At 37.0% G+C, this 67,513-nt stretch overlaps 1 protein-coding gene across 2 annotated transcripts; it reads right to left on the bottom strand.

Moving 5' to 3' along the window:
* Positions 1-20,491: 20,491 nt before the first annotated feature.
* On the bottom strand, positions 20,492-60,180 carry LOC149816672 (THO complex subunit 4C-like). 2 transcript variants are annotated; one of them, XM_089987231.1, is made up of 6 exons: positions 59,639-60,180; positions 59,046-59,180; positions 58,880-58,948; positions 55,303-55,493; positions 21,471-21,524; positions 20,492-20,902 (listed from the first exon to the last, which is right to left on the bottom strand). In XM_089987231.1, the coding sequence occupies exons 1-6, from the start codon at positions 59,882-59,884 to the stop codon at positions 20,725-20,727; spliced, it is 873 nt and encodes a 290-aa protein (XP_089843357.1). In that variant the 5' UTR covers positions 59,885-60,180; the 3' UTR covers positions 20,492-20,724. The 2 variants fall into 2 exon arrangements, with proteins under 2 accessions (XP_089843357.1, XP_089843358.1); XM_089987232.1 differs by having other exon boundaries at positions 59,046-59,183; positions 59,639-60,079.
* Between the last annotated feature and the right edge of the window lie 7,333 nt (positions 60,181-67,513).

Below are 67,513 nucleotides of genomic sequence, written 5' to 3' on the forward strand. Positions count from 1 at the left end.
AAAATGTACAAGAAATATGATGAGTCAAACTGCTGAATTTTTCAGGTTGGAATAGTCGGGGTAGTTGGTGTGAAATAGAAGCGTGTAGGGTATCAAGCATTATTCAGTAGTTTGACTTCCTATACTTGTTCTAGGCAGCTTAACTAACCGGGAAAGAGCCAGGAGATTGAGATATAAGGATAGTTTCATAATTGAAAAATGTTGAAATGATTTTCATAATTGTAGTCAAATCTTGATTTTTTTTTTGCAGAAAATGATTTCATATATTCGGGTTATAAATTCAAGAAAAAGATGTTCATGGTGGGGACCCAAAATTAATGCATGAAAATGTACAAGAATGTGATGAGTCAAACTGCTGAATTTTTCAGGTTGGAATAGTTGGGGTGGTTGGTCTGAAATCGAAGCGTGTAGGGTATCAGCATTATTCAGTAGTTCGACTTCCTATACTTGTTCGAGTGAGGCAGCTTAACTATCCCGGAAAGAGCCAAGAAATCCGGATATAAGGATAGTTTCATAATTGAAAAATGTTGAAATTATTTTCAGAATTGAAGTCAAATCTTGATTTTTTTTGCAGAAAATGATTTCATATATTCTTGTGTGTTATTAGCAAAGTGATCATAATAAGTTTATATTTTATTTCAACCAATGTTGAAATGAATGTCAATGACGTGGCCTGGTAAACAAACCAAACTAAACAGAGGATGTTCAAACTCAGCTCGCTCTTGTGGCGAACCAAGTCGAGCTCGAGCTGGCTGAAATTTGTACCTAAACCTATTGAGCGTAGCTCAAACTGACTCATTTTACAAAATATAACATTATTTCAATTGTAGTTGCGATAAGGCTTGATGGTGATGATGAACATTATTTCAAATCTGTAAGCCATTTGAACTCTAAGCTTATTGCTTATAAGCCAAGCACTCCAACCATCTATACTTTATGATATAAAATTTATATAAAATATAACTGTTATTAGTTAAAAAAACCTATAGGAGCAAAGCCGAGCTGAACACTCGCTGTTCATGTTCAGTTTGCCAAGCCTATTTCACATGTTCAGTGGCTCATCTTGTTTTCAGGCCTACGCCTGAGGTAGTAACTGAAGTTACCAGGTTACCCTGCTCTCAATGAACTTGTAAGGCCTAATCAGGAAGAGCCCAGGTGAGATTAACAGGAACTGATCCGTCTTCAGGATCCTTTCACTGGGTTATTTGACTAGCCTGACATGACCATGTACTAACAATCAGGTAAAACGCCAATTCCTTTTCAAAGCAAGGGATATGGACTAGGTTCTGTATCCAGATTCAGATTCACTTGTTTGGTCCAAGTTTGCATCAGATTAGTTCGACCCAACCATGACCGAATAACTCCTCTCAGATCCACAAGTGTATCCAAGTCCATCCTGTTGATTGAGACCTGAATCAGGATCTCTTGGCGTACAATCGTGTACGGGAGGATTTCACTATATTATTATGATTAAGATGCCTTATGGAATTTGCCATGGTTTAAAAAAATCGCTGAGTCAATCTAGTGACTTGGTCATATTTACTAGATCAACCCAGTGAATGACCCAAAAATGAACAAAACTTGGCCGAGTCATGATATTTGGCATGATTTAAAAACTCACATGGGCTGACTCAACTAAGTCAGCTGAGTTTTAGCATGACTTGATCGAGTCATACATATATATTATATTTTTTATATATTTACATATATTATATAAAATATAATATAAATATTATGTATATTATATATTATATATATATATATAAATATGGTCTTACATATGGAATCTTACTAACCTGCCAGTAATCTTATGATAACTCGCTCTCATACTAAATGCATGTAATCACATGTTCACATAGAATCCTGCAAACATATTACTCTTCACGAGAGCACAAAGTACTTCTAAAGATCAACACTATAATTGTGAGATCGATCGTGGGCTTCATACTTACGTCGATGGCAATACATTACTTGCACACGTAGTTGTTATGCATTTCTCTTCAATTCCTCTAGCTTTTCTTTTACCTTCGGCACCACAACACCTGGCATATGTTGTTTAGTATTTTTTCTTTTCTTAAAAAGTTTATCAACATGAGACAAAGCATTTTAATAAGAAGAATTAGGGGTTTGTTACATATGGTGAGAATTTGTGAAATAAAACTCTCTAATATATTAGATGTTAAGCATGCATATCTTTTCATTGAAAAGTGATTGTTAGCCCAATGTTCTGGTTTCACGTCAATGACAACATAGTTGTATCTGGTTTTGTTTTGCTCCCAAATTTAAAAAAAAAATAATTGCATTGTCATCTTGTGACTGCTCGAGCTGCACTCCACCAAAGTGCATTGAGTGGTGAACCAAATTTCTTTAAAAAAAATCCGACAAATGTTTTATACAATATCCAACACGATATGTAGGTTATGTGTGATAGGCAATATACTTTAGACCTTCATGCCTATCTAAGATAATCATAAGTTGTATTTTCTCATTATATTCATCGAAGCGTATGAGTTCTTCCTTTAGATGCTTCAAAACCCATGCTCATAAATCTTTCAATAAATTATCAACAACAAATGTTGTCAGAAACATCTCATCATAAAGATCAATACTATGGGTTGACAATAATATACTTGTGCATCTTCTTTTTAGAAACATGTCATCTATCGTAAGAACCGTAGGGCATCCTTTCAAGAACCATTGATGCTTAGACAAAAGGATAAGAACATGTTGTGAAATTGATCTTTTTGATCGGTCTCAATGTACCCTAGCGATCTTTGGTAAGTCTTTATCAAATGATCCAAATAGGCAGGAAGCATCTTAAAGGACTCTTTAAATGAATCATATAGTGTCTCCTTAGTTTGTTCTCATCCACGCCATACTTGTTTATAAGTAACATCCACACCTTTTTTATGACTGATATCATTTATAATTTCTCTTAGAGTTATATTCAGGTTGTCATGCATGTGTTTGTGAATAATACCTTAAATTCACTTGAAAAGCATTTTTTTCACTACAAGGTTTCCCAGTGATCTACCACATGTATGCTCGCTTTGATACTTCTTCACTTGAAAAAATTATGATTTGCGCACCTTTGTGTAATAGATCTTCTAGGGGTAATCAACTGTCATTTATAGGTTCTTTCTCATGCATATGACAATGACTATTATTGTAGCTCATTAAGAATTTTATTTTATTTCTGATCACATGATCTTTCAAAAATTCATGACAATGTTGAAAATCATTAAACCTTTTGACGAAAGCAATTTTTTAATTGTTTGAGCTTTTTGTTAGCCACTGAAATTGTTCATAATTATTAAGTTGTTTGTTACGCAAATCATTATACAAATGAGATATCTCTATTTTAATGATTTTTAATTGATCTTTATTGTAGGAGAATCCATCAAACGAAAACATATTCAAACCACGTCTTGTTAGTGTAATAACATAAAATAGTTATACTGCCTAACAAATATTCATATAGGTTATACAACATACTAAGAGTTCAACTTCTCCAATGACATTTACCTCATGTCATCATTGTCTTCCTCCTCTCCCATTGACATGGTATAGTCATCATCATCGATATCATCTGATTATCCATCATCGACGTGAGAGTTGCTACCTAGGGGTGTCAATGGGTCTGGTTTGGTTCAGACTCAGGTGAAACCAGACTTGGCCTCGATTTTTGTGTATGGTATTGGGTCCAGACTCGGGTTTAATCAAACCTACCATAAGAAAAACCATACTCAAACTCGATAAAAACTACATGAACCAAACCCGGACCATACCTGGTAAATAATATTTTTTAATATTTTTACATTAAAAATTTATGGGTCTTAATCGAAACTTGGGTCTGGTATAAAATTTCACAAATTATACCTTGATCCATGTATTAATCGGACCTTCGGGTTTGGAACCGCGTCTTAATTGGGTCTTTTTATTTGTCAATGTACCCAAACCCTATAAGGTTTGGTTCAGGTTGGGTCAGGGTAAACTCGACCCATTGACGCCCTTACTGCTACCACTAATTGATTGTTTGGTTCTATGAATTAAATCAAAATTCATTGTACATACCGCTTTTGTTGTTTCCATGCATTTAACATTTTTGCATTTTCAACATTCAAGATTAATCATAAAAACTTTGCATCCATTCTAAATTACAAGCAGAAATTACAAATTCCAACAACCTGTACATAAATGTGTCATTTGTCCGAGAATGATGAATGCCATTCAAATTACTGCAATAAAGATCACTGGTACTGGTTTTTTCACATGGTTCTACATCCTTTGCATTGATCCTTTGATTATATACAATATCAATTGTTCGTTCTTCATTTCTTGCCCTCCGCATGCCTGAGCTGAATGTTTGGGACATCAATATCATTCTATATTTGGGACAGTTTGATTGTTACCAAATGACTGAGCTTGAGAGATAGTGCCTCAGATAGATGAACATTCTCCACTTCTTATTTAGCTTTGCGAGCAATTAAATAAATGTCACCATGAAATAACATTGATTTTAAATCATTATCGTCCAATACATCCATCCATATATGTTGACTATCTAAGTTCAAAAAAAATCTATATTGAAGGATTATTGACTCTTCTACATATCTTGTTTTACGAGACATCAAAGTCATAAATTCCTTATAGATACTATTTTTTTAAACGATTATAGATCTCCAAGTATGGTAATCAATGTTACAGTAGTGTACTCTAACCATTTTATAGTTCAGCATTAATTGTCTACACCAACCATACAATATATCATTCATCTAATAAAAATAACATGTGAGAAAAAATCATCCATATACACTTCAAGTATTCAATTAACATAACTACCTACAACAACCACTTCGAAAACCAACTACCCACAATAGCCTGTAAGACTTGGTAATATTCTTGTATCCAATATAATTTTCAATTGGATATGTGATCGAGGAATAAGAAACATAATCATTCAGCCGAGGTGGCGGATGAGTAATTCGTTCAGATCTTCTCAAAATCGGTTGAACTTCTTCAACAACTTCAGCTTGATTCATGGAAATATCACCTCCATCACCCCCTTGAGGCAAAGAAGAAGCATTGGATTGCTCTTGGTTTTCTTTTACATAAAAGAACTCATCATAAGTGTCAAGGTTTGGTAAGGCAGTCTCCCCCTGAGATGTAACGTCCCTGGGTTTTTGAGAGAAATATGACGTTTTTTCATCAAAGGATACATCTCTTGATATATGCCCTATATAATGTGTTTAATTTAATTCTCTTTTTGCCTTTACTTATTCTGTATGGAAGAATAAGTGCTTATTGACGGTCGACCTCTGATGGAATTTCATCATCAGTTCTCAACTTTATCATAAGCTAAAATGATTTAGGTTTGCCTTGTCTCTCTTTTGCTTTGGTTCTTTTCCTGATCTAGCAAGTACATGGCAGCCTGACATTGCATGTCTTAGTTTTTCTTATGCTTTGACCTCTATTTCCTTTTGTTTGATACTCTGAATTTTGAGTGAAGTTTTATAACCTGACAGATCAGGTTGGTTTGGCCATGAATCAGGTTGGTCTGGTTAAGAATGAAATCTCTTATTTAAAAGTTTTGTTCCATGTCTTGGTAGTTGTTTTATCAGTCCACTATCTAGGTTGAAGATGACTGGTTATTTGGTTGTTCTAAGTTTTCTGTGTTTCACATTTTCATGCTTTAAAATCTCATTATAACACATGTTGATTGAAATTGGTAGACGTTCCTTCATGGTGTTGACCTGGAATGCCTTGATTAAGCCTAATTTTTTCCATATCTCTATGCCCTATACCATGTGCTTAATTTAATTCTCTTTTTACCTTGACTTATTCCGTATGGAAGAATAAGTGCTTATTGACGGTCAAACTCTGATGGGATTTCATCATCAGTCCTCAACTTTATCATAAGCTAAAATGATTTAGGTTTGCCTTGTCTCTCTTTTGCTTTGGTTTTTTTCCTGATCTAGCGAGTACATGGTAGCCTGACATTGCATGTCTTAGATTTTCTTATGCTTTGACCTCTATTTCCTTTTGTTTGATACTCTGAATTCTGAGTGAAGTTTCATAACCTGACAGATCAGGCTTGGTTTGGCCATGAATCAGGTTTGTCTGGGAACTACTTTAAGAGTGAAATCTCTTATTATAAAGTTTTGTCCCATGTCTTACTATGTCTTGGTAGTTGTTTTATTAGCCCACTATCTAGGTTGAAGATGACTGGTTATTTGGTCGTTCTAAGTTTTCTGTGTTTCACATTTTCATGCTTTAAAATCTCATTATGACACATGCCGATTGAAATTAGTAGACGTTCCTTTATGGTGTTGACCTGGAATGCCTTGATTAAGCCTAATTTTTTCCACATCTCTATGCCCTATATCATGTGTTTAATTTATTTCTCTTTTTACCTTAACTTATTCCGTATGGAAGAATAAGTGCTTATTGACGGTCGAGCTCTGATGGGATTTCATCATCAGTCCTCAACTTTATCATAAGCTAAAATGATTTAGGTTTGCCTTGTCTCTCTTTTGCTTTGGTTCTTTTCCTGATCTAGCGAGTACATGGCAGCCTGACATTGCATGTCTTAGATTTTCTTATGCTTTGACCTCTATTTCCTTTTGTTTGATACTCTGAATTCTGAGTGAAGTTTTATATCCTGACAGATCAGCTTGGTTTGGCCATGAATCAGGTTGGTCTGGGGATGACTTTAAGAATGAAATCTCTTATTTGAAAGTTTCGTTCCATGTCTTGGTAGTTGTTTTATCAGCCCACTATCTAGGTTGAAGATGACTGGTTATTTGGTCGTTCTAAGTTTTCTGTGTTTCACATTCATGGTTTGAAATCTCATTATAATACATGCCGATTGAAATTGGTAGACGGTGCTTCATGGTGTTGACCTGGAATGCCTTGATTAAGCCTACTTTTTTCCATATCTCTATGCCCTATATCATGTATTTAATTTATTTCTCTTTTTACGTTAACTTATTCCTTATGGAAGAATAAGTGCTTATTGACGGTGGAACTCTGATGGGATTTCATCATCAGTCCTCAACTTTATCATAAACTAAAATGATTTAGGTTTGTCTTGTCTCTCTTTTGCTTTGGTTCTTTTCGTGATCTAGTGAGTACATGGCAGCTTGACATTGCATGTCTTAGATTTTCTTATGCTTTTACCTCTGTCTCCTTTTGTTTGATACTCTGAATTCTGAGTGAAGTTTTATAACCTGACAGATCAGCTTGGTTTGGCCATGAATCAGGTAGTTCTGGGAAAGAATTAGGTCACTCTGATTGAGTTTTTTTGACCCTTCAAATCTGTATGCATATATTGTTCTCTCCCCCCCCCCCCCCCCCCCCAAACCAACCAGCGAGAGACACATAGTGGCTGCCCCTATTAAAAAAGGCAAAAAATGATACATAATCATACATGTATGTATGTACCATCATTCAGTGTATATCATCCCAGTCCATTTTGTCTCCTTTCTGTAACAGGTTTTGCTCTCTTAATCCTGTTTTTCCTTTTTATGTTTCTGTTAAAAGTTTGTTACTGATGTCTTTATTTTTAAATGGTCTTGTCTTTGTCCATATTCAACTCAGCGTGGTCATTTGGTTTATCTTCAACTTTCTGCAGGCTTTCTCTTCTTCAAGGAAGTCTATTTTATTGGTTCGGCTTTTTAAATCATATTATTTTGTTATTTTTGAACGTTTGTATTTTTGCTGATCTGAAAGTTGGTCATTTGTGTTCTTGTGGAAACCAAATCGAAAACTATGTCACATGGGTGGGGGGTGCGGCAAAAATAAAATAATATATATATATATATATATATATATATATATATATATATATATATATATATATATATATTATTTGTGCACGGGAGGGGCCGAGCCCCTCCCTGCGCTCTCTGTGTGCAGGGGAGGGGCCGAGCCCCCTCCCTGTCCTCCCTCTTTGTGCAGGGGAGGGGCAGAGCCCCCTGTTAAGATATGTAAGATATGCATATACATGTGTATGTATATGTATGTTAAGATACAGAATTACATATACATATATGTATATGTATATTTAAAGTGTTGTAAACCGAAATATCCATCAAGGGTATTTCGGTACTTTCACTGTAATAGGCATCAGCCCAATAGGGGCTGACAGTCCTTTTTTTTCTGTTTATTTCTTTTTATTTTCAGCTTTTGCAGCTTTTTCAATTTCTGTAACATTGGGAGCAACTCCAAGTGACTGTTGGAGCTGCTCCCAACGGTCATAATTCTGACCGTTGGGAGCAGCCCAACAGTCACCTTGGACTGCCCCCAATGGTGCCTTGCTCTATAAATTGGCCTAAAAGGCCTTGTAATCTCTAACACTCTTATGAGTGAATTTATACAATATCAATTATTGTAAGACCCTTGTGTGGGTATTTCGGTGATTCAATCAAGCATTCAACTTGATTGAAAGTTTGTTATTACATGTTTTTGCATGTGTATCGGATTCCATCCATTTCATTACACCCCCTCCTTGCGCCCTCTTTGTGTAGGGGATGGGTCGAGCCCCCTCCCTGCACTCTCTGTTGGCAGGGGAGGGGCCGAGCCCCTCCCTGCGCTCCTTGTTGGCAGGGGAGGGGTCGAAGAGGAGAGGAGGAGAGTAGAGAGAGTCGAAGAGGAGAGGAGGAGAGTAGAGAGAGTCAAAGAGGAGAGCAGAGGGAGTCGGAGAGGAGAGAGCGTACTTGAGGAGGAGTGCATAGGTGGAGTGGTTAGCGGCGGCGTCGGGGTCCGGTGGAGGCTTCAGGAGGAGAGGAAGGGAGGATTAGGGCAAAAAAAAGTTTGCCCTAATCCTCCCTCAGAAGCAAAGTTCATCGGGCGTAAATTTTTTTTAAGTCTAAAAATTAGACACAAATGACCCTGGGTGCGTTGACCGCACCAGGTGCATTGACCGCATCACTTCGTGTCGACGCGGGTGCGTTAATGTGGTTTGCCGAGTCCCTGTGACATAGATCGAAAACATAAACTTTTGTTTCAGGACTTCTTTCTACTTGTAGTTGCTGAATTCTTGTGTTCTAGTTATTAAAGAACAGCTTCTAAAATCTAGATATATATATATATGTGTGTGTGTGTGTGTGTGTGTGTGTGTGTGTGTGTGTGTGTGTGTGAAAACCCTAAATATAGCAAACCCTAAATGGTAAATCTGGTGGCCAATATTAAATAAAACATAAAAAAATATACCAAAAACATAAACATCAACAACCAAATACAAATATGCATAAGGATATTAAATGTTCATACTAAAAAAAAAAGCTCAAAATGAAATATAATAATATGCATATATATATATATATATATATATATATATATATATATATATATATATATTGTTTGTATGAAAATCAATTTTTGACCTAACCGGAGAAATAGATGAGAAGGATTATACCGCAACCTCGATGGAATGCAACAAAAGAAACTCACGAGACTAACCACAGGGGGATAGGAAAAATGTTGAGGGCTCTACAAAGAAAAGGGTTACAGTTCCTTCTAGAAACAAATAAACTAAACAAAAATAACTTTATATATGATTCACTAAAGCATGTGAAGTTATGTAGGTTCGCATGCCAAAAATTTGTGTTGATCGATATGTATTTGCAGGAAATTCTCATATTTAGGGAAATATGAGAACTAATGTTTGAACCATGATTTTCATGGATTTTTTGTTCTATTCTCTTGAGTCTAACCATACGGATGTGATCTACATGCTTGGTTTTATAAAAACTTGCTCTTGAATCATCAGATTTTAATGCATAAACGAGACTTTTTTGAGATTTTAAAATCAATAGCTAATAATCTTCATAATATTAGAGCATTAGAAAATTATATTTTTCATCAAAAATACACGATCCAATGGTTGATTCCTAGCAAATTAACCATGTCAAGCACATCAATGTGGTTGGATTTGCAAAAAAGTGTTGAAAATGCCTATATTTCTAGTTCTCATACTTAAGTGACTATATATATATATATATATATATATATATATATATATATATATATATATATATATATATATATATATATACATACACACATACACTACAAGGATGAGGATCAATAGTGGAGACTATTTTTAGTGAGACAAAATTTTGCCGCTATTAATAAAGCAATAACGATGATATTTGTCTCCGCTAATTGATAGGTAATAACATGGACATAAATATCTCACCGTTATTACTCCACTACAACCATGAATCTCACCACTATTAGTTTTATCAATAACGACAAGCTGGATATCCTCTGGAATTTCTTGCCCCTGTACATATCTTTCCATTAAAGATATATGTATAACAGTGAGATTCTTTGGCCATTAGATATTGTTGTTAAAACGCTTTAACAACTATATTTTACGGTCAGAAGATCTCGTTGTTATAGATCAATAACTGCGAAATATAGATTTTGTCATTATAGGGTTTTACTTTATAACGGTGACAATTATGTCATCGTTATATAATGACATCTATAAAAAGGGTCTGACAAGCCCTTTTTATATTTCACTTTATCTATCTATCTCTCTAATCTCCCATTCTCCCCCCTTTCACGAGACTAGCAACCGTCGACCAGCCTCCACACGACGAACCACTATCGAACTATCGGCCACCACCTTGACTCCTCCTCTCGGTTCACCGGCCACCACCTTCACCCCTCCCCTCAGTTTGTCGACCACTTCCACCATTGACGTTGGAGCCTCCCCTGATTTTCCCGTTCCTCTTTCTCATTCGAGCACCCCCACTAACGCTGCCCCCTACCATTTCCTCAGGTTATCGGATGTTGTTGGCCACCTTCGTAGGGTCCCCCAGGTTGTCGAACGCTACCTATCACCTCAGTGAGCCTCCCATGTTCGCCCTCTGACCCTCTCTCCTGGCCTCCCTGCAACCCTAGAGTCTCTCTCTCTCTCTCTCTCTCTCTCTCTCTCTCTCTCTCTCTCTCTCTCCCCCCTATGTGCCCATTCGTTGTTCAACGCCACTGCCACTGTCGAGTTGGGTGGACCTCTGGCAGTCTCTTCTTCCACTTTTACACATAACAGCTAGCCGCTACATCTTCTTCTTCCTCTTTATTTTTTTTTTTTAATCATAAATGAGTGCTTTTTGTTTTAGGGGTTATATTTGTTTCTCTTTTCAACTGGCATAATTCATAATGTTTTTTAGGGTTTTGGTTATTGATTTAGTTTATTTTTTAAACAACTTGAATATTTAATTAGGTTTTTAGGGTTTATTATGTTTTTTTATTATTATGAGATATGTAATAAATGTTTGATTTTTATTAGAATATTAAGGGATTTTTATTTAGCATAAATGCATGATTTTTTTTAGAAATAGGGTATTGATTTGGATTCTTGCAAATAACATAAATGTTTAATTACTATTTTAGGGGGTTTTTTTGCTCTTTTTTTCTTTTTAATTATCATTAAGCATAGTTCTTTTAATGAATGTTTGATTTTAGTTATCACTTCGCAAACCCCTAAATCTTTTATTTTTGTTAGGGTTTAAGTTTTTTATTTTGATTTTTCAAATGACATGAATATTTAATTTCATACTTTTTGTGTTTCTTTCTTAATCGACATTAAACATGATTCCATGATCTCATGCTTTATTTAATGAGAATTTTAGGGTTCTATTTTTTAAAATTAATATATCTATGAGTGATGTTTGTTAGGATTTAGGAATTTGATTTATTGACTTTTAATGACATAAATGTTGAGCTACAATTTTAGATTTTCTAATTACGATTAAACATGAATTCATAAATAATGAATGCTTGATTTTACTTAGAATATTAAGGGTTTTTTTATCAATTAGCATAAATGCATAATTTATGATGCTTGTAGGAATTAGGGTTTTGATTTGGTTTTTTTATATTGGCATAAATGTTTAGTTATGGTTTTAAAAAGTTTTTGTGTTTTTTTTTAATTATCATTAAGCAAGAATTCATGAATAATGAATATTTGATTTGGTTAGAATATTAATATTTTTTTATTTAATTAATTAGCATAAATGATTGCTCTATGTTCTACCTCAACTCGCTTGACCAGGCGGGCGACAGATCCTTTACAGTATATCTGTGCCCACCTTAATTTATATATATGTATATAAACTAAACTTATATATATCCTACTGATAAAATATTCTCTTGTTGAATATAGTGGGGTCACCGTCTATGAATATGAATCAACTGTGGATACACATTCATGACAAAAGCTCTCAACCTTATACATTTGGAATTGATTGATTTCTTGAAGCGTCACGTGCTCGTGTTGATTTCGTTGATCGAATGTGATGCCCATGTCAGGAATGCAATAATAAAAAAATTAAAGTACTATGACTTAACAAACTACACTTGATTGGACATGGTTTCAATCCAAAATATATTCAGTCCCATGTGAGTGTGGCATGAACCCACATAGATGCAGTGTATGTACATTATGATGAGAGCAAGCATATGATAGAGGTTCATGATCACGTCGAAGAAATGTTAAACGACGTTATTATGGGGACAACGTTAGATCCAGCTCCAGATGATGATGGTGAACATAGACCCCTTCAAGACTTAATGGGTGATGCCTCGAGCGATCTATATCCAGGTTGTACAAAGTTAACGAAATTAGCTTTCATTCTAAAGTTGTTACATACCAAAATAATGAATAATTAGAGTAACAGATTGTTTGACATGCTGGTTGATTTATTGAAGGTGTTGCTCAAGTAGAAAAGATTGCCAAACTCTTAATATGAGGCAAATAAATTTATAAATCACATTAGCTTTAATTATGTGAAGATAGATGGATGTGTGAATGACTACGTGTTTTTCTGAGAGGAGCATGAGAAGAATGAAATGTGCCCAAAGTGCAATGCTTCAAGATAAAAACCACACAAAGTTAAAGAAAAGAAAGTTCCTCAAAAGGTGTTACCATATTTTTTAATAAAGTTGAGGTTACAACACTTGTTCATAACAATGGAAACAACATCAAATATGAGGTGGCATAAGACCTGACATGCAAGAGATGAGAACATACTAATTCATCTTTTCGAAGGATGTGACTATGAAGTGTGAAAACTAATTTGCAAGTTTTTTACCGAAAGATAATAAATATTATTTACATATATATAAGTAAATAAATATTCAAAATTTTAGATTTCCGTTTACTAGTTGATCTTCATTTGATTAACAGCGGGCATCGAAAAAAAATCGATGAATAGAACAAAATAAATGGACCTACATACCAATGGATCATCTTTGTAACTTCAAAGGTAATATACGAGGGTAAGTTTCTTATTCCCTAAGTTTATTTTTTCATATATTATAGTGTTAAATATGTCTGATCTAATAAATTTTTAATTTATTATTTGTAGACTAAAATAGATGGCAAGAACCGACAGTGGATGCGTTCTACAAAGAGACACACACTCATTCAGATCGCAAGACATTCATCTATAGCGGAAAAGCAAATACTTATGTAAGTCACACTTTATAGTGTCACATTCATTTGTTATATTTTGTATATTATCATTAGTTACTGATAACCAATTATTAACATCGTGCAAATGAAACTGCAATTTGTGGAGATTGAAAGTTCAACATCTTCTTTACAATAATGCTCATCGATGACACAGGGAGACATTTTTGCTAAGGTCCTCGAAGAATGGCATGAACATGTGAGGGGGATGGGTACATTTCTCATTACATCCAAACCATCTTTCTATAGTCAGGTCTGAGTTTTAGAGCTATATTTTCAGTTGGAGGCGACATAGACGAAGCTCCAACAATTAAGAGAAAAGCAAAGAGTGGACCGAGAAGAATGGTCATGAGAAAGAATAGAAAGAATGCGAGAAAGAGTAGAAAGGGAGTGAGAAAGACAAAAAATAAAATAAGAGAGAGAAGCAACTAGGAAGTTCATAGAGGAGATGCAGGCCTTCAATTATGCACACGGACAAAACTCATCATCCTATATCCAAAATTTCTAACTATTTTTAAACTCTTTGTTTATTTGTTTATGATCTAATTATTTTGATTCTTCTATGATGGGTGTATACATTTTTAGGGTTATATAGCATCAAAGTAAAAAAGATGCTACATAACTTTGAAAAGTGTAACACAAATTAAATTTTGATTTATTTGAATATTGAAAGTGTATATGGTTATTGCATAGTTGAAAATGATGTAGTGGGGTGTAAGGGGTTTGTATTTGAAGTGTGTTTGTTGTAGGTTTAGAGAGGATGTAAGGGGGTGCCATAATGTGGTTCTCAAAAAAAATGAGAAGATCAATTTGGAACTTGAAAAAGAAGGCATGGGTTGTGCCATAATGTGATGTTTGATTACAAACTGAGTTTATAAGACAATTCATATCTACATTTGTTACTTATTGTGATAAACTAGTCATATTATTAAGCAATGTTATAAATCCTTTTTACTAACTTCTCTCTTCTTCTTCCCCATAGACATGCAATCCTCATATATAATCAACCAGTGTATATGTTTGTTGTGTACATCCATGACTTAAAAGTGTATATGTTTGTTACAGGCTTGGAGATGATCTAGGAGGGGTTGTATTTTTGAAATTATATTTGAAGTGTATATTTGTTACAACTTTTTGTTGAATGTAACAAAAAATTAAAAACTATTTTTTAGTTTTTTGTTTGCAAGTTTATAACACATAATGGTGAGATCCCTGTCTCGTTGTTATAGGTGAGATCCCTATCTCACTGTTATGTACTATACCTAGGGATGGCAATGGACTGGGGTCGGGGCGGGGGACAGGGTCTCCACCCCTGCCCCATCTCAAAACCCGAACCTTCATTCCTGCCTTCACCCCCGCATGGGGATGGATTTTAATCTCCATCCCCGGTCCAAATGGGGGTGAAGCGGGGCGGGGCCCCATTTTTGCTCACTCTTTTGTCATCCCTTAGAAGGATTGCGGATAAGGCAAAGCAGAGCAAGGCAGGGATCAAGACAGAGATAGGGTGGGCGGAGAGAAGCATAAGACCATCATCGCCTCCATTCCCGCACGGGGATGGATTTTAATCTTCATCCCCACCTCCATCCCCATTTCATGCCCTTCATCCTCAGTTCAAACGTGGCGAGGCAGGGCGGGGGCCCCTTTTGTCCCAGTCCACTGCCATCCCTACTTATAATGGCAAATTAATTCTTCCCATTATAGCCTATAATTGTGAGAATAGTACCTTATTGCCTATAATGATGAACCTGTGATCTCGCTATTATATCCAATCTCACCATTAATGTTTGTCACACTGATATTGGTGTTTTCAACTCTGTCGAGATTCTTCGTTGTTGTTGGTTCACCCTTTAACAGCAGGCTATAAATGTTGATGCTATTACTCAACAAATGCTAATTTTTTTTAGTGACTTGTCAACGAGAATTCTCATCATTATAGGCCTATAGCGGCCAGAAATAGGATAATAACTGAAAGATATATCGCCGCTATTGACCTCCATCCTTGTCATGATATATATATATATATATATATATATATATATATATATATATATATATATATATATATATATATATATATATATATAAAGAGAGAGAGAGAGTCACTAGAATATGAAAACTAATGTGTGAACCGTGATTTTTATGGAATTGATGTTCTTTTCTCTTGAATCTAATCATACGGATGTGATCAACAAGCTTGGTTTTATGAGAATCAACTTTTGAATTATCCGATTTTGATGCATAAACAAGATTTTTTTAAGGCTTTGAAATCAATGACTCATAATCTTCATAAATATTTTAGAATTCAAAAATCACATTTTTCATCGAAAATAAATGATCCAATGGTTTATTCCTAGCAAATTCACCATGCCAAGAACATCCACATGGTTGGATTTGCAAAAAAAGTGTTGAAATTTTCTATATTTCTAGTTCTTATATTCTAGTGACTAATATATATATAGCCACTAGAAATATGTGAACCGGAGTATGAACCGAGATTTTTATAGGTTTTTTATTTTTTTCTTAAATTTTACCATAAGGATGTGATCTAGATGTTTGGTTTTATAGAAAGAGACACTTATATCATCCAATTAAGATGCATAAGAAGGATTTTTTAATGCTTGAAAATCAATGGCTCAGAATTTTAGTAAATATTCAAGCAACCAAAAATTGCATTTTCATCAAAAATACATGATCCAATAATTGGTTTGTAGCAAATGGACCATGCCAAATGCATCTACAAGGTTGGATTTGCAAAAAAAAAAATGTCTTCACACTTCGATTCACATATTTTCAGTTAACATATTATAGTGACCCTATATATATATATATATATATATATATATATATATATATATATAGAGAGAGAGAGAGAGAGAGAGAGATATAGATATATGATCAAAAGTTACGGATATTATCTTAGTTTATTCAGTAAAAACTTAATTTTGACATGAGATTATGATGTATAACCAGATTTTTCAATAATTTAAAAAATTAACTTTCTATAGTGCAGGAAACTTTCACTAGGATATAGTTATTCCTTGAAAAAATATTGACTATCCTCATGAGTTTTAAACCCCCTAATTGAAACTAGGGATGCAAACAGGTCAGATCTTGAAGAACTAAATAGACGGAGAGACAGATCCGGATGGAATCCGAAATAACCAAAAATTGCAAAACCTCCATCCAGGATCCCTAATTGAAACTCATAAAGAGAAGCCATTTTGATCAAATCCAGCCACCTTTCTGGGATTACATTTGCTATATTGTTGGAGCATTTGCATTACTATTTGCATCAGAATATACCTCTAAGCTTCTAATGACTCATAACCACCAGGCCCACCACTATGGTTATGCCACTGAAGATGTCTTTTTCTTTTCCTCTCTTCATTAGCCCTTACATGTGACAAGCATATATTGATAAGCAGCTAATCCTTTCAGTCAGTAGCTAGTCATATGGCCCTATGCCCTATGCAATTAGCTTTAGTTCTCACGCTGCCTACTCCATATGTGTGGTCCTTTTCCCATTTTATATGAATGAGTTGAGCCTCTTCCTAAAAGTACCACATTTGATTCTACAGCACATGTAATATAGTCCTTCAAGATGGGTCCAGATTCCTCATGTTTAGAAAACTAAAGGGACCTCGCCACGTGTTGATCGGAGGAGTAATCATCGTTGAGCCTTGTCTCATCTACATGAAGGCATTTCTATCAGTTTAATGAGAGTGTACCAGGTTAGAGGCAGCTATGGCAGTACTAACCGTAGACAGGATTCTCTTGCTTTTATTGGGTTCCAACTAGAGTATTCGTCTGTTGCCAACCCGAGAATCCATTCATGTCCAAGTTTCCAACCTTCAAAATCGGATCTTGACGAGGATGCAATATCTTTATAATACAACATAAATAGAAGATAAATAACCAAATTTAATGATAGAGACATACCAAATTAAGAAAAAAAATACACAAATAAATCACATAAAATTGAATTAAACAAAAAAATAAAATAAATTATTGAATATACAAAAATTAACTTGATGCAAAAAATAACTCATTCAACTATTACAAGGAGCAAAACTTTTGTTTACATGAAAATCTTATCTATCGTTGATGATATGCCAAACTTTAAAAAGCTCATGATGATGTGTCATCACGGGGATCAAGCAAGATCAACAGTAGCTCGCCAAAAAAACTTGATGGGGAAAACTGGTTGGAGACCATAAAACTCTTGCTAAAAAATCCTAATGTTATATGAAAATGGTCTTCAAATGTGAAAAGAAGCTTTTATACATGCAAAGAAACACATTTAATGTATGTAAGGAGGTTCCCAAACGATAAGCATGAGGGTCAGGAGATTCGCAAAAACATCATGAGAATATTTGTAAATTGGATGTTGAATATATGAATGTTCGGTTAAGAACCTCAAAAGGTCCATGCATTTCATATGTGAATATCATGTGTTGGGATTCAAGTTAGTATGTTCGCAAATACTTTATGTGAATTTCATCAAGTTCGTGAGTTCATGTGAATCTCTTTTTTATTGAGATGTTGCGACCTTCCGACGGTGTAAGTTTCTGTCGCACAGACATCAATAGGTTCACATTTGCAGAAGGTAAAAATGTTCTAAAAAAACCGAGAAACAAAATTTTTGACTGAAGATTTCGGCAAATTAAGAAGCATTTTTAAAGTCATGCCATTTTACAAGGACAGTATAGTCATTTTTCATAAAAACTATACGTAACCATATTGATTTTTGATGGGGTTAAAAGCAAAACAGACTGAATTAGTCCCCATTCTGACGTAAAAACAGATACATTGTGCTCAACTAGATCTGAATCCAATAAGATCCAACTATACATGTTATAAATCAAACAAAGAAATGGACATGAGCTGCCCGTACCCGAACACATGGTTCAGATGATGGTCTCACTCTCACACGGGTCGGATGTCCAATATACTTGCACTTATGAAAAGTGGCAGAAGAAACGCTAAACAGATAGCGGGACCGGGTTCGAATCCCAAAAAGAAAAACCAGGAAAAACCGAAAAGAAGAACTCGTGATAGGGCCTCGTTAGATAGCAGTTATTTTTCTGGTTTTTAAGGCAGAGCTAAGTGGCAATTCTATATGATCGTCTAATCAATTATCAAACTAAAAGTGGTCAAATATGGGTCCTGGATAACTTACTGAACATTTGAATCCACTTACACCAGACAAATTAACGATAAGGGACATAATTTTCATGATGTTCAGGCCCAAATTACCAGACCTGGATCTGAATGGGTCAGCTTTGGATCTGTGAATTCAGATTTGAATCCATAATTACCTGTGTACATCCTGCACGAAATGCTCACATTAAATGGTTTTCTCATGGTTATGGACGAACTTATGGAAGCAACAGCAAGGAGCGGTTGGAATTTGGGGTGTAAACTGTTGAGACTTTCACGAGACTCAGGTGGGTTTGACTCTAACGTACTGGTACCAGGCCCCAGACTTGGGTCAAATCAGTTAACCCCATACCCGGGTCGTATAAGAATTACATAAACAAGACCCCTTCCATAATCAGTAAAACAATATGTTAGGTTTTTCACGTTGAAAAGCAACCGATCTCAATCAGAACTCAAGTTGGACCAGGTCCTGGCAGAAATTTCATAAACCATGCCTTGCTCCATATGCCATATTAGACCTCATAAGTCCAATTCAAATGGACCCCAAGAGAAACTTCGAAGAAAAACATAGTTGAATGATGATTGAAAAGATCAAGCTCGAGGATATTTGGGAAATTAAAAAGCATTTAAAAATAATAAGAAAAAAAAAGCAGGTCCCCATTAAAGAAAATGTGTAAGTTTGTTAAGAAGATGGCCATAATATCACATAACATCCCTTTCCCAATCTTGACCTTATGAAGACCTTAAGCAGCTGGTGATGAAAAGCAAACATTTGTTTTTAAAAAAACTACTAGTTAGGGCTAGGAGTGTAACTGGGTCAGGTTCGGCTCAAGTTTTGTCAGACCCAATTCCAAACCAGGTCTAAAAGTAAGACCCAAACCCAACACAATCTAGATGGGGTTCGAGTTTGGGCAAGGCTAGAAATTGTGGGCTCATATGAGTTAACAGTTCGGTATGGACCAGCTGGGTATAATCCGGTCGAAACTCTAATTACACCTGTTATGATTCTGGTTCAGGGGTATGGATGAAAAAGTAGACTCATATGGGTTAACGGGTTCAAGTATGATCAGTTCGGGTCTCAGCGGATTTGCATTTAAACTCAGATTTTGATATGATTAGTAACTCGCCAAAAGAAAAATATGTAAATTAATGGATCAACTATCCATTAAAAGGATTATATGATAGCAAATAAAAAGATTATTAACTATTGTAAATTAATGTTAAATCTAAATATAAAAAGAATATTTTCATTCCAACCAATCATTTGAAGTTGAAATAAAAAGGACATCAATGATATATCATAATCAAAATGTATCACAAAATATATCATAATTTATGGCAACAGTTTAGTTAAATATTTTGTGATCCTTTTCAAAAGCGTACACGTTCTCAACTTCAACAACCAATCTAAACTCAACCACAATGTCAAATACATAATATTCATACAAAAGGATAGCTTGACTGAGTAATGAGTTTGAAAAAGAAAAAGAAAAAATTTAACAAACCCAACAAAGTTGACTCCAGAAGCTCTTAACCTGTTTCATCAACTCCCAAGATAACGACTAAATTAGGGAAACTGACAGCCCCAGAGACATGATATGAAGCCTGATCTTTTGGGTTCTTCTCAGGTTTTGTATATCATAAATGAGATGGCCAAATAACAATAGCCTTTTTTTGATGAATATTTTGTTTTCCAACAGGTGGAGGAAACTGAATTTCCCCCTTGTCAAACGCTGGCCATGATCACCCTCATCATCATAAGAAACACTGATGACAATGATGCAGATGATGAGAATATCACCCAATGATGATCGATGCAGAAGAACAGATTAAAAGAAAGAAATAAGATGACGAAAAAAGGGCCCTACTAGGCTGCCCATAAAGCAACTAACTATGGAAAACACTAATATAAGATGTTCATATCACCATGTTAATCACACCAAATGAGAAAGATGAAGGTTGAAGCATAGGTAGCAAAACAGCGATGCACACCACCAAATTCACTATTCAAGTTCTGTTATTCTTTACAAGCAACCAAACAAGCCATGCCATTCCACACCTGGGTAAGGGCACTCAGCTGCTTAAGACGTTTGCATGGCTTCAGCATGATACTCGTCCAATTCATTGTCCAATTCACCTACAGACTTTTCCTGTGGTTGCCTCCTTCCACGCCCTCCACGAGCACTGCCACGGCCACGACCACGGCGCCAGCCACCACGTCCCTGCCCACGACCACGACGGAAACCTCCACGGTTCTCACTGGTAGGGAATAGAAATGACATACAATCACATAGTTATGTGGTATTCAAGGAAAAGATATGCCAGGATGAGGCGTACCACTTGGACTGAGTGGAACCAAACACAAACGACCTTATTCAAGTCAAGAAATCTAATTTTAGGTATTTTTGCACATACTTGTCTAGAAATGTAGGAATATATTTATATTCGAGTAGAAAATTCAGAGACTTCCCAACTTATCTCATCTGTATAAGTGGATGCACCTAAACTCCATATGGGAGGGACGTGCAGTGCGCATGGACATTCCAAAGAAATAGGCAAGAAACATGGAATGAAGGACCACTTACCGTGTTCCCAAAGACAATTAGAGAAAAAAGCATTTCGCTTAATAAAAGATACGGAGGCAACTTATTAAGTCACAATGTTCAATAAGTGCCAGTTCAGGATGATGTGTTTCCAAGCTAATACATACCAATTTGTGAACTTGAAAAACATGCATAGATGCTTGTAAAATCGTGGAGTTCAAATGAAAAGCGTCAATCAATTAGCAAAATTAAAAACCATAAACAACACAATGTTGCATACTTACCCAACGCCACGATTCAGGGAATTCGCCACACCAACAGTTCGACCTGGCTCAGGCCTGCAAAAAAATTTGGTCAGGACACCCCAACTTCAGCAGAAACCAATTATAACAGTGAAATACATAACCAAGTGACAAAATATTACTGAAACATGTGCAGTTGACATATCATGACAGTCCAACTTTATTATTTTAGTACAAAAAATATAAGAGGGAAAATATTAATGAACTACTATATATATGATTATCACATCATTTATTAACAAATAAGGTAATTAAACACTATCTTAATCTCCACAATTATTAATGCCAGCTTACACATTACTAGCCAGTATCCACGGAGAAGTCCAAAAGCACAAACAAAGGCCAAGCCTTTAAGGAACGTTTGGAAGCAAGAAAATTTCTCACAGGAAAAGAAATTTTTGCCTATGAGAAAGTTTTGATATGAAAACTTTTCTAAAAGAAAAATTCACTTTTTTGTGTAGCATGAGAAAAACCGAATGAAAAATGTGAGAAAAATGAGAGAAGGGGGGACCTCCAAACCCCTCTCACAGAGAGAGAGGTGGTCGATCACACCAAAGATATATATATAGCGAGAGAGAGACCTGAAAATGGTGGTGGGTGGGAGAAAGATGAAGATGGAGGATGCTCTTCTTGTGGCAGCCCCATGGGATGAGATGTGTTGTGGCTGAATGGTTGTCCAAATCAAAAAGAATTTTTTATAGAAAAAATTCCTCCACCCCCAGTTGGAGGAATTTTTCCTATCAAAAATCACACTTTTTAGAAAAACTTTCTTTTCAAAAAATTTCTCTTGTTTGGAATGGATGGAAAAGTTGTCATTTTTTCTTTCCTACCATTTTCTCCCTTCCAAATGTGCCCTTAATATCACCAGTCTTCGATCTCCTGATCAGAAAAAGAAAGAATACTGAAGACATGGGAGAATACTGCAGATAAGCTGTCACACGGACACTCCATTTTGCCCTACGTACCCATGTCGACACTCATAGACACCTGGACATGCCATTTTACCCTCCGAACATACAAGTTTGTATTCAATTTATAATTTATAATCATATTTTCAGTTTATAACATATATTTTAGATATAACATATATATTTAGATTATACTCAGTTTATTTTGAATTTATTTTATATTTATGTGATATTTAATATATATATATAGTTGTATCCCCGTACCCACATTTTTTGGAATTGCCATGTTCTGTACCTGTACCCATACCTGTTAGAAAGGAGCCTTCGATCTTCCACGCTTACCTGCAACAGAGAAAGAGAGAGAGAGAAGAGAGAGAGAGAGGAGGGAGAGTGATTTCAGAGAAAGGGGTTTTGTCGATCATCGACTTACCCTTTCATTCTATTAAATACATTAAGTAAAATAAACCTAGGGTACAGAAATACCCCTTTAACGTGATAATTTACATTTACACCAATTGGGTCTGGACCCGATCCAATATATAAATGGATCGGGTCAGACATATGATGACATCTTTTCAGCCTCCCTCAAGTTGTGCATGGTGCTGAACCATGTACAACTTGCTTTTCAAACACCAAAATTTGTCCTTCGTCAACCCTTTAGTGAGAATGTCAGCAACTTGTTCTTCAGTTGGCACATACATAGGCTCAATCTCTTTATCTTCAACCTTTTTTCTAATAAAATGTTGATCTATTTCAATGTGCTTTGCTCGACTATGATGAATGGGATTGAAGGACATGTTGATGGCACTTTGATTGTCACACAGCAACAGTGACCGAGCAATCGGTTCTCCCATTTCTATGAGGAGATGTCTTATCCATGTAGCCTCGGCCGTGGCAGTGGCCATGGATCTGTATTCAGCCTCAGTGCTCGATCTAGCAACCGCTTTTTGTTTTCTACTGCTCCAGGATACCAAGTTTGGCCCAATGAAGCTGCAATAACCGGATACTGATCGTCGTTCGTCTGGATCACCCGCCCAATCAGCATCAGCATAAGTGACGATCTCATGGCCCTCATGGCCCCCGCCTGGATCTAATTCCCTTTTCTTGTATACCAGCCCATCACCAATTGTACCCTTCAGGTAACGAAGTGTACGTTTGACTGCCTCCATATGTGACATACGAGGTTCATGCATAAACTGGGATACCTGATTAACCGAATATACTATATCAGGTCTAGTAAAAATCAGGTATTGCAACATGCCAACTAAGCTGCGATAGTTAGTGGGATCCTCATATATGTCCCCGTCTTTTGAACTCAGTTTCTGATGAATGACACTTGGATTTGTCAATGGCTTACAATCTGTCATGCCTGCTCTGCTGAGAATGTTCAACGTGTATTTGTGCTGAGTAAGGGTGAGAGTATCATTTCTTTTATCAACTTCTACCCCAAGAAAATATCGCAGCTCTCCCAAATCTTTCATCTTAAATCTCTGATTTAACAACGCCTTCACCTGCTCAATGTGACTTTTACAGTTCCCTGTGATGATGATGTCATCTACATATATTAATAGGAAAGTAGTGACTCCTTGTAGATTGTGAATAAATAATGAGTGATCCAGAAGGGACCGAGAGAATCCATGCCGTTGTATCTCTAGAGAAAAATTGTTGAACCAGGAACGAGAGGCTTGTTTCAAACCATAGAGTGCTCTCTTTAACTTGCATACATATTCTTTGGCTTCTCGTTCTGCATATCCAGTGGGTTGTTCCATGTAAACTTCTTCTTTTAAATCCCCATGCAGAAAAGCATTTTTTACATCCAGCTGGCTCAATGGCCAACCATATTTAATAGCTAGACCCAACACAATGCGAATGGTCCCCATTTTAACTACAGGACTAAAAGTTTCATCAAAGTCTTGGCCTTCCTCTTGTGTAAATCCCTTGGCTACAAGTCTAGCCTTGTACCTTTCAATGCTCCCGTCTGGTTTATACTTTATCTTGTACACCCATTTTGACCCAACAACATTTCTGTTTAGTGGTCTGGGTACAATCTCCCATGTTCCACATTCATGTAAAGCTTTCATTTCTTCATTCATTGCTTCAACCCATCTTCTAGAGCTCGCAGCTTGATAGAACATGAGGGGCTCTTCCTCTTTACTTATGGATGTCAAGAACAACTGAAAATCCAATGAAAAATTTTTATAACTTATCCACCTGTCAAGTGGATGTCGAATCCTTGAGGATCTTCTGATATCCATTGTCTGTGAAGATGAATCCGTACTCGTACGCGGGGGAATGAGGGCTCTTTTTCTCGCCGGGTGTACACAATACCTTTATACCTTGCTGGCTCCAAGACATGTGGAACAGTTTCTTCCGTTTGAGTTTCATTTGCTGATTCCTCATGTGTCTCCTTCTGACTGCAATTTTCTGGACAGTCTAATCTATCATTGGAAAAAAGTTCTGAATTTAACCATGGATAGTATACCTCAATGCTGGGGCTTGAGTTATCAGCATGAAGGGTTGAATTAGCATCCTGAGCATCAAAGTTCATCTCATCGAAAATTACATTCCTTGATATCTTGACACGCTTAGTTAGAGGATCATAGCACCTGTACCCTTTGTAGTCTTCTACATATCCTATGAACCTGCATTTTAAGGCTTTATCTTGAAACTTGTGTCTGAGTGAGCTGTCAATGTGAACATAGCAAACAGACCCAAACACACGTAATGCATGGTAATCAGGTTGTATGCCAAAAAGAGAGAAATATGGTGACTTATTTTCTAAGATACTCATGGGCAATCGATTTATCACATGGACTGTGGAGTGAAAAGCCTCAGTCCATAATGATACAGGAAGATTGCTCTCGTGCATCATGCTCATTGCAGTCTCTATAATATGTCGATGCTTCCTTTCAGCAATCCCATTTTGTTGAGGTGTATGCGGGCAAGACACTCTTCTCTTTATCCCATTATGTTGAAGGAAAACAACAAAGTCATTCGAGGAGAATTCACCTCCTCCATCACACTGGAAATTGAGGATGTTGGTAGAGAAATGATTTTGAACAAAAGAATGAAATCTTTGGAACAATCCAAAAACTTCTGATTTGTGCTTCATAAAAAATATCCAAGTATAACGTGAGTAACTATCAATAAAAATAAGATAGTATTTACTGCCAGAAAGAGAAGTAATTGAGGCAGGACCCCAGACATCTGAACAAATGACCTCAAATGGCCTTGAAGCTCTTTTATTGATGGAAGCAAAAGGTAAGACATGACTCTTACATAAAAGACAACTAGAACACTTTGTATCAACGACCTCTGAACTCAGACTGGACTTAGGAATAAAATTATTCAAGACAAGTTTTTCAATAAAATGACGACCACAATGGCCAAGACGACTATGCCAAAGTCTTTGCTTATTACATTCAGAAATATTGAATATAAAACCAGAATCAACAAATTGACGTTGGTGAGGCTTCAAGGATGAATAGCCGGAATGAATGGAGGAAGGATCTTCTTGAAAGATATACATGTTGCCCCATCGTTTTCCTTCAGCGAATGTCTTCCTCGTGTGAAGATCCTTGACATAAACAGAAGAGGGAGTAAATTCAACTGAAGCATTGGCATCATCAACAAGTTTTGAGACAGAAACAATGTTCTTTTGAATATTAGGTGCATGGATGACACTTGGAAGTTTAAGAGAAGACTTTGACATTGGTATAATGGCATTTCCAGTGTGTGAGATTGAGTGATGAGATCCATCTCTTGTGACTATGCTATTCTTACCAACATAAGGTGTAAGAGTCAAGAGTTTACCTGCATCACCCGTGACATGAGTAGCTACTCCAGAGTCGACATACCAAATTCCTTTGTCATTTTGCTTCATATTCAATCCTGCCAAGGCTGCCAACAGCAACTCCTTTACTTCTCCATCCTTCCTAGCCTCTGCTTGTGGAGCTTTCCCTTTGTTTTGAGGATTAAACCAACAATTTGCTTTAATGTGTCCTTTCTTGTTGCATAGAAAACAAGTGGGAATGGGTCTTTGTCCTTGTATATTTGGTGTCGGAAGTATGCCACGACCTCCATAGGTGTTTCTCCCTTGGCCTCCTTTTCCTCGAAAAGAGCTTCTTCGTCCTCGGTCATAACTCATTCTCATAGCCAGCACATTTTGTGTTCCTGAATTCCCATGAGAATCTTCAGAAGATCCTTTCAGAGTCATCTCATATTGCAATAGTTTCGCACGAAGATCTTCAAACTTTGGAAGTTCTGGTAAACATAATAAGGTAGTCGTCATAACATGATAGTCTGACCCCAATTCACTCAAGGTTTGTTGTACTTTATCCTTTTCACTGACAAGACACCCAACAACAGCCAGTTGGTCCGTGATGCCTTTCATTTTGTTCAAGTATTCCATAACAGACATGGAATCTTTCTTCAGCATTTGAAATTCATGCTTAAGATACATAATTCTTGCCTCAGAAATTTGTGAATACGTCTGAACTAACTCATCCCACAGTTCCTTGGTCGTACAATCATCAGGAAGAGCAATAAGGACTTCCTGTGAGAGAGTTGAAGTGATGTAGGCCACTAACGATTGATCCCTCTTTATCCAAGCAACATATTCTGGGTTCTTGTGAAGAACAACAGATTGTTCTCCTTTATCGTCCGCCTTTTCTTGTGAGAGGAATTCTGGAGGTGGTGGAACAGATCCATCCAGATGACCGGAGAGGTCCTGACTCTTTATAAATGGAATGATCTGTCTTTTCCAGGTTAAGAAATTGGAGTTATTCAATTTCTCAGAGACTAGCTGACCAAGAAAGCTTGAGGACAGACATGACTGTCCATAAGAGGAATCCATTCACAGCAGAGGACTCGGCTAACAGGGTTTTAGGGATATCACAGTCGAGGTCTCGACTGACAGGGCACTCGGCTGACACTTAGGTATAGATCAATAGAAATGGGAATCACGCACAGCAGTTCAGAGATACAGCAGTTCTCACGCACAGCAGTTCAGAGATACAGCAGTTCCAGAACCCACGAAAAAACAACAGTTTTAGAATCACGCACAGCAGTTCCAACATGGGAGATACATCAGTTCAGTTTTAGAATCACGCACAGCAGTTCCAGAACCCACGAAAACAGCAATTTCAAAATCACGAACTCAGAAATATTTTCACAGCAGTAATACTTCCAGAACCCACGAAACAACAGATTCAGAATCACGAAATCAGAGATATATTTTTCAGAATCACGAACACACCGTGAATGTTCCCAGAAAGGGTCGATACAGAATCACGAACTCACCGTGAATATCTCCAGAAAGGGTCGATTTAGATTTAGAATCACGAACTCACCGTGAAAAGATGTCAGAAAAAATCGACTGTCACCGTGAAAAGAGAGAAAATCGACTGTCACGGTGAAAACTCCACCGTGAAATCGAGCCACCGTGAAATCGAACAAAAATCAACTGTCACAATCGACTGTCACCGTGAAACAGTCACTTTTACCAAAGAGAAACAGTCTTTTACCAAAGAATCGACTGTCACCGTGAAAACTCCACCGTGAAATCGAGCCACCGTGTAACAGTCGCCGTGAAATCGAGCCACCGTGAAATCAAGCCACCGTGAAACGAAGGCAGCTCTTCACGCACAATCGTCACGCTGCTCTGATACCATGTTAGAAAGGAGCCTTCGATCTTCCATGCTTACCTGCAACAGAGAAAGAGAGAGAGAGAAGAGAGAGAGAGAGAGGAGGGAGAGTGATTTCAGAGAAAGGGGTTTTGTCGATCATCGACTTACCCTTTCATTCTATTAAATACATTAAGTAAAATAAACCTAGGGTACAGAAATACCCCTTTAACGTGATAATTTACATTTACACCAATTGGGTTTGGACCCGATCCAATATATAAATGGATCGGGTCAGACATATGATGACATCTTTTCAATACCCAGGTGACAGCAAATAAGAAAAGAGAACCTAGAGGACACTGGATTATAATACTTGAAAGAAACAGTGGCCCTAATGACAAGCCCATGTAATTGTGATAAGGTGTCTCATGTCATACCAAGGGTGTTTATGCCATGACCCACAATGCTTGTGACATAGCTGAACAAAAACAGTACACTAAGACATTAAATGCATTAACAGGTACGGAGGCAATGTGCACATGGTACCATATCGGTATAGCTGGTAAGAGAATTTTCAGAAAAAAGGACGGTGATAAACAGGAACCAGGACCACATGACTGGTTTTATATATTGGATAATTGCTATGTCACACGGATACTTCATTTTGATCCCCATATCATGTCTCCTTATGTACTAGTCAGATTGAAAACTACATAAAAATGTGCATATCCATGTGACATAGGGTTACTGAAAGCTAAACTTCACCTGATAGATCCACATCACAGTTTCATAACAAATCATCCCCACAGCCTTGTCCTTTGTCACATGGATACAAATGTTGATATGGGAATACATCCAATTTTATTATGTTTTCCAATACTACTGGTACATAAGGGGATACAATACTGGAGTTAAAACGGAGCCTTTATTGCATGTTAAGACATGGTTTTATCCATATCTTGGTCAAATCATGTTTTGTCAAATATGATGTTAAACCCAAAAAACCCAACATTTATCTAGTGCTAGGTCACCTATAAGAAATAGGTTAGGCATGGAGTGTCAAGTGTCTACTACAGACGATGTCACTAATCTAGTTGTAGGCTTGTAGCACAACATTCATGGCCTTGTGCATTTGACCTTGAATGTCGTGAATCCATAGTCACCAATATCGCCGATATTTTGAAAATATCGCGATATTTTCAAAATATCGGCAAATATAAAATACGGCTATATTTTCTGAGTTTTTTTAATTAAGTTTGTATTTCCTGTTTTTTGTTTCTTTTATATTTTAGAACCTTTAAAACATGTTTCGTTATATTTATGAAAGAAAAAAATACGAAACTTATTATTTTCTTAGGTTTTTTATTGTTATTTATATTTTTTCAATTTTTAAACTCCTGAGATTTCCCCCGAGATATTTCCCGATTTATCAACTTTTGAAAATCTTACTGAGAAATACCCATGCCCAGAAATTACCTTTAACGATACAGATGAATAAGCTTGAATCTAGATGCTATATAAATTGCAATATGACCACATTTTGAAATTTTGATAGTTTTCAACACTTTCAAAAACAATCTTGTACCTCAATTATACACAAGCTTGCTTACATGCATTATATAACATTCTAGGCCTTTGGTATTTTTTTCTCATTTTTACCCGAGTTTGACCGTAAAATCATTGAAATTGTGTTGGGAAGGCATACTCCCACTTGGGGATTCCTTTTCCCTTAGAAAGATGTGCTTCGGCAGGGCTAATCGTAGGAGTGTCAATGGGTCAGGTTTGGTTCGGACCCAGGTGGAACCAGACTTGGACCCGATTTTCAGGTATGGTATCCAGATCCGGGTCTAATCGGGTCCACTATAAGAAAAACCATACCCGGACCCGATAAGAACTACATGAACCAGACCCGGACCATACATGGTAAAACCAGATTTTTTATCATTTTTACATTGAAAATTTGTGAGACTTAATCGGAACTCGGGATGGGTTCCAGTCTGGTATAAAATTTCACAAACTATAATGGGGTCCATGTATTAATCGGACCTTCGGGTCCAGACCAGGGTCTTAATCGGCTCTTTTTATTTATCACCATATCCAGACCCTATAGGGTTTGGTTTGGGCGAGTCTGAGTAAATCTGACACGTTGACACCCCTAGCTAGTCGTATAAATTTGAGAAGCTACAAATAAAAGTTCCCAATATTTTGGTTTTATTTTTTTGGGGGGGGGGGGGGGGTATCCCTTTTTTCTCAAATTTTGTGTGTGTAATGGGAACACTGCACAGCAAAAGAAGCCCCCATGTTGTGGGAACTTTTGACAAATTGAGTTTCTTTTTTTCCTTTTGTGATTGTATGTTCAACGGACACACAACACCTCTGTCTTGGGATATAATCCTGTTGAACAGGCCCTTCATTGCAACTAAACGCCACAGAATTGGTTGTGTAATGTATCCCCCCGCAATAGCCTTGCTCACCCCAGCCAGAAAGTGGACAACAACGACCGAGGCAAAGGAGTTGATTGGCATACTCTATCGCTAGTATCAAAGTGAGGACTATGACGGACCGAGTGACAGCGAGAGAGTTGCAGATAGTGCTTGAAATGCCACACCAGCAAACTGAACATAGTAGAATTGGTCATGCAAGGTAGTCCTTGTATGCAGCCTTGCTTGCCCCAACCAAAAAAACGGTAATACTGGCTCAGGCAAAGGAGTTGATTGGCTGCATGGCAGACTCTATCAAGTGTGCAACAAAGAAACCCCCCATGTTTGGGCAAGTTTGGGAAGCTTTTGACAAACTGAGAGTTTTTTATTTTCCTTTCGTGATTGCATGCGGCTGGCTGGTTGTATGGCATTATTGTGCACATAATGCACAATAGCAAAGGAAACCCTCAAGGTTGAGGGATTTTTTTAGTTTCTGAACATTTCTTTTCTATTTACTATATGAGTATTTGTTAAGATTTATTTTTTTTCAACTTAAATGCACATGGTAGAATATGAGACGTGTCAGAGCTAGCTAAATCAAAAAACAGAGATCCTAGTTGGGACCATGGGGTGCTCATGACAAGCAAAAGAAAAGGAGTTAGGCTTTCCTATCTTGGGAAAGATGTATGGAGGAATAAATAGGTTAAAACAACACCTAGTACATGTGAAAGTACAGGTTTCCCTTTCACAAAAGCAAAGAAGGAAGTTAAAGAAGCAATGTTTTAAAATCGTATAGGGTACAAATCTACAAAATCAAACATGAATAGTAGGTGCAAAGAGATAGCTTCACTTGATTTAGATGATAGTGAAGATGATGAAATAGATGTACTAAGTCCAAATTACTCTAGATTGAAAAAGGGAAAATTTGTTAAAGAAACCACAACTCCAAGAGGACCAAGACATGATTCAAGCACAACAGCTAGCATACAAAATTCTTAAAAGATTGGAAGATTGGATAAGTTTGTAGTGAACAAGATGTTGACATTTACACTCAAATTCTTAAAGAATTGGAAGATTGGATAAGTTTAAAGATGCAATGGATAATCAAGCAAGACAAAGGATGTACACAGCAATTTCAAATATTTTTTATCATGCTGCAATCACATTCAATGTAGTCAGCACTCCTTATTTTCATGAAATAATAAGAGTTATAGGTCGTTTAAAGCTTCCAAGGAGAAGGGAGATTGCATTATGTGTATCTGTTGATACATTTGATATTATCAAAGATACAATCTATTTAAGATGAGTAGGTGATGCTACAAGTTGGAAAGAAGATGTTGTACAAGTAATTATCGTTTGATTGATTATTGTTTTTAGTTTAATTCAACATACAATGTGATTTTGGTGATATTTAATATTTTCACTTTAAGTTCTCATAATTGTCTTTACTTCATTTTTTATTTTTAGGTGGTCACTTTTAATGCAGAAAACTTTGCTGCTGCTACAGATTTTTTGAAAAGGAATTCATCTTATTCGGGACTCCTTGCACAGCCCATTATTTGGATATCATCATTGATAATAATGGGAAGATGAAAAAAAAGTAAAGAATTATACAGAAAAGGTAAAATGATTGTTGATACACATAATGCAAAATCATTTTACCAACAAAAGAGATCTTTATAGAATCAAGATTTGCAACAAATTTCATTTTGCACCAAAGCTTGCATGAAAGGTTGACTTGAGAAAGATTTTGCATCTGATTAGTAAGTTAATTATTAATCCGCAAAATTGCAAGAAGGAAAGGCAGTCGAAGAGATTATCATGAGTACATGCTTTTGGAAGACATCCATTGTACTAGTAAAACCATAGAACCTCCGCTTCAAACCTTGTTCAAACTTCAAACCTTGTTGGTGGATAGTCATGATCAAACAAAAATGGGTTACATAGGTGAGCCAATGGATAGGGCCAAAATGAAAAATAAAGATATTTCTGGTGCTGACGAGATTAAGTGTAATGTTTATTGGGATTTGATTGACAAAATATGGCAGGGCCAACTTCACCTTCATGCTGCGGTATTCTTTTAAAATCCAGCATTCCAATATTCACTTCACTTCTCAAAAGGTAAAACTCTATCACATTTTTTTTTAATATTTAATGACTTTAGTCTTAATGATGATTGATGTTGAAGTCAGCTGGGGTTTGTGGCAAAACAGAAAGAGAGAGAGAGAGAGGAAGAAATCGTCATTCAGCATTAGACCCTAATCCCTTCTTAAAGGAATTAGTTAATAATAAGTTGCAAAAGGAATCCATCTATTTTTCACTAATTGCGTACTGCTACCCAAACTGAAAAGATGTTTTCTTTTTTAACACTCCCCCTCAAGCTGGAGCATATATATCTATCATGCTCAGCTTGTCACAACATCTAAGAAAGCCCACACTAGCAAGAGGTTTAGTAAACACATCAGCAGCTTGATCCTCTGAAGCAACATGACAAGTAGAGATTTGTCCAGTTTGTACTAGATCTCTTATGTAGTGACAATCAACTTCAATGTGTTTCGTCCTCTGGTGAAACACTGGATTATTTGCAATATAGGTGGCTGCTCTGTTATCACATCTAATCACCATCGGCGTTGAGGTCTGTTCATGTAGATCTCTGAGAACTGATCTAACCCATATCATTTCGGCTGCAGTTTGAGCCATGGCTCTATATTCTGACTAAGCACTCGATCGGGCTACTACGGTCTGGTTTTTACTTCTTCAGCTTATTAAATTTTGCCTATAAACATACAAAACCCCATAGTGGACTTTCTATCACTAATGTCTCTTGCATAGTCAGCATCCGAATAGGCAACTATATCAAGAGAGGAGCTTGGTTTGTATAGTAGTCCTTTACCTGGAGAAGACTTCAAGTACCTAAGAATCATCATTGTTGCCTGCCAATGTACTTGGGTTGGTTTATCTATGAACTAGCTAATCTTGCTCACGGCTAGGGAAATATTTGGTCTTGTTATTGTAACGTACAAGAGTTTACCAACTAGAGACCTGAAACTTCTACTGTCAACCGATTCTGCTTCTTCAAACATGTGAAGTTTAGGATCCATTGGAATGTTGGCAGGTTTGGCTCCTAACATTCTTATTTCCCGTAACAAATCAAGTACATACTTCCTCTGTAATACAACTAACCCTTCACGGTTTCGAGACACCTCTATACCCAAGAAGTATCTAAGAGGACCAAGATCTTTGGTAACGAAGTGCTTCTGCAAATAAGCTTTGGTATCGAAGATATCCTTTTTATTGCTTCCTGTGAGTAATATATCATCCACGTACACAACCATAACCACAACACCCGTGAGAGTTTTCTGAACAAACAATGAGTGGTATGATGCCAACACGTTAAAACCAAATGCAGACACACTCTCAAACAGCTTCTGAAACCACGCACGTGGACTTTGCTTTAGACCATATATTGCTTTCTTTAACTTGCACACCTCGTAACACTCCCCCTGAACCTCAAACCCTGAAGGTTGCTGCATATACACAGTCTCAGACAAATCACCATACAAAAATGCATTCTTCACATCCAACTGGCATAAGCTCCATCCATTATGGACAGCCACTGATATGACCAGCGGAATCGTGCCAAGGCATGCCACAGGAGAAAAGGTTTCAAAGAAGTCTACCCCATACGTCTGTGTTTACCCTTTTGCCACCAACCTGGCTTTGTACCGTTCAATTGTGACATCTGAATTGTACTTAATAGTGTAGACCCACTTACACCCAACAATATCAGCATCAATAGGTGGAGTAACCAACTGCCAGGTGTTCTGTGAAACTAAGGCATCCATCTCATCTTGCATAGCAACCTTCCATTTGGAGACCAAGAATGCCTGATAGTAATTCAATGGTAGAGATTCAGCAGATAGAGCTATGATGAACTTCTTCATGTGACTCCCAAGTCTCGCATCTGTAACAAACTTAAAAATGGGATGTAAAGTACATTGCCTTTTACCTTTCCTGATAGGTATTGGCAAATTATCATCCACAATAGAAGCTTCAGTGTTGATTGAAGGACTTACTTCTGAGGAAGAAGGTAGTGTAGGTTCTAATTCCAGAGGAGATCTACGAGCGTATACCAGAGGAGGATCATGATACCGTGACTGAGTGTGAGAGGTAGGAAAGCTTGTAGGAATTGACTCCAAAGGAAGAGGGGGGATAGGTAATGGCATAGCATCACCCTGATCGTATAGTAATTTGGAGGCAGTACTTGAAAAAAAAGGAATGGACTCAAAGAAAGATACATCTGTGTTGAGAGTATTAGGCATGTGCCTTTTATACTCTCGTTAGTTTAAACATAGAAGTTTGTTATTATGCATTTTCTCCAGGTCTCTATTGTAACTTAGGTATTTTGGCTAATCTCTATTTAAAGGAGATTAGACCTAATGTTAGAGAGATTCTTTTTCAGCGTAAAAATGTTCTTCACGCACTGCTCCTCACACTCGTTCTTTTCAGCGTCAAACTGATCTTCACGCAGTGCTCTTCACGCAACATGGTATAAGAGCCCTTCTTGATTCTGGACGCCTGAGTCTCCTGCGTCCTCGTCTTCAGTCTGAAATCGATCTAGTCGACAACTCAAAGTTGTTTCATCGACTGGTTCTGGTGGACGTGGACAAAAGGGGACATAACTCAGATCTGGCCTCAGATCCTTAGTCTGTTTTTTTTTTCATGAAATGAATATGATCTTGTGACCAGACTTGGATCCGAAGTCAGATCTTGTTGCTCCTTGTCGAAGAAAAATTTAACTATAGTCTGTTGAAGATGGGTTGTCGTGGTTTGGCACTTTGGATGCAGCGAGTTGATATCGTTGGGGCGAAGTCGTGGTGTCGATGCTGCTGCAGTTGGCGATTTAGGGCTTGTTGCATGGGTCGTCGTGGTTTGGCAAGTTGGATGCAGCGAGTTGATATCGTTGGGGTGAAGTTTGGACGTCGATGTTGTCGCAGTTGGTGATTTAGGGCCTGTTACATGATGCAGATCATATTGGTCGTCATTGCAGGAATGTTATTGTTGTTGTTGTGATCTGATATGATCTGTTGTGTCGTGAGTTGTTGTTGTTAATGTTGTTGTGGTGCTGGCGATCAGTAGTCTTTGAGTTGTCGTGGATCATTGTGGCACTGTTAAGTTAGTCTTAACTCCTAGAGGTAACGCAACCCAGAGAAAGTTTTTTTTTGGCAACGCTGATCAGTTTTTTTTTTTTGCTTAAATGGCTGAGTCTCAAAACCATGACCAGAAGGTGGAGTCATTGCCTGAATACAAAGCTTTTGCAAATCCGTTTTCTTAGGGATCATCTGTTAAATTAGATGAGACAAATTATGCTAGATGGTCTCGTACTTTTATGATGTCAGTTTCATGCCATCGCAGGAAGTATATCTTATTAGAATTTGAACCAAAGAAGAAGACGGGTAAATATGCTAAAAGGGAAGAAGACAATGACATTGTTATGTCATGGATTATGAATAGCATTCAATCACATACCGTTGATGGTCTCATTTATTACACTACTGCTAAACAAATGTGGGATAACCTTCGAGATACATATTCTCAGGAAACAAATGTAAGTCATATTTTATAGGTTGAACAGGAAATTTATCAACTTCAACAGGGAGACCAAACCTTAGCCCAGTATTATGCTTTGGTAAAGGCTGCTTTTGAGAGGTTAAATGCTCATAGACCTCTATGTTGTGACAACCAAAGAGTTCATCAAAAATAGACCATGGTGGCACGATTTCTCACAGGTCTGTCATCAAATTATTCTCTAGCAAAGGTCCAGATGTTGACGAGGTCTGATGTTCCTACTTTAGTTGAAGCATATAATCGCCTTAGTAGACTCTCTATGTCACTCTCTCAACCCCAATATGAATCCCAAACCCCCACTCTTTTTGTGTCGTCTAGTCATGGACGGGGCTCTGTGTTTAACATTAGAGGGAGAGGTCGTGGTAGAAGTATTGGTGGTAGAGGCAGACTTCAATGTACCTACTGTGGCAGACTTGGACATCTAGAAGATAGATGCTTTGACAAGCACGGACGCCCTATTGTTCCTTCATCCAAGTTTGCTCCTAAAGCCCAAGCTGTCAATGTCAATGCAGATGCTCCTGCAGATTCTTCAAAGGATACCATTACTCTTAGTCGTGCTGAATATGATGATCTAGTGGCTTGTCGTCCAACCAGTTTCAGCTCTCCCATGGCAGATGTTGCATGTTCCGCAGGTGATGATCGAGCTTGCCGAGGTAGTAGATGGATCATTGATTCTGGAGCGTCTAGACCAGAGTTACCGGAAGCGCCTAGGCAAAAGGGGAAGCGCGCTTCCCCGAAGCGCGCTTCGGAAGCGCGAAACGTCACGCTTCCGAAGCGTGAGGGGAAGTGTCCCCCTTTTTTGGGAAGCGCGCTTCCCTTTTATGGGAAGTGCGTCCCCCTTTTATGGGAAACGCGCTTCCCATAAATGGGAAGCGCGCTTCCCCCCACGCTTCCCCCTCGCTTCCCCCATTTTTTCCATTTTTTCGCTTCCCCTCGCTTCCAGTTCGCTTCCTAGGTCGCTTCCGGTTCGCTTCCTAGGTCGTTTCCGAGACGGTTCGGAATTTTCTTCTAAGTGGTCCCACGCTTCCCCGCTTCCTAAATTTTTGAAAGTGTCTCGCTTCCCGCTCCCGCTTCCTCGACTGGTAACTCTGGTCTAGACACCTGTGTGGAAACTCTCATGAATTTTCAAACCTAAAACCCATTTCAGATCATCGAAAGGTGGTTTTGGCTAATGGTAGCTCCTCTCCTATTGTTGTTCAGGGAAACATTTCCTTATCTTCCGATCTCCAGTTGACAAATGTGTTCCATGTTCCCTCTTTTCCACAAAATTTAATATCAGTTAGTCGTATCACCAAAGAACTAAATTGTAGGGTGATATTTGATCATGTGTGTTGTATGTTTCAGGACTTGCTGACGGAGAAGAGGATTGGTGGAGGCTATGAGGAAGGTGGTGTCTATTATAGGCGTCAACCAGGCAGAGCAGCTCATACTGCAGTTGAATCTTCTTTCAGTCCCTTGCTGTGGCATCATCGTCTTGGTCATCTTCCGTTACCTAAACTTCGCAGAATTATTCCCCAAATTTCTTCATCAGCTATCCTATAGTGTGAAGCTTGTCAACTTGGCAAACACCACAGAAGTTCCTTTCCGTCTAGTCAAAGTCGGTCTAGTAATAAATTGTTTGATCTTATTCATGTAGATGTGTGAGGTCCTAGTCGGATTCCGAGTCGGTCTAATTGTCGTTATTATCTGGTCATTGAGGATGATTTTTCAAGATTGTCTTGGTTATTCTTAATAAAAGAAAGATCAGAAGTTCCAAATATTCTTCAATCTTTGATTATTGAAATTCAAACCCAGTTTGATTTATAATGCTCTTGAATTTAAGACTAAAGTCTTGTTGCAGTTTTGCAAAGACCATGGGATTAAGCCTCAAACATCTTGTGCCCATACTTCTCAGCAAAATGGGGTGGCTGAACGAAAGCATAGGCAAATTTTAAATGTAGCCAGGTGTCTAATGTTACAATCCTATATGCATGCATTATATTGGAGAGGTGCAGTGTTAACTGTTGGTTTTCTCATATACCGCATGCTTTCAGCCTCTGTAGGAGATCGTATACCTATCCAAATTCTTCATCCAGAGGCTTCTTTTTTTCATATTTCACCTAAAGTGTTCGGGTGTGTGTGCTTTGTACATAGATTGGAACAAAATCGAGACAAGCTAACAGCTCAGTCTACCAAATGTGTTTTCCTTCGGTATCCTCCAAACCAAAAGGGGTATTGTTGTTATGATCAAATATCCAAAAAGGAGTATATTAGCACGGATGTTTCTTTCTTTGAGTCGATTCCTGATTTCTCAAGTGGTCATCCCCAATTGCAAGAAAGTCAAGGTGATATTTTTCATCTACCTATTCCTCCTTTTCCCTTGGAGTCTGTTCCCCAAGAGTCTCTTGTTGAGTATCCTTTTGTGCAACGATACCGGGATCCTCCACTGGTGTACACACATCGATAACCACTTGATTGCATGTCTCCATCTTCCCCCTCCCCTGACATGAGTATTCCTGATCATCCTGAAACATCTCTTGTAGATGATGATCTGCCTATTGCTTTACGCAAAGGAAAAAGGCAGTGCACTCTGTAATGAAATATGCGGAAAACCAAAGAGTGTGATACGCACTTACAATATCCACCAATGAACAAACAAAAGGGGTAACACCCAAACCCACAAAGAGACAACACAACATAAAAATATAAATGTCTCTTATTGAAAAGAGAGAGAGCTCTCAAGAGTGAAAAATACAAGAGGGGTTCACCCCTATATATACACAAAGAAGGAGAGGAGGGATGGCCTTATGGACTTAAAAGAAGAGTCATCTAGGGGGCTCCCCATGGAGTCGTTGGGGGCCCCATCGACTCCATGGTGGGGGCCCTTATGTGAACAAAAAACAAAAAATAAAAAGAAAAATAAAGTGCAAAAATAAAGGGAAAATAACAAGTACCCCTATTGGGTACTTGTGAAATGACTAAAATACCCCTATTGGGTATATTAGACAATATATATATATAAACATATATATATATATATATATATTACATGTAGTTTAACACCCTCCCTCAAGCTTTACGGGGATATAACCGAAAGCTTGTTAAGGAGAAACAAAAAACGAGGAGCAACAAGGGCTTTAGTGAAGAAGTCTGTCAACTGATACTCGGATGTGACGTAAGGTAGTGCTATGGTTCCTCTTAGGTATTCATCACGTACGTAATGGCAGTCCATCTCGATATGCTTAGTACGCTCATGGAAGGTGTGATTGCTTGCAATATAAATTGCGCTTTTGTTGTCACAACACATCTTCGAAGGACTAGAGATGGCAATGCCCATATCACTGAGGAGACTTCTTAGCCATACAAGTTCCATGGTTGTAGTGGTCATAGCACGATATTCCGCTTCCGTTGAAGACAAGGATACTTTGTGTTGCTTCTTGCATCTCCAAGAAATCATAGAGTTACTTAAGAAAACACAAAAACTCGTAATTGAGACTCTGTCATTGGGATTTCCTCCCCAATCAGCATCAGTATAAGCAATTAAATCAAGTGACGAGGATGAGGAAAGAAAAACTCCCTTAGTTATGGTGTTTTTGATGTATCTGACGATCCTTAAGACTGCACTCATGTGCACGGTTGTAGGTGCATGTTGAAACTAACTGACAGAGTGGACGGCATGAGCTATGTCTGGCCGAGTGATGGATAAGTAAGTTAGAGACTCAACAAGTTGTCGGTAGAGAGTAGCATCCTCGAGAGGTGTTCCATCTTCCAATCTTAACTTTGCATTGATGACTTCAGGGGTTTTTGTCTTCTTATCATCGAAGATACCAGACTTGGAACAAATGTCAGCAGCAAGTTTCATCTGAGAAAAAATGTACCTGAGGAGAGTACGCCACTTCAATTCCTAAAAAATATCTTAAGAAACCAAGGTCAGACATGTCAAAATTTTCTTTTAAAACTTTCTTAATATCATTAATTCCTTGCTCATCACTTACAGTGATGATCATATCATCAACATAAAGTAGTAAAATAACTACTGAAGACCTTGCATTTTTCACAAACAAAGCAGTGTCAGTATAACATGAACGAAAATTCAAACTTGTCATTACATTACTAAATCTATCATGTCAAGCCTTAAGGCTTGTTTCAAACCATATAATGCCTTTTTAAGTTTGAGAATTTTATTTTTACCAATACATACTCCTGTTGGAGGATCCATGTAAACCTTTTCATTTAATTCACCATTTAGGAATGCATTCTTAACATCTAGTTGATAGATAGGTCATTTTTTAACTGACGCAACGGCGATAAGAGTCCTAACACTGGTCATCTTAGCTACGGGTGCGAAAGTTTCTTCATAATCTATACCATATTCTTGAGCATATCCTTTTGTTACTAATCGGGCTTTATAGCGTTCTAATGAACCATCACTTTTAGTTTTAATTTTGAAGACCCATCTACATCCAATCGATTTCTTTCCAGTGGGTAATGAAGTTATTTCCCAAGTTTTTGCCTTTTCAAGGGCACTAAGCTCTAAGTTCATGGCTTCAACCCATTGGGGAATGCTTTTGGCTTCATTATAATGTGAAGGTTCATGAAATGAGTGTAGCGCAATTAGACACGCTCTATACCTTGGAGTTAGGGACTCATAGAAAACAAACCTATTAAGAGGATTGGAGATTCGGCTGGATCTCGTTAAAGATGTTTCTTCTATGTTGGACCCTTGAGAGTATTTTTCTAAGGCGCTCATTTGAGCTTGTTGACCACGCCTAACATAGGTTTGGATTGGTCTATCACTTTCATCTTCAAAATTGTCAAGAGGAATATCCTCTAAGTCATTCAACGACTCATTAGAGATTTCCTCTTCTTGAGGAGTCTCGTCTTCTTGGGAGAGAAGATCAAATAAGAAAGCATATTCACTTTCGTCAATATCTTTAGTTTTCATAAAACCATTTTCATTTTCCAAAAAGGTTACATCTTTGGATACATAGAGTTTGTTATTTTTCAAGTCAAAACATCTAAAACCCTTTTGATTTTCTCCATATCCTAAGAAAACACATTAAATAGCTTTAGGAGATAATTTGTCTCTTTTACGTGTAAGAACAAAACATTTACACCCAAAAATTCTTAATCTATTGAAATCGGGTGTTCTTTCAAATAGTTTTTCATATGGAGATGTATTTTGTAAGGATGAAGATATCATTCTATTTATCAAGTTGAGGTTAAGGCGGCTTCGGCCCAAAAACTCTTTGGAATTTACTTGGAAATAAGGAGTGTCCTAGTGATTTCCATGAAGTGTCTATGTTTTCTTTCGGCTAAACCATTTTGTTGAGGAGTCCTAGTACACGATCTTTGATGATAAATTCCATTTATTTCTAAATAATTTTGAAATTCATTTGATAGATATTCTTCACCCGAATCGGATCTAAGAGTAGAGATATTACTGGAAAATTGATTTTTGGCTATCATATGAAATTTCTTGAAAAAGTCAAAGACTTCGGACTTTAAATTGAGAAAGTAGATCCACACATACCTAGTGTAGTCATCAATGAAAGTAACGTAATAGGAGTACCCTCCTTTAGACATGACCGGGGAAGGACCCCAAACATCCGAATGGACTAACTCAAATGGTCTTTTGGACACAAAAGTTCAATTTGGAAAAGGAGTGGATTTCATTTTGCCAAAAATACAACTCTTCCAAACAAAATGTTTCTCATTACAAAATTTCTTTCCAAATGGAAAGGAGTACATTTTTTAGAGACTTGGATGTCCAAATCTTTGATGCCAAATTTCGATATTTTTATCTAGGACAAGGTTACAAAAAGAGTTAGTGGGAAGTTTCAAGTTGCTCATGTAATAGAGATCTCCCCTCCTATGGCCTTGCCCAATCTGCTTCCCGGACCAGAGATCCTGTATAGAGCAATCCTTAGTTGAGAAAGAGATTTCACATTCATGATCACATATTTGAGCAACAGAAAGGAGATTTAAATTAAGTTGAGGTACCACTCTCACGTTTGGCACAAAGAAATTTTGGAAAAATTTAAAGTTCCAAAACTTTTTACTTGTAAAGATGTACCATCGACAGTTGAAACATAAGAGTTTTTCTAGTTATTACACAAATCGAAAAGCTCATTTTCAAGAGGGGTCATATGAAAGGAAGCTCCAGAGTCAAGGATCCAAGAAGACATACCTGGAGGAGAGGAAGAAGTTATGGCGGCACCCGAGGTTGATGGTATCTTGAGTAGAGTTTGTAGTGCTTCCGATAGTTGAGCAAGAGAAAAGGACTCCTTCCCTTTGATAGTTTCCTCTTTCTTTTGAGTAGCTTCTTCAACGGAGGCAACCATATTTTTAGGTGCTTCATTCAACTTAGGGCAATTAGGTCTTATATGACCCGGTTCTTGGCAATGATGGCAAATGGCTTTTCTATAGTTGCCATTATAATTATTTTGCCTTCCAAAGTGTGGAGGCTTATATGCTTTCACATGGTTGTCGGGTTTAGATACGGCCAAAACATCATCTCATCCTTTAATCATGCCAAGACGAGTTTCTTCTTGACATATTTCGGCTATGGCATCTTCCAAGGGAAGAGGCTTAGATCTATGAAGAAGGGAAGATCTAACTTGTTCATATTCGGGCCTAAGACCATGTAGAAATTGGAAAAAGTGTTCTTTTTCCATTTGTTCTCTTCTTAGTTCCACATCCACACTAGAAACCCACTTTGGTTCTAGTAAAGATAGTTCATCCAATAAGGGTCCAAGAGTGCTAAAGTAATCCCTTACACTCAATTCTCTTTGCTTGATAGTCCGGATTTTTTCTTGGAGAAAGAATTGACGAGCAAGGTCTTTTTGAGTAAACATACCTTTCATAAAGAACCATACTTCATTAGCCATCCGAAACTTAGCAATGTTGGCGCAAATTTTGAGCTCCATATTGTTCATGAACCAAGCAAGAATCTTCGCATGCTTACTTTCCCAATCTTCCACTTTAGATTGGTGATCTTCAATGGCCTTCATGCGGGCATTTCCTTCAAGAGCTTTTTCTTGATCACCATCCATCTTGGTGAGTTGGAGTTGTGGTTCCGGAATGGTGCCCATAACGTATCCCCAAAGTTTTTTACCTTTGAGGTTGTTCTCCATGGCGGCGGCCCACATCATGTAGTTGGAGCCATTAAGCTTGAAGGAGAGATCAATCTTTTGTTCCCCTTCCATTTAATCACTCATAAGAGGACAAACGAAGAGAGATATAAAAAGAAAACAACAATATATAACTACTCAACTAGCTATATTAAGAAGAAGAGCATACACAAGGCTCTGATACCATGTAATGAAATATGCGGAAAACCAAAGAGTGTGATACGCACTTACAATATTCACCAATGAACAAACAAAAGGGGTAACACCCAAACCCACAAAGAGACAACACAACATAAAAATATAAATGTCTCTTATTGAAAAGAGAGAGAACTCTCAAGAGTGAAAAATACAAGAGGGGTTCACCCCTATATATACACAAAGAAGGAGAGGAGGGATGGCCTTATGGCCTTAAAAGAAGAGCCATCTAGGGGGCTCCCCATGGAGTCGTTGGGGGGCCCATCGACTCCATGGTGGGGCCCCTTATGTGAACAAAAAACAAAAAAGAAAAAGAAAAATAAAGTGCAAAAATAAAGGGAAAATAACAAGTACCCCTATCGGGTACTTGTGAAATGACTAAAATACCCCTGTTGGGTATATTAGACAAAATATATATATAAACATATATATATAGATTACATGTATTTTAACACACTCTTCATCCTATTTCTAAGTATGTCACAGATGTGCGGCTTGGAAGGAACATGCGGAATTTCATCTCAATGTTGTCTGCAGTATCTGTTCCCGTCAATCATCATCAAGCTCTTCTGGATCCCAATTGGAAGCAGGCAATGCAAGATGAGATGGACGCCTTATTGTCACGTGGTACATGGGATCTAGTTGTTCCGCCCAATGATGTAGATATTGTTGGTAGTAAGTGGGTCTTCTCTCTTAAGTATAATTCAGATGGCTCTCTTGAATGGTATAAAGCTAGATTGGTAGCCAAAGGTTATACTCAGACCTATGGAATTAATTTCTTTGAAACTTTTTCGCTTGTGGCTCGTCTTGGGACTATCAGGTTGGTTTTATCTGTTGTTGTACACTATGGTTGGACCCTTTCTCAGCTTGACGTGAAAAATGCCTTTTTATACGGGGATTTAATGTAAACTGTCTACATATAGCAACCTCCTGGATTCGAGGTTGAGGGAGAGTGTAAGCAGCAGGTGTGCAGATTGAAGAAGGCCATTTATGGTCTTAAACAAAGCCCTTGTGCGTGGTTCGAGAAGCTTTTTGAGATAATGTCAGCATTTGGCTTTGTCAGATCAGCCTCAGATCATTCTCTGCTTATTAAAACTTCTTGCGCTGGGATTGTTATGATGGTGGTATATGTAGATGATATCATACTAACACGCAACAATGCCAAAGAAATTTTAGATACAAAGGCCCATCTTGAGACTCATTTTGTTACTAAAAATCTTGGTCCTCCTAGATATTTCTTGGGAATAGAAGTTTCAAGGAACCGTGAGGGCTTGGTATTGTCCCAACGAAAGTATGTTTTAGATCTTCTTAAGGAAACAGGAATGCTAGGGGCTAAGCCTGCAAATATAACTATGGACCCTAAGGGCCATATGTATGATGAGGATTCTGAATCCATAAACAATAGTAGTTTTCGTTCTTTTGTTGGCAAGTTGTTATATGTGACTGTGACCAGACCTAACATTTCATTAGCAGTGAGCAAGATAAGTCAATTTATGGATAAACCTAATAAGGATCACTGGCAAGGCAGCTATGATGGTTCTTAGGTATTTGAAAGCATCTTCAGGAAAAGGGTTGTTGTTCAGTCAAACCCCGCCATTAGAAATCATTGCTTATTCGGATACCGACTATGTTGGGTCTGTTAATGACAGAAAGTCGACAACTGAGTTTTGTGTTATTGTGGGAGGAAATCAGATTACTTGGAGAAGCAAAAAGCAGACAGTGGTAGCCAGGTCAAGTGCAGAATCATAATACAGAGTTATGGCTCAAACTGCTGCAGAAATGATGTGGATCAAATCAGTTCTAACTGATCTTCAAGTGAAAGTGTCATATCCTATGGCGATGATGTGTGACAACAAGGTTGCTACCTATATTGCGAATAATCCAGTGTTCCATGAGAGAACAAAACATATTGAAGTAGATTGTCATTATGTATGGGACTTGGTGCAGACTGGGCTCATACTAAACATGTTTCATCTGAAGATCAAGTAGCTGACGTCTTCACCAAGCCTCTTGCTAGTTCCAGTTTCCTTAGATGTTGTGACAAGCTGAGCATGATTGATATCTATGCTCCAGCTTGAGGGGGAGTGTTGAGAGTATTAGGCATGTGCCTTTTATACTCTCATTAGTTTAAACACAGACAGGGGTAGTTTGTTATTATGCATTTTCTCCAGGTCTCTATTGTAACTTAGGTATTTTGGCTAATCTTTATTTAAAGGAGATTAGACCTAATGTTAGAGAGATTCTTTTTCAGTGTAAAACTGCTCTTCATGCACTGCTCCTCACACTCGTTCTTTTCAACATCAAACTGATCTTCACGCAGTGCTCTTCACGCAACAATCTGCACTGACATACTCCCTACGAGCGATGGGATCATAACACTGGTACCCTTTTTGATTTCTTGGATAGCCCACAAAGATACACTTTATAGATTAAGCTGATAGTTTGTCTCGATGAGGCCCTAGTTTATGAACAAAACAAACACACCCAAACACCTTGGGAGAGATCGAGAAAATAGGTGCATTGGGATATAGGATTAAGAATGGCATCTCCCAAATATGAAGGAGGCATACATGATTGTAGCATAAGGCTGCGAGCAACATCTAGAAGATGTCTATGCTTCCTTTCAGCTACCCCATTTTGTTGGGAGGTATGGGCACAAGTAGTTTGAGGTCGAATGCCACGAATCTTATAAAACAGTAGTAACTCATTGGTTTTAAGCTCGAGAGCATTGTCAGTGCGAATGATCTTGATAAGAGAATCAAACTGAGATTTTATTTCAATAATGAGAGACATAAGGATTAAAGGAACTTTCGATCTGTCTTTTATTAAAAATACCCATGATAATCTGGAAAAATCATCGACAATGACTAAATAATAATGACGTTGGGACCTACTGGGAACTCTACTAGGTCCCCACACATCAACGTGAAGAAGCTCAAATAATCTTTGACTCGATGGACTTTGACTTGAAGGAAACGAACTCATGTGGTGTTTCCCCAACAGACAGGCTTCACATTGGAACGAGGCAGAAGGTGAAATTTGAGGAAGAATTCTACGAAGTTTTGGCAACGGCACGTGACTAAGACGAAGGTGTCATTGATAAGAACTGGTGGATGACTCAGACACGGTATGCATGACTCCTAGTGGTTGATGAAGATAGTAGACACCTCCTTCTTCATAGCCTCCACCAATCCTCTTCCCCGTCAGCAAATCCTGAAACATACAACAGAAAGGATCAAAAATCACTTTACAATTATGCTCTTTTACAATACGACTAGCTGACAATAATTTTTTAGAAAAGAAAGGAGCATGAAGCACATCTGTCAGTTGAAGTAACAGAGAGATGGAAACATTTCCTTGTCCCACAATAGGAGATGAACTCCCATCAGCAAGGACAACCTTGTGATGATCACACATGGGGTCTAGCTTAGAAAAAAATTTGAAGACCCACATAGGTGTCTAGAGGCACCTGAATCAATAATCCATCTACTACCTTGGTGATTCAATCCTTCACCTACCGAGTAAGCAACATCAGCAATGGGAGTAATTGCGTTCGAACTAGAAGGGCGGTAAGACATCAATTCTTCATACTTTGCACGACTAAGAGTGACCGAGTCATTGGAGGAGCCAGTGGGAATCTCCATGTCAAGCTTCGCAATTTGAGCCTTGAACACATTTGATGTCCGAGAAGAAGTAGGGGGTCTACCATTTTTATCCCAACGCATGTCCTCAAGATGTCCCAATTTGCCACAGTAGGTACACTAAAATCTACCTCTTCCTCCTATACCTCTGTCACGCGTATTTAGAAAATTTTCTCTTTCCCAACCTGGGGAAACTACAAGCGCTGATGTTTGTGAATCAGAATGAGTTTGTGGAAGAGTGATAGCCAATCTACTCAGGCGGTTGTAGGCTTCGGCAAGAGTTGGGACATCTGATCCTGTCAACATCTGAACCTTGGCAACCGCAAATTCAGGAATCTTGCAACCATGGTTTGCTCCTGATGGGACTTCTGCGTGATACAACATAGGGGCCTGTGTGCATTCAGTCTTTCAAATGCAGATTTGACAAAAGCATAATATTGGGCCAGCGTCTGATCTCCTTGTTGCAGTTGATAAATCTCTTGCTCGACTTGTAAGATGTGGTTTACATTGGTCTCGTGAGAGTACATATCTCGAAGGTTGTCCCACATCTCTTTAGCAGTGGTGTAGTAAATAAGTCCATCAACGATATCAGGCAATACGTTATTCATCATCCACAACATAACGATGTTGTTATCTTCATCCCATGTGTTGTATTTCCCAGTTTTATCGGGTGGTTTCAGTTCCAAAAGAATATGTTTTTTTCAATGACTTGAAACGGACATCATAAAAGTCCAGGACCACCTCGCATAGTTAGAATCATCTAGCTTGACACAGGACCCATACGAAAAAGGATTCGCAAAGGCTTTATATTCCCCAATCAGCTCCCTTTTTAGATCACCATCTTTAGACATCTTGACTTAGTCTCAACTCAAACAACCACTAGACCTGACCTAGATATGATCAGTCCAGATCTGATCTGCGACACAAAAGAAATAGGAAAGCACGTCAAATTTGACTTAGGGACTCGTCGGATCTGATATTGGCCAGGCCCCCACAACGATAATTCCACAACCAAATCTGATTCCAGATCAACGTCTGACAAAAAAAAACAGATTTGATTCCACGACTTCTCTGCATCAGATCTCCACTCGATCTGGTCTTCTCCACGATCCACACTCCACGGTCATCACGATTGCATCATGATGGAGACTGCAGACCTGCTCCATCAATTACAACTTCAGCCATATTCAGACCTGGCTGCATTACCATCGGTTGACCTGTTGCATTCAGACCTTGACAGTGATCTCGACACAGATCTGAAACCCAGATCTGCCTTCCACACGATGGTTCAGTCACGACAGAAGCAACGACGACCCCAGCGGTAGCAGCGACGACTCCAGCGGTAGCAGCGACGGCAACGACACCAGAAACAACAACCCTTGTCGCAGGCGCGACAGCAGCAATGGCTTTCACAGCAGTTGCGTCAGCGTCGCAGTTGCAACAGCAACGACAACTGTCGCGAAAACGTCGACGCTTGCACACAGAGGCGACTACAGTGGCGGTTGCAGAGACGTCTTCACGCAGCAACGTCCCGAGGCGGCGGCTACAGCAGCGTCGTCGGTGATGTTAGTCACCCAAGATGGGTAGCTCTCATACCATGTTGAAGTAGGTTGGGGTTTATGGTAAAACAGAAAAAGAGAGAGAGAGAGAGAGAGAGGAAGAAATCGTTATTCTGCATTAGACCATAATCCCTTCTTAAAAGAATTAGTTAATAATTGGTGACAAAAAGAATCCATCTATTTTTCACTAATTACATATTGCTACCCAAACTGAAAAGATATTTTCTTTTTTAACAATTGAAACATGATATGACATCCTAAGATTTAACGAGGGTTGAAAAGAGTGCATCAAGGACTTAGAGCCCGGTCAAAAGAGAGTGGTGATTATAATCAAGTAAACTTACAGTTTCTTTTGTAAATTTATAATACACTATTTGTAACTTTTAAGTATATTAATGTTGTAATTTATTAGTTGCTTTTGTTAGATCAACGATTTTACGTGTGCTCTCATAGATTTTGGTCAACCTTTTGCTATAAACATAGTTTCAAATCTCGGTGAGATTTTCAATTTATTGAAAAAATATATATATTTCGTGCAATTTTCACATATTAAACATGATATTTTCTTTAAAATGCCTATATACAACTTTTTTAATAAATCACGATCAAAATTCCACAATAAAACACAAAATTTTTAAAAGCCCAAAATTTCCATTTCAAGGGACTTTAGCTGTTTTTAGGCACTCTAGAGTGAGATATACAACAATGGGCATTTTATAGGCATGGAGAGAGGGCCACTCTTCACACATGATCCATATGGGTTTGTTCATAAATCCAAATGTGGTTGATTACTTTTATTTCCTTCTTGCTCAAAGACGACAAAAACTCAAAAACAAAATACCCCCAAAGTGCAATCCTTGAAGGGGTCAGGGTCAGGGTACTAGATGCTCTTCCCATCCTCTGCAACCTGCCACTAATGTGGCAGCTGAGCGGAAGAAAAAAGGTGAATTGTTGGAACTTGAGGTAGAGAAAGATAAACTACTACTAAGCAAATTGCAAATGAGTCTGTTATTTCATTGTTGTAGCTGGGGCTGGCAAACGAACCGAACAGCGCATGTTCGGGCTCAGCTCATTTACCAGTGGATTGTGCTTGTGGCTAGGCTCGTGTTCATGTTTAGCTGAGCTGAGGTCGACCCCTGCTCATCACTGAATGAGACAAGCCGAACACAAGCTGGCTCATGTAAAAATATTCCATGTTATTTATACATGGAATATGTATTTTTATATATTACACTTAAAAATATATTTTTTATATATTACACTTAATAGTTCATATTTTATGTATATAATTTTCATTCATCCTTCTCTTTTTACATATATTTTATGCATTATTTTTATATATTACACTTAAAATATATTTTACATAAATATATATATATATATATTATTTATATTATTTATATGAGCCCTCCCGAGCTGAGTTGAACACCCTGTGTTCAGGCTCGACTCGTTTAAGCTAAACGAGCTGCTCGTGGCTTAGCTCGCCATCTATATGAACCAATCACAAACAAGTTTGTGACGAGTTGAACTGAACCGAGTCACGAGCTGCTCAGTTCGTTTACCAGCCCTAGCTGTAGCTGTTGGAAGAGAGAAAAATATTTTTGCAAGAAGCCGAAGCTCATATAGTTTTACTTAAAGAAAGTGTCGCAACTTTGGATGTGTCTCTTGGGCAACAAAGAGGTAATATGGAGAAATCAGATTTGCAAATTGAGACTACAAAAACTTGAAGCAGATTCCATAGCTAAAACTAATAAGTATATGAAAAGGAGAATGAGAAGATGGAGGAAGAGAAGGTAGAGGCTGTTGAGAATGAAAAATAACAATTTTGGAAATTTAAACCCTAATGGAGGAGAAAAGCAAACTTATTAATGAGCTGCAAGTAGCTAGAGAAGATAAAAAATTCATTGGATGATTTGGCAAATGAGTTTAAGAGCAAAAAGTCAGTTGGTGGTGGGAAGGCTAAATTATGGATTCTCTGAATTCCAAACAGAGAAATAGTTTGATAGAATAGTGCAAAAATTCAGTTCGCGGTGGGAAGGCTATATTCTAGATTCTCTGAATTCCAAACAGAAATAGTTTGATAGAATAGAGCTTCTCATAATCGAGTCTGGCCTAACAGTATTTGGAGTCAAATCTGGATATGAATGGAAAACACTAATACTAAATCTATGCCTAATGGATATTTAAGCTAAGGTTACACTTTTAAATGCATTGAGATTTGGATGTTAGCCTAGTCTAAATTTTTATTCAGGTTCAGATGTAAAACTTTAAAACCGATTCTAAACTGATTTGTAGTTATGTATATTATTCTTAAATAATTTTGTGTTTAGAATAAAAAATGTTTTTTATTTTTTTTTACTTTTTTATTTTTTTTATTTGTTATTTGTTGTTTTTTGTTTTTTGTTTTTTGTTTTTTTTGTTATTTTTTACATTTTCTAAAATTTACCAAGATTTTTCCAAGAAAAACAACTTTTTTTCAAAAACTCCTGAGATTTTTCCTTGCTGAGAAATTCCTGAGAATGATAAGTGTGATTATGGTTGTCGAGACTAGAAACAAAGAAATACAATGTGCATTTGCTTATATTCAACGAACTTAATGGTTGTCCCATAATAAAAACTATTAATTATAGTTAAATATTTATTTTGCATCATATATTCTCTAAGTTGATAATTTTGTATTATATGATTGACTGTTTCTGAGTTTCTCAGCTATATAATGGGAAGAACATGGGGAATCTACTCATGAATTGCAAGAAATTGCAATCTGTATCCTTAGCAAAACTTGTTTTTCAAGTGAATGTGAACACAATTGGAGCACATTTGACCAATTGAACAAAGAGGCACAATAGATTTCCACAACAATGGTTGAATGACCTAGTTTATGTTAATTACAACTTGGGGCTAAGGGAGAAGCAAGTCTTAAGTGTAGGAAACTTTAATCCTATGCCGTTGGACAACATTTTCTTAGACAATCCAACTGACAATTGGATAACACATAATACAGAAAATCGTTTGGCTGATGAAGTATTTGTATTTGTTATAAATTCAACTTTATAATATGCTACCCTTGTATATCGATTAGAACTACCTTTGAAATATTTCTTATATTTATCTTCTTTTAATCATTCTATTGAGAAAATGGATATGGAATTAGTAGGGTGTGAAGAAGAAAATGCTGAAGATCAAGAGAATGAAGAGATTGGTTCCTCAATACAAGGGAATGTTACTAATGACAATAAGCATGATGAGTATGACTCAATGGAGATGATGGAATTTGTTTTTTAATGGTGATGATAAAAAAGATGATGGGGATGGTTTCTTCCAAGTCCTAACCAGTGTTATCATTATTGTACTGTATTGTATGATACGATACGGCATATTGCAGTATCGCTGGTCCATGTGATATGATATACCATCCTAATCTTTAATGTGATACGATACGATATTCAGTTATTTTAAATTTTATTTTATTTTATTTTTTATTATGTGATTGGTATAATTCATTAATTTGCTTACTAAAAACCTTTTTTTTGTTTGTTATCTAATGTGACTCTTTAATAGTAAACCTTTTGTTTTTGTTAGTTGTTAGTTTGTTACGATATTGTTTCACATGTTATAGCAGTATATATTGAATTGTTCATAATGCTTAAATCTGATTTTTTTTATGTTATTCTATGATTTTTTTTGGAAAATTTTTTGAATTCATGTGTTTTTTTAAATAGGATTTTTTTTATCTTATTATTCGGTATGGTACGATACGCCTGTATCGCTAGCCTTTCTGATACAGGTTCTGATACGATAATTACAACATTGGTCCTAACCAGCTGATCTAGATTCCTTCTTTTGACTTTTCGCTTTGATAGTATAGGAACAAGGACTCTAGGAGAATGACTTGATAGTTGGAGACATGGAATAACATGTTATTTTGTTTTTTTGACTTTTTTGTGTCATTTACCAAACCTTTAATTTTTGGTTTGCATTTTATTATTTTCTGTACTACTTTTTTGAGTTGCGACTGGCAAACTGGATTATAGTGCGTTATGGAACTGCAAACGAGGATTACAAGCTTTTGTGAACATATAGCTATTTTATTTTTAATCTTTGATATATGACCATTCCACTTTTCTCAAAATGTTTGTCTATTTTATTAGTCTGAAATTTTCCCATGTGAATATGCAATAGATGCCTTCATGAAGGTTGAAAACTAAAAAATTCATGTATGCCTCTTGGCTCTTCTTCCTTTTGTATTAAGCTATTATGCATTTTTATGATTTTAAATTTTAATTGCACAATGATAATAGAATGATACTTGTTGATTTACCTTAATTATTTTTGTCATGTGAAGCTATAAAATTTATTTTTTAATCTTTTATAGTTATTTTGATGTTTGTTGCTGACAATGAATTTGGAAATTTGCTGCATGAAGTTTGATTATTTCCATTTGCATTTTTGAAAATCAAGCATTATATTCAACACTTAATGTCTTATTTGGAAAAAAAAACTAAAATATTTTAGATCCTGAATTCTTTGAGTTACCGAAGTCGCTGACCTGCGAGTCAAGTGTTGGGTGATCGGAGTCCAATTCCCCAGTTTGCCATCTATGGTTACAAAGGACAAACAACATCCATATGTGAGAGAGACCTCTCATAAGTACTTGCCTTTATTTCAAATGAAAATACTAGGGAAAATGACTACAAGGAGAAAAGCTACAAGTCCTAGAAGCGATGTCACACGGACACTCCATTTTGCCCTCCATACCTGATGCAGAGCAGGACTGAGTCCAGTCTACAACGAGTGACCCAAGCAGGGAACCGGGTCTGCAGTTGGGGATTGATGATCGGATCCAGGTGGTGGATCCAGATCGTGGTGCCAATGCGCCAGAGTGAGGCACCCCTGTGCCCTTCTCCCAGACGGGCCTGAACCCGAGATCCAGCTTCAACGTGAAGATGACCCGGATCATGTCTCGGGTCCATGACGGGACCCGAGACCCGGGTCTACCAGACAACTTTAAAAAGCACTCTCCTAGGGTTTTGTGCGCAGACAGATTGAAAAAAAAAACTTCCGCAGACTGTTTCCTTTCTTTTGTTGGTTTCTTTTCTTTCTTGCAATTTTCCTTTTGAATTTATTCATTTTTGCTTGTCGTTAATTCCTCTGTCAGACTGTTATCTTATTGTCAGATTGAATTACCTTTTGAATAAAAACTCTGCACCGTCGTTATCTAGTAAACCTCTTTCTCATCACTGCATACGGCACGATCGTGGGGGTCGTGCCCTCATCTGGCAAGGCCAGCGTGAAGGTCGACCATTACGACATCAGTGACTAGCGTCGTGAACCGCGACGGGGTTGTGGTATTCTGTGTACGTCGTGGTTCTCATTGATTCTGCATCGAAGCGTCTCGTTGCAGCAATAGTTGTTGGGTCTTTCGTAACGTGGATCCTCCACGGTGCAGCAACAAATCAGCGTTTCTCCACTGCATTAAAGTCCCTATTAACGTGAGAATCACAACCTCCCTCATCTGCCAAGGCCAGCGTGAAGGTCGACCATTACGACATCAGTGACTAGCTTCGTGAACCACGACGGGGTCATGGTATTCTGTGTACGTCGTGGTTCTCATTGATTCTGCATCGAAGCGTCTCATTGCAGCAATAGTTGTTGGGTCTTTCGTAACGTGGATCCTCCACGCTGCAGCAACAAATCAGTGTTTCTCCACTGCATTAAAGTCCCTATTAACGTGAGAATCACAACCTCCCTGCATCAATACCTGTGTCGACACGTGTCCCTGTGTCAACAGGCGTCGACACGTAGACACATCATGTTACCCTCCATACATACAAGTTTGTATTCAATTTATAATTTATAATTATATTTTCAGTTTATAACTTTATATTTTCAGTATATAATATATATTTTAGATATAGCATATATATTAGATTATATTCAGTTTATTTTGAATTTATTGTTTTTATGTGATATTTAATATATATAGCTGTGTCCCCATCCCCACATTTTTTGGAATTGCCATGTCGTACCCTCCGTACCTGCACCCATACCCAGGTGACATAGCCTAGAAGTCATTAACAAAATTGAAGGACAATAATCTCCACTGCATGAAGTTAAGGAATATCAAACACATCTACTAGGTCAAACATTACCAGTTTAGAGAAAGCTATCAAACATACAGAATTCCACAAATTTCTGAATCATATGACCTAATGAATAAAGTTACAGATAATGCACTAGAAATTTATTAGCAAAAGAATTGGAAAAGGTGGAGTAGATATAGAAGGATTTATGAAAACTACCTTCTCAGTTTTCATACTATCTAATGTTCATTTATTACATATATATTATATTTTATGTAATCATTTGCATGGCATTAGAAATTATGATCTTATCATGCTTTAATCTACAGCATTCTGGTCACCAGAAAAGATACAACCTTTTCATCTTAAGCACAAAAACTGTTTACTTGGTTATTTGGTAGCTAACAATCTCCTCCAGATATGAACATATAGATCAGTGTGTCTAAATATTTACATTTCAGGATGAAAATTCAGCTAAGTGTAAATATCATGATCTTATCTGTTTTTAAAGAAAACGCAGGTGCCACTCATCATCTATCAACAACAGGCAGCAAGAGGCTATACAACTATCACCATACATTGGCAGAAGAAAATCTTGACTACAATAAGAACAACAGTGGGTAGAGAGGATCTTTGCTTACCGCATGACAACCATCCTCCGTCCCTTTCCATTAGGTCCACCACTGACTTTGACACGAGCTGAAACAGGGGCACCTGTCTCTGTACCTATCAGTTCTACCTTCATTGGTTTCCCATCCAAAGAAACATTATTGTACCGCCTCATTGCTGCTATTGCATCGCTTCTTTTTGTATATACTACTTCTGCTGTGCCCTGTCAATCAGGGACAGGCATGTCAAATTCATGTAAAAGATAAATAAAAAAATCCAGATTGAACCAAAAATATCACTTAATATCACTGGTTAGAAGCATTCATATAGACATTAAGAGCAAGATTTGAATGGAAATGATTGCATAAGGAAAAAAGAGTGCCAAGTTTAGACATGCAATCATAACTAAAAACAGCATGTCCAAAAATGTATTGCTTTATTGCAATTCCAAAACATAGAAGTTGAATTCAAATGTGCAATACAAGTGTCAGTCTAGAAGTAAAAAGGTTCTCTGCATCACTGAAGGAACATATCGAGAATTAGAGTCACATAGAGGATACAAATAATAAATGGACAAAACTAAGGCCAATCTAACAAAGTGGCATGCACAAAAAATATTGATAGTCATCCCATCATAACTCAATGTTGTGAAAGAGAAACCAACAGTTAAGCAAACTTAGGGAAAATCTTTAATTCAATATAGATAATAAGGAATTCAACAATTTGGAATATTTATCTATTTGTTTATAATAAAGAATAAATATCAAAGGCACTACAAAACAATGGTACTAGGATAACTAGGAGTCATCCCCTGTCAAGGAACAAATTCCTTTCCTTCCAAGTGAACCATCATGCAAAAAAAAAAAGTTAACTTGGCATTTGGTTTACTCGGTCAAATAAAAAAAATGATTAATCGCTAAAAAAACTGTCAACTTTAATAGGTCAATTCATTGATTAATCATGATTAATTGATTATGCAATACATCATGATTAATCAACTAAATAACTGTGATGTTATATAAAATTTTATATAATGCAATTTTTTTGCTAAAAACAAAGTTAATGTCTAGATACATTAAAACACCTTTAATAAACTCATAATGCAAAATCCACATGAAAAAAAAATGATGAAGAGGAAAATATGTGATATAATTTTTATTTAAAAACATAATTTAAATTTTATTATTTTAATGTGATTAAATGGCATTTATGCATTTATTAATTTTAAAGACACCATATCTTTTACGTTTTCTTCATTAAAATGTTATTTTTTATTTTACTTATTCAATGCACATTGCTCTCTCTCTCTCTCTCTCTCTCTCTCTCTCTCTCTCTCTCTCTCTCTCTCTCTCTCTCTCTCTCTCTCTCTCTCTCTCTATATATATATATATATATATATATATATATATATATATATATATATATATATATTATTCTTCCTTTTCCTCCTCCGCCTCCTCCTCTCTTTCTTCTTCTTCCTTCTCCTCCTCCTCTTCTCTTTCTTCTTCTTCCTCCTCCTCCTTCCTTCTCCTCCTCCTCCCCTCGTTGGCACAAGGACCGGACCCAGGACTGCTGGGTTCGGCTCTGGTGAACCCAGGCCTGGGTTCAATTAGGTTTAGCAAAACCTAACTCAGGCCAGTTGGGTTTGGCTCTGTTGAACCCACGTTGGGTTCAACTTGGCTTAGTAGAACCGATCCCAGGCTGAATGGATTTGGTTCTGGTGATCTCAGGCCTGGGTTCAACTAAACCAAACCCAGGCTTCCTGACTTGAAACCAACAGGCTTGGATTCGGTTCTGCTAATGAATTTATGCATGATGAATTGATGATATGATAATTGCTTTTATTTCATTAGTGTTAAGTGTTAATTGTTAAAATATATATATATACCCTCCCACACCCCGGCACCCAAGTTTTTTTAAAGCGCCGCATCTGCACCCGCATCTATGTCATATAGATATTTTCATATATTTTAGGTATCTTTTTGTTTCTTTTATATTTTAAAAGCTTTTCTAGTTTTTCCTTTATATTTTTGTAAGAAAAACACTACAAAACCAACTATTATTGTCTCTTTTATTATTCACTGTACTTCTTTCAATTTTTAAAGCTTCCAAGATTTTCCCAAAATTTTCTCGAGAAAAAACACTTTTTGAAAACATCTCCCAGAGAACCCTCAGCGAGAAATTACCTTGAATGATATAGGTGATTATGAAATATACGGCAACTCCAACAACTCCCCTAAGACGACAAGACATCTGACCTCAAGCCTTGTCTATGTCAAGTAAGAAAATGGTCTCCTCGACATGTCTTCCACGATGGGATTTCTATACTACACATCGATATATATATATATATATATATATATATATATATATATATATATATATATATATATATATATATATAATACAAACATTTTAATGGCATGTTGTTCTCAGTCCCAACTCTAAGCACCCGAATAGCTTTGAAATTGGACTGAAACAAATTTAGTGAGATGTCAGTATTATGAAAAATTGAAAAAAGTAAATTTGTAAACTGAACTTGCAATTGGCAATTTGGCATTGCCCATTACAAGAAAGAACCATGTTTCTGGCCTTCATCCTTTGTATTCTAAAGCTTAGCACTTGTCCTCCATTTAGTCATTCTTCTAATCTTTCCAAAAGTGATATCAATGTCACAAGAACTATGAAATAGGTGAACAATGATCTCAGTAGCTACGACCATGATTATGTAGAAATCATGCTTCAAATGACATAATTCAATAATGAACCAGTTCATTTATTACAATTATTCATTTCAAGATATTACTGCAACTCACATTCACCAAGAAATTACCCGAATCAAAGATGTTTTATTGTCTCTCATTTTTTTTCAAACAAATTGAACATAATGGATCAAACTCATCCTTGGCTGATATAAAACATATTGGCCTTCTGTTGCATAAGCAACATTCTAATGAGGCAGAGATGAAGAGCAAGCAACCTAGTTTTGTCATTTCCTTCACTGCATGGTTGTGTTGACTAGGAAGAAGATATTCATGACCGCCAAAGACATTCATTACAAACTGGGTTCGATGTATCAAGTATCAACCCTGCCCCAGTCCACATGTAGGCACACAAGAGCTAATATTTGAGGGCAAAAGGAAATCCATGTTGAACAAACAAATCCATAGGTTGGGCTTTCCCAATCATCAAAATAATCAATGACAATTAAAAGGCTTTCAAGTATTATTTGCTCTTGTTAAACACTCAAACACAGGAGCTTCAATTCACTACAACAAATGATGTGAGCATAAAATGTTGCATGAAAAATCATAATGTTACCACAAGAACAAAAAAAAAAGGAACAAGAAAAATATGCACGTTGATGTATGCATCGATCAATAAATAAGCACAAAAAACATGCATGTTGAGGTATGCAACAATCAAGAAACCAAAACAATGTCAACTGACTCATTATATATTGGAAAATCTAAGATAAGCATCACTAGCTGACAAGAAACAAGGTTGCAAAACCCTCGTTGAAAGCATTTGTCAGAGTTTGTCAAACATCCACAAAACAGAGTCAGTAAGAAAAAACATCTAAGAATACAAATAAGGTTTAGACCGTACACTCGAGCGGCCACTGCGATCATAATGAACTGAAAAATGCCTGATGTCCCCAATCTCCGAAAACAGCTCCTGAAAAAGCATTTCCAAAATGGTGTTGAATAATGAGGGGATAAATATAAGAACCGGCTGTCAACATATCGTGCTATCTTTCTCCAAATGTGCCCACCTTAATATCTTCATTGGTCACACCATAATCAAGGTTCGAGATGTACAATTTGGCCCCCATATCAATGCCAGCAGCTAGCAAGCTATCCTGAAACAAATCATGCTGCCATACTATATCCTTGGCTCTGCTGAATGACTGCTGATGGTCGAACGCGTGGAACGGGAAGTGCAATACCCACATCGGTAGAATAAGAATATCAGCACAACAACCACGTAACACTAACAACCCCCGGGATCCTCAAAAGTCAATGATAGAGATGATGATGATGATGATGAAATTTTTTTCCATAAACTCAAAGAAACTCCTATAACACACAAGAAGCAGTAGTAGTAGTAGTACTATTACTAGTAGAAGCCACTAGAATCGAAATCTTTGCATCAGGAAGATGCATTAATCAAACCTTCACGGTTTAGAAAAAGAAAAAGGCCATCAATCGGTTCCTCCCCATTAAGCGATCGAAGGATAGCCATAATACCTACAACTGCCGCCAGCGATGCCCCATTTTCAGGCGTTCTCCCATTTTCGAACCGACTTGGGAACGGCAGTATTTTTTTTCAAAGCAAAAGGGTAAGTCTTATGGAGATTTAGCTTGCCTTGGCGATCGAATACGAAGAAGGCCGAACATTCACCCGGAGCGGGCCCTGCCGCAAAGCCGACCGGCCGGCACCCCTTGCGCGGCCAAGAGCTCCTCCTCTGCCTCCTCGGCCGCCAATCCCACCACCACCGACGCCAACAACTCCACCACCACGTCCTCGGCCTCGGCCTCGGCCTCTAGGAGCGCCATTCCTCCTGTGGTTTTTTATAATGTCTTCCAACGTCATGTCCAGAGACTTTACCATCGAAAGGAAGAATAGACCGAAACAGCAAAAAACCCTAATAGACCGGGAAAACCAGCAGTAGCTTCGAACCAGCAAAGAGACGAATGAATGCAAAGAGACGACGGAAGAAACTCGGAGGCCGCAGAAACGATAGGGGCTCAGATAGAAGAAGGCTAGAATTTCGCAGATACGAGGGGCGGAAGGGGGGAGATCAAAGATCGAAGGGAGAAGAGATTCTAGGGCTCAAATTAGAAGAGGGGAGACGAACAGAAACGGAGAGAGAGTGTGGGAGTGCGAAATTTTATAGGGCAGAGTGCAAGTTTGAGCGTCCGTTCTCTCTCTGGAACAATACTGCAAAATGACTCGGACCCACCTCGGACCACCTTGTTCCTTGGTCCGGTCCTAGCCAGAGCTATGTGTAAGATTTGGGAACAAAAATGAGCTGCTTGTGGTTAGGCTTGTGGTTAGGCTTGGCTTGTACAATGTGATTAAGCAGCAACAAGAGTTCAAGGGTATTTTTAGTTAGTTAATATGTGATTCACAAACTCCAAAAGCAGTTAAACATACAACTTTTGTTTTTGCAAGTTTTATAAAAAGTAAGGTGGTACCTAACCCTATGAGTGAAATTTAAAAAGTGCTCATGAGGTCTCATAACATTTAAAATCTCACGAGATTTAAAAATACAACCAAACATATCACAAATATCATTGCGTTCAACTTTGAAACAATACCCTTTGTCCTAAGTTTGTCAAAATAAGCTTCATTAAACAAGTCTAGAGCTCCAATCCCATTAACTCCAACTTCCAAAAAAATGTTTTTTTCTATTTTACGTGAACGAGTCAGCTTGAACTCAACTCACCACAAGCACCTCGTGTTTGGTTATTCCAACTCGTTTGCCAACCCTATACCTCAAGGACACAAAAGGATGGAGCTTCTTATAGCTTTGTTATTGCAAAATTAGCTCCCAAAGTCGAGCTATACGATGCTATTACAAAATCCCGAGAGCCTACACAGTCATTCAAACATAAGGGCTTTTAAAATATATTATTGCTTTCAGGAAAAAGTGAGTGGCACTTTTTGATGAGTAACGAGATCCACTTTAATTAATTGAATTTGAAATATGAAAGTTTCTTTTTTTAACTTTATCTTATAGTAACTTCAAATTGCCATTATTTCTGAGTTTGAATGCTTAAAATGTTAATATAATTGGTTTAAAATTTGATAAAGCACAGACCCCTTAAACACACACACACACACACGCACGCATATTTGTGTGTGTGTGTGCAAAAAATTGATACTAATGAATGAATGAAACTATTAAGTAGTCAACAATGGGTTTAAGTTGTATCAACTCAAATTTATCACATAGATGTGTTCATTACTTTTTTTTTGTTGATGATGAGATGTTGGGTTGTGTTTTTCTTACATACAAATTTTTTTTAGACATCAAAATTTGGTATATTGTGGGTTGTTGAATTTTAAAATCAAAAGCCTATTTTCTTATCATGATTGCATGATTCAAAGCCTAATTCTTATTAAACAACCCTTGTAGAATACATTTTTAGGTTATGGTTTAAACAAAGTATATGAAAAAATAAGTTAAGATGGTGATTTCAAACTCAATCTACTTTCATAGTACCAATTATACACAAGAAAATAAATAAATAATGGTGTGGGGGTGTGTTGCTGTGAGTGAGAAAAAATATATGGTGGTTATGAACCATGATTACTGTAAGATGCTATACATTCTTATTTACGTGAGTCTATTGTTTAGGTGTTTAAAATGATTTGGTTTCTATTTTAAGAGGTTTTATAAAATCCAATGCACTGAATGATTCAATTTTTGAAGTGGTGAACAATCAATGGTTCATAATTAAGGTAAAATGATTGAAATATAGTATAAAACATTGTGGTCTAGTCAACTGTAATGCTTGTAAATAATAAACTGAATAAGTTGAACATGATCCAAAGGCTAGTTTTGGTTTTCATTATTTGATCTATGTAATTCAAGTGTATACGATCATAAATTATGTTTATTCAGTAGTACAATAGAAACACACACACACACACACACACACACACACACACACACACATATATATATATATATATATATATATATATATATATATATATATATATATATATATATATATATATATATATATATGTGGGTGGGTGTTTACATGTGTACCATCTAGTTGTTTATTATTTGTTCTCTTTGTAAAAGCAGCAAAAACTTCGGAATTAAAGTATCTAATCTTTGTGTTAGACTAGTGGCAAAAGATGAATGAAGTCTTTGTCATGATTGACCTTTTTTGTTATTTAGTAACATAGCATCTATAAACGTTTGGTTTTAGATCTAAAAGGAATAGATGTATAAGACATCATTTCTATCTTAAAAGAACTTTCATGTTTGCCTCTTGAATATTAGCTTTTGTGTGAGCATGTCAAGCCAAGCCAGGCATTATTTTTCTTTAGGACCATGGTTCAGGTCTCATACCTATGCAATTGGCTGGTTCTTGTAGTGGCAAGTGGCTATCATTTTTTGTTTCCTAAGAATGTTGTAGATCAACTTGTATGTGTATTTACTACAATTGTCTTAGCAACTCCTTTTTTTACTTTTTTAGTAAATATAATCTCATAGATGTGATCAACATGCTCATGTTCATTAGGGATTAGCTTTTGGATCTTTGGAATCTAACATCTGAGAAATTTTAGTAATTTTTTCACTGATTTAAAATGAATATTTAGATGATTTTCATGTATGGCAATATTTTTGAAGGTGGAATCGACTATTTATACCCAAGATCCATACTGAACTGGTTTTCAATTCATAATCCAAACCTTATATACAAAAATTAAAGTGATTCAATCCACAGTTAAATAATAATAAATAACAAAATACACATACAGTGCGAAAATAACTTGAATTGCAGTAGAATTGTAATTCAAGTTGAATTAGGGTTTGAATTGAAATTTTAAAAAATAGAATTTAATTAAAGTTGTTTTACTGGTGGCATTCCAATAAATTAGATAAATAAAATAATTTTTTTTTTGGATCCTATCCAATTGTATTTAATCTAACCCAATTAAATTAGATCTGATCCAATTACATTGGATCTATAATTGAATTTTGGATTTTGGAGAAAATCCAAAATTCAAGATTTCCATTGGATTGTAGGTTGATCCAAATTAGGATAGAATCCAACTCACATCAAGAGTTATTCTAGGCCTGACGTTAGTGGGTCACCCCCCACCTACTTATAAAAAATTGAATTCCTCTTTGATGGCATGAGGGGAAATAAAAGGAAAATATTGGTTTTTGGCAAGTGGATTAATTCCACACGATTTTTAAAGGTGAGGATTGAAGAATAAAAAATACATAAGAGAGGTCAACAAAATAAAAAAGGAAAGAAACAAAGTTTATTAAGGGATTTGACTTTGAAAATTTGTCCTCCCACACAAGAAATTAAAGGGAGTGTGAGCCTCCCTATTTCTATTTTTTTGAAGCTAATTCAATTAAAATATTATGTCTTATATAGCATAAGATAATGTTATAAAAACTATGTGAAATTATAAAAATATAAGATGAATCCCTCACAGAATTTTTAGTGAAGGATTGGGGAAAGAAACTTTTCACATTTAATTGAATGGGCAGTTTTGACAAAAGTTCAACGCATTCCCTAAGGTGACACCCTCACCTTGGGAATAGTATTAAATGTTAAGGAGCTTACCATTTTTCTCCATACTATTCTATCTATCCTCCTTTCTCCCATACAGTAGACCCTCCTACTCTCTCTACTTCACGTGAATCTCATCTCTCTCTTTCTCTCTCTTACACCATGGAGAAGCCATATGGTGAACCGTGCAAGGGAGAGGAAATATTGTAAGAGACAAGGTTGGGTACTAGTCTGGAGAGGAGCAAAACGAAATGAGGATTGCATAGTCGAGTACTAATTCATCCAAAAGGTAGGGTGCATGATCTCTCTATGCATGTGCTTAGTGCCATAGGGGCTAGAGGCGGAGCTAGGGAAGCAGGACTGGGCTGTAGCCTAGTCCTGCCTCCCGAAACAGTTAATTTTTTTTGTTTTTTTTAAAAGCCAGTCCTAGCCCAGCCCTAATTCCATATGAATTAGATTTTTATCCATTTTTGTAGTCGAGTCCTAACCCAACTCTGACTACAACAAATAGTTTGATTTGTCCATATGAAATAGATTTTTATTAATAATTGTAGCCATTTTTTATTTTATCTCAAAAAATATATATTGGGGGCGCTGCCCCCCAACTATCACACCATTTTTTTTTGCTACACCCTGTTTGCCCCCCCCCCTCACATGAATCCTAACTACGCCACTGATAAGGGCACATATAGGTGCAACTTATCTAATTAGATGCAAAAAAAATTGTATGTGGTTGCTACCAACCTTAGTTAAGGTTGATGCAACCTATGTCTCTAGTATTTAGTTTTCTATACATCTACGTGTGAGATTAAGCATGTAAAATTTATCTAAGCATATAGCATATATGATTGTTGTCTAGCATGAAAAAATGCATTTTTGCATGGAGATTTGATTACACATGTAAGATCTCATTCACGCATAAAGATATGATCATTCAACATATACATATGTTATTCAACTTGAAAAAATATCTAATCATATAATATGTAAAAAATGCATTCAAACATGCAGATCTGATCATACCGCATGTGTAAGTCTATTTAGGCATGAAAAAAATATTTAAGCATGTAGATCGGATTACACAACATATGAATCTGCCATCTATCATGTAAAATCTCAGTTAAGTAGATAGATCTGATCATACTACACGTGTAAGTGTACTCAAGTATGAAAAAAAATTATTTAAGCATGTAGATCCAATTATATGACATATTGAATATGTCATCTATCATGTAAAATCCTAGTTAAGTAGATAGATTTGACCATATAACATGCAAATCTGATCATACACATGTATATTCGTCATCAAGCTTAAAAAAAAACTGGTTAAGCATGTACATCGGATTACATGACACATAAATCTGTCATATGATATGTAATATTGCATTCCAACATGTGTATCTAATCATACATGTATGCATATTACCAAGCATGAAAAAATCTATTTGATCATATAGATTTGATCACACGACATATCAATTTGTCATACAATATGTAAAACTTCATTCAAGCATGTAGATCTGATCATACCGCATGTGTAAGTGTACTCAAGCATGAAAATTTTATTTAAGCATGTAGATGGGATTACATGACATATGAATTTGTCATCTATCATGTAAAATCTTAGTTAAGTAATTAGATCTGATCATACGCATGTATATTCATCATCAGGCATGAAAAAAATTTGGTTGAGCATGTAGATCGGATTACATGGCATGTAAATATGCCATATGATATGTGATATTGCATTCCAGCATGTGTATCTGATCATACAACATGTATACATATTATCAAGCATGAAAAAATTATGTAATCATATAGATCTGATCACACGACATATCAATCTGTCATACATGTAAAACTTCATTCAATCATATAGATCTAACCATAATGCTTGTAGATCTGATCATACAACACATATATGTGTTATCAAGTATGAAAAATACAAATAAGCACGCAGACCGAATTATACAACATATACTTAGGTTATTAAGTATGAGAAAAATTGCATATTTATGTCGATCTAATCATGCAACATAAAAGTGTGAATTTATGAATATGCAAATACAGACAAGTGTGTTCTTTGAATCTACAATTGCACACAAGTGTGTGCTTATAAATATGCAAACACACACAAGTGCGTGCTTCTGAATCTGCAAAGGCATACAAGTTAGTGCTTATGAATTTGCATATGCACACAAGAGAGTGCTTATGAATCTGCAAAGGCATACGAGTGAGTGCTTATGAATCTGTGAATTTCATGCAAGTGTGTGTTTATGAATATGCAAATGCACACGAGTGTATGCTTGTGAATTTGCGAATGCAAATGAGTGTGTGTGCTTATAAATCTATGAATTTCACACAAGTGTGTGCTTATGAGTTTGCAAATGCACATGAGTGTGTGTACTCACGAATCAGATATTGCAGACGAGTGTATGCACATGAATCAGTAACCATGATTTGGGTACAATGGATGCCCGGTTACGACAGGTAGCACAACTCCTTGCTCGACACTGTCACGATTCAAGATAGCAGGCCATCTGTTGGTTGGCTGTGAGGTGCATGACCTCAGCATGCTAGTCAAGCATGCTAGGTTTATAAGACATCTGTTGTTGTGATTGAGCAACAGGCTTCACCTGCTTGTGAGAGCAGCCAATGCATGTCACCTTGTATTGGGACATTGCAATTTCAAAGCCCATTGGTATAATTGTTTAACTAGGAAGGGTCTGCCTAACCCTAGCTTACCTTTAAAAAAGAAAAAATTTTGTATATACGGGTTGGACTGATTTTCTACTATGCACTTGCACTAGCACACTGGAACACGTTTTGTGCATATGCATAGGCACAATTGTTGAATATTTTCAGTCGTTTCATCTCATGTTAAAAAAAACAAAGAGTTACAAATAAATGATGATAAGTGAACTATTCTTGTGCATGTGTTGCATATATGCCATGTGAACCAAGGAAGACTATGTATACGAGTTCACTGTACGTTGAAAACTCGTTATGACACACACTATTTTATGGCAGGATTCGTTTCAATGCAATTATTGAATTCAAGTTGTGAAAACTTGATTATGCAAATAATTATATGTGATCATGAATATGGCAAGGATTGAAATATTTGTATAGTATCTTGCCTCACTTGTGGTTTGGTTGATGTATGTGCATGTCAGAATTATTGTTCAATGCATGAACTACTATATATATTGTTGATAAATATTTGCACGGACAATGTTATGCAAAGAGCTAAACACGTGGTTTTGCAAAACCCGTGTGGTGCCATTTGATCAAATGGATTAATGGAATTTTTATGTGATATGTCACGATAGGATCGTGAGGCATATACCTGCGTAGTACCCTAAATTGGGTATGCAACTGCTAAAAATAAAAAAGGGGTTATGATATATATACCCAAAATTATAAAAATAAGTTCTTTTGGACAGATGCTCGACTCTTGTATGAGCCTTTGGTTTTTAGAGAAAATCGTGATGGTGCCTTATGCGCATCAGTTTGAGGTTGTGCATATTATTGGATCACCCGAGTGTGGGTTGGGGTTTACGATATAATCCTTGGGGTGCTATGATTTGCACCAAGAAACAAATTAATAATTACACACGTAACCTAAGATACGGGGTGTTGGGTTTACCTGAAACACAATATATGTTACCAGACTACCCTAAGTTGTGGGATTCTGGGTATACCTAAAAGACAATATATGTTACCAGTTTTCTAGGGTTTTGGGTACATCTCAAAGATGGTGTATGTTATCGGACCTATGGTCTACCTTAGAGAGGGTAGATGGTACAAATTTTGTGAGACATTTTTGTTTTTATGAGAGCTAGGCATTTCACTTGGTTCCCAATCCTCGAAGTTAGGGGGTCAAGACTACCAATGTGTCCTAGGTAGTAGATCTATGTAACTTCTGGGATGCATCTTATTTCTAGTTTATGTTATATATATATAT

The sequence above is a fragment of the Nuphar pumila genome, chromosome 14 (genome assembly GCF_984573655.1).
Source record: "Nuphar pumila chromosome 14, dmNupPumi1.hap1.1, whole genome shotgun sequence".
Classification (NCBI taxonomy): domain Eukaryota; kingdom Viridiplantae; phylum Streptophyta; class Magnoliopsida; order Nymphaeales; family Nymphaeaceae; genus Nuphar; species Nuphar pumila.

What these genes read in the sequence shown, in the direction of transcription:
- LOC149816672 (XM_089987232.1), bottom strand. Translation starts at nt 59,884, where the DNA reads ATGGTAAAGTCTCTGGACATGACGTTGGAAGACATTATAAAAAACCAC. An exon ending in CTTCGTATTCGATCGCCAAG is followed by an intron (nt 59,184 to 59,638) that starts GCAAGCTAAATC and finishes TTCGACCATCAG; the next exon opens with CAGTCATTCAGCAGAGCCAA. An exon ending in TCCCTGAATCGTGGCGTTGG is followed by an intron (nt 20,903 to 21,470) that starts GTAAGTATGCAA and finishes ATTCCCTACCAG; the next exon opens with TGAGAACCGTGGAGGTTTCC.